The sequence below is a fragment of the Microtus oregoni genome, unplaced genomic scaffold, assembly GCF_018167655.1.
Source record: "Microtus oregoni isolate MIOR12 unplaced genomic scaffold, Mior012 000046F_ref0000063, whole genome shotgun sequence".
In the NCBI taxonomy this organism is placed as follows: Eukaryota; Metazoa; Chordata; class Mammalia; order Rodentia; family Cricetidae; genus Microtus; species Microtus oregoni.
Genome location: NW_024543220.1, coordinates 9,462,803 through 9,524,055, shown reverse-complemented (window position 1 = coordinate 9,524,055; position 61,253 = coordinate 9,462,803). Strand labels below are relative to the sequence as shown.

Genomic DNA, 61,253 nt, shown 5'->3' with positions numbered 1-61,253 from the left:
CAAGTTTGCTAGTATTTTATATTGACTGTGTTCAAATAATATTTTGGAAACATTAGAGCAACTTAAATATACTATTGACATTTATTTTTATCTACTTTTCTTTTTTCTCACATTTTTCTCGACCTTGATTATGAGAAGAATCCAAACTTATTGGTACTGTGAAGGAATATTAGCACAACTACCTGTTGTTCTTTTCAACTCTGTCCTCTGCGGGTAACGATTAGGTCACCTGCTTTCTCTTCCACAAATACAACATATATCTCTTCAGAATAAGAAATTCCTCCACCCAATCACAGTGTCATTAAGAATTTTAACAGGAATCAGTGTTAAGTTTACCGATGAATAAATTTAATGGGTAAAGGCACCTGCTGCTGAGAACCTGAGCTCTTTTCCCAAAACCCACATGATTGAAGGAGAGAACTGACCTCACAAAGCTGCCCTTCACACTCCACATTTCTGCTGGGAAACCAGCACCCCCCCCACATACACACACAAACACACCCCACTACACACAAACACACCCCACCACACACAAACACCCCTCCACACACACATAACACACAAACACACCACTCCACATACATACACACCCTACCACACATAAACACACACTCACACACCCCACACACATACACACAAACACACCACTACACACATACGCACCCCACCACACATGCACAAACACATACACACGAACACCCACACATTAATAATAACCCGATAATTTAAAAGAAAAAAATAGCAAGCTGTCCCAGTCATGTCGCTTTATAATTCTGTTCCGCCGTGACTCAGCTCATATTGGCAGCTAGAAAATTTTACATCGCATATATACAATGTGGCTTCCACTGAATTCTGTTTTCCTTTCTTCCAAGACACATTTCATGTGGCTCAGGCTGATACTATGTAAGTAGAGACTGGTCCTGAACTCCTGATTCTACCATCTCTCCAAACCGTGAGCTGAGATCACAGGCATGCACCACCATGCCCAGTGTGCTTTGTGTTTCTGGTAGACTGCATTGCTTGGAAGACTCATAGCTTTGACTTGTAGATAGTCACTTGTGTGTTTGTTCACCTTGGATGATGTGAGGTGGAACTTGCAAAGTGGAGGTACAAACAGCAGGATGTGATAGGCCAGATGGGAAATAAATAAACTGTTTAAAGTGCTTCTATCACCGGTCACTGGAAGATGTGTAGTCATGGTAAAAAAAAAAAAAAAGTGCTGGCTGTGACTCCATCCCCCCCCCCCCATGCATTTTTCCCAGCCCTCTTTAAAAGTCTGTCATGGGCCTATGGAGGCATCACCACGGTTGCCTCTGTGTTGTACACACCCCAGCTCAAGAGCCTTATCTGAGTCCCCACATGCCCTGTCCACTGACTCCCAGGCGTTGTGCTGGCTGATACCGCCAATCTCCCTGGAGACAGGTGTTGCAGAGCAGGGGAGGCAGCGGTCCTCTGTGAGCCAGGCTCCTCCCTTTCCCAAAGTTAGATCTCTTTTAACAGCGGACTGCTGAGAGACTAAACACTCTCATCTTCCTGTGGGCAGCTCCAGGCGGACAGAAGGGGATGGCGATCCCCTAAGCCATGGGTACTGGTCCAGAGATACTCCAGCGTCTCTAGATGATGCTGTGAGCTCCTGGGTCACCCCCTTCGGCTATTTCGTCATTTCTGCTGTTGGCAGAAGTGTGTCCGCTCCTGGGAGAACAGGACAAGGGACCCCTGGTGCCAGAGATGCAATTGGGCCCCTTGTCCAAGTGTGTGTTCAGGCATGGTGTGCGTGTGGAGTGTATTCTTCACACGAAGCAGAGATGGTGACTTCCGGGAAGCAGAAGGTCCAGGAAGATTGACATGGCCTCAGTTCCTTCTGTGACTAGCCTGGCAGATGAGGTCAACTGCCCCATCTGCCAAGGCACCCTAAGGGAGCCAGTTACCATCGACTGTGGCCACAACTTCTGTCGTGGCTGCCTCACTCGCTACTGTGAAATCCCAGGCCCGGAATCGGAGGAGTCCCTCAGCTGCCCGCTCTGCAAAGAGCCTTTCCGACTAGGGAGCTTCCGGCCCAACTGGCAGCTGGCCAATGTGGTGGAGAACATCGAACGCCTTCAGCTGGCATCCACGCAAGGTCTGGAGGTGGAGGATGCCTGTCCTGAACACGGAGAGAAAGTCTACTTCTTCTGCGAGGAGGATGAGGCACAGTTGTGTGTGGTGTGCCGCGAGGCCGGACAGCATAGGGCTCACACCGTGCGCTTCCTGGAGGATGCAGCAGGTCCCTACAGGGTAGGAGAGGATCCCTGCAGGGTAGGAAAGGGCTCTGGGGGACCCTTGTGGGAGCTGGATTGGACCAAGGGAAGTAGAAAGGCCTTGTGGATTCTGGGGTGGAAGGGGTGTCCTAACTCCAAATTCTTTCTCCGTACTTATCTGATCTTCCAGGCAACAGACTCAAGCACAGAAAAACACAGGTTTGTGATTAAGAGCAAGTTCTATGTTGTTTCCTTGTGGACCACATATAGCAGGAGCTCAGTAAATCCTTTCTGAACGAATGAACCATCAAAGTGTGTGTCCTGTATCAGTTAGGTGTGCTGGAGGTTTGTGTTTTAGGGAATGGCGATGCTTGTATAGTTTCAAGAGTGAACGCCTTGTGTGTGGAGGGGTGGTCTGAGTGTGGTATATTTGAAGCACGAAGAATGTTGTGTCGTGAATTCCTGTTGTGAATAAGCTAGTTGGGTGAATATATGGATATATGTGGCACATGTTTTTATTGTTCACTGAGTATATTGCTGGTTTTAGGTATTTTTATACTGTATTTTGTTACAAACGTGTGTTTAAATGTATGTTATAGCATTTGTTAATGATCTTTTGATAATGAAGTTTCTCTACGTATTCTCTCTCTCTCTCTCTCTCTCTCTCTCCAGGTCTTAATGTAGGCTTGCCTCAGACTAATTATATTGCCTAGGATGACTTTGACTTTCTGATTCTCCTGTCTTTATTTTCTGAACACTGGAATTATAGGCATTTTATGCAGGCATTTATGATTATATCATTTTCTGCAGTGTTGGGAATTGAACCCAGGGCTTCTTGCATGCAAAGCAAGCACTCAGATGACTGAGCTAGATTCTCAGCTTTTCTGTCGGTATTTTTTAATGTTTTTTTTTTTAAATATTGATTTTATTGAACTATACATTTTTCTCTGCTCCCCTCACTTCCTCTCTCCCATGGCCTCCATGCTCCCAATTTACTCAGGAGATCTTGTCTTTTTCTACTTCCCATGTAGATTAGATCCATGAATGTCTCTCTTAGGGTCCTCATTGTTGTCTAGGTTCTCTGGGATCATAATGACATCTTGAAATTTGCAGGCAAATGGATGGATCTAGAAAACACCATATTGAGTGAGGTAACATAGACCCAGAAAGACAATTATCATATGTACTCACTCATAAGTGGTTTTTATTTTTTTAAAGGTTTCTTTACTATATATACAGTGTTCTGCCTGCATGTATGCCTGCAGGCCAGAAGAGGGCACCAGATCTCATTACAGATGGTTGTGAGCCACCATGTGGTTGCTGGGAATTGAATTCATGACCTTTGGAAAAGCAGGCAGAGCTCTTAACCTCTGAGCCATCTCTCCAGTCCCCATAAGTGGTTTTTAAACATAAAGCAAAGAAAACCAGCCTACAAATCACAATTCCAGAAAATCTGTCGGTATTCTTAAACACACATGTGGATATTTATGTGTTTGCCTATTCCTAACTCTACACTAGAACAATTTATAAAATACTGCATCAATTATTTTTGTATCCAGATTTCTTCTCACATCAGATCTTTTCTAGGTTATTTTTTTAAAATATTTATTTATTATGTATACAATATTCTGTTTGTGTGTGTCTGCAGGCCAGAAGAGGGCACCAAACCTCATTACAGATGGTTGTGAGCCACCATGTGGTTACTGGGAATTGAACTCAGGACCTTTGGAAGAGCAGGCAATGCTCTTAACCACTGAGCCATCTTTCCAGCCCGGTTATTTTTTTTTAAAAGGAAGATGTTGTATGTTATTTGCATGTATTTCCTTTGGGTGATATAGTTTCAGTTTCAGCTAAAGAACGTACAGAGCTCAGGTTGTAGGTAATACTTGCTAGGCAATAATACTTGCTGCATGCAAAGAAGGTAGTTGTTTCACCTGAAGAAAGGCTCAAAGGGTCAGCAAAGTCATTGACCTTTGAAGGTTTGTAAGAAGGGGTAAACCATGGTCAGAATAGCTGAAGCACAAAGTAAGAGAAACAAGACTTAAGGCCAGGCCTGGTGGTGCTGACCTATGATCCTAATGTTTGGAAAACTGAGGAAGGAGGATCTGAGTTTGAGGTAAGTCTGGGCGACATGAAACCAGTCTCAAAATCAGAATAAGAAAGAAGACCCTGAGTCTCTCAAGGCGCTGAGGTTCACACTCATCTCTGGGGCATTTCACTTCCACAGAGTGAAGGTCGTGACGTCCCTTCATGGTTACTTTCTCCATCATAACTATTGTATGCTCCTTCTCCCCAGGAACAAATACAGAAGTGTCTTATGGGTCTAAGGAAGGAGAGAGAGGAGATTCAAGAAATCCAATCAAGGGAAAACAAAAGGATACAGGTTCTCCTGGTAGGTCTCCACCCTCCCCAGGCCCTGTCCCTTCCTCCGGAGTCTGAGGCCACTGAGCAGACAAACCTGGAGATGTTTTGAGTTTGAATTCTGACTCAGACGTTAACTCTTCCGTCCTGAGCAGCTCTAATTTTAGCTTGCTCACCTGTGAAATGGAGATTAGGATTCTTTTTCTGACTGACCTGCAGGGATTAGTGTCATCCTGCCTCCAGCAGTTTAGTGGTGTGTACTCAGTGTGTGCTTCCTGCACAGCGAGAGGCCAGGCATCCCTGGCGTCTCTGAGACCCTTTTAGAAACCACAGTAATGACAATGAGGCAATGCTGGGCCTAATGAGAAGTGGGGTGTCAGGCAGGAAGAACACCAGCTGCAGCTCCGTGTTCATATGGGGTGGAGGAACAGGCAGGAGTGGGGGTCTGGGGGAGTGGGTATGATGTGTAAGGAGAGGAAGGGAGGGAGATGAGGGGCTGCTGTGGGAAGGGACTGGGGGTTGGCGGGGGGGGGGGATGGGGAAGAGGAGGAGATTCTGATGTGGGGAGACGTAAGTGTCCTATCTTTCCTTCTCAGACTCAGGTGGCCACCAAGAGACAGCAGGTGATTTCTCAGTTTGCACATCTGAGTCGGGTCCTAGAGGAACAACAGAGTGTCCTTTTAGCCCAGCTGGAGAGGTTGGATGGGGATATCCTGAAGCAACAGGAAGAGTTTGATTCCCTGGCCACAGGGGAGATCTGCCGGTTCAGCACCCTGATTGAGGAGCTGGAGGAGAAGAACAAGCGGCCAGCGAGGGGCCTCCTGACCGTGAGATGGGGCCTGCCCTCCCCCTCCCCCCCCCGGGGTCTCTGGAATCATAGCCTGATTGGTACCTCCTCTACATACATGTCTCTGCGTCCCAGACGGGATGTGTGACATGGCCAGGGGCTGAATTATAGTCAACGCTTCCCTAAGAAATCCCCGGTCACGGTGCTCTCTGGCCTTGGTCTCCTTTCTTGTTATCAATAAAACGGGAAGGAATGAGGAACCAACGGTAAAATGAGGTAGAAGTTGCTCTTGAAAACTACAAAGCACTGTTCAAACAACTGGTTTCCAAAGCAAGTTTTTCATAACTTGAATGTCCCCTCCACTGGCCAGGAAGTTTTTCCTGAGCTGCGTTCCTTGAAATGGAGGAGAGTTATGGGGATTGCAGCGACATGATTCAAGGGGATGCACTGGATGCTGGGAACTGAGGGACCTTGGTGTGGGACTTGCTTGCTTTTGCCTATAGCTAGAAGTGGGTCGTATCACCAATTTCTGACCATGGAGTGAAGGAGTCAGGTGTTGGTTTCTGGTCCCCATGGATTTGTCCAAGGCTAGGAATATGGCATTTTGGTTTTTTTGTGGATATAACAAAAATAGAAGAGAAAAGCCAGAAACTGAATCTCTCTCTCTCTCCCTTTCTCTCTTTCTCTCTCTCTTCCTCTTTCTCCCTCTTTCCCCCTCTCTCTCCCTTTCCCCTTTCCCTCTCTCTCCTTCTCTTTCTCTCCCTCTCCTCTCTCTTCCTCTCTTTCTCCCTCTTTCTCTCCCTCTCCCCTCTTTCTTCCTCTATTTCTCCCCCTCCCTCTTCTCCCTTTCTCCATTTCTCTCTCTCTCCCTTCCCTCCCTCTCCCCCTCTCTCCTTCTCTTTCTCTCTCCTCTCTCTCTTCCTCTTTATCCCTCTCCCTCTCCCCCTCTCCGCCCACTCTCCATTTCTCCCTCTCTCTCTCTCCTTCTCCCCCCTCTCCCTCTCTCTCCCTTCCCTCTTTCTCTCCCCCCTCCCTCTCCCCTCTCTCTCCCTCTTTCTCTCCCCCTCTCTCCTTCTCTTTCTCTCTCTCTCTTCCTCTTTATCCCTCTTCCTCTCCCCCTCCCTCTTTCTCTCCCCCTCTCTCCCTCTTTCTCTCCCCCTCTCTCCTTCTCTTTCTCTCTCTCTCTTCCTCTTTATCCCTCTCCCTCTCCCCCTCTCTGTCTCCCTCTCCACCCACTCTCCATTTCTTCCTCTCTCTCTCCTCCCCCCTCTCCCTCTGTCTCTCCTCCCTCTTTCTCTCCCCCTCTCTCCCTCTCCCCTCTCTCTCCTTCTCCCCCTCTCCCTCTCTCTCCCCTCCCTCTTTCTCTCCCCCTCCCTCTTTCTCTCCTCCCTCTCTCCCTCTCCCCACTCTCGCCCTCTCTTCTCCCTCTCCCTCTCTTTCTCCCTTCCGCTCTTTCCCCACCCCATCTTCCTCCTTTCCTCCCAGGATATCAGAAGCACTCTAATAAGGTTGGTGATTCAATGCCTATTTCTTTTCTCACATAGATAGTCACCCATGCTCCACCCACCTAGTTATTGCCACGTGCATTAATTATGCTCTCACATGAAGGGTGCACAGCCATGTAAATCTACACATGCCCTTTTGTGTTCTCACATACTGCTGTAGACCCACCCACTCGTGTAGCAGTGGGGTTCATCTGAGAACTGGGAAGCTGCTGCTCCAGGCCTTGTTAGAGAAAGACGTCATTAAAAAAACAACAATTCTAGGGACTAGAGAGATGGCTCGGTGGCTAAGAGCACGTGCTCCTCTTGCAAAGATCCTGGACTCAGAGCCCATAGAACAGTTCACGCCCATCTCTAGTTCCAGTGGCTCCCATGCCCTCTTCTGGTCTCCATAGACACTGCATGCATGTGTCGCACGTACATACACGCAGGCAAAATACCCATACACGTAAAATTAAGTATTTTTTCAAAAGAATAATTTCCAGACCCTGCCGCTTCTGTGCCCCTAGATGTGAAACTAGAAAGTGCCGGAAACCCGAGGCTATCTCCCCAGAGCTGGGCCAGAGGATCCGGGACTTCTCCCAACAGGCCATCCCTCTGCAGCAGGAGATGAAGACATTCCTGGGTAAGGAGACCCTAGGCCTCTGTAGAGTGCTGCTGTGTACACAGCCTGGGTTGGGGAATGGCTTTCTGAGTCCACTGCCAAACGGCTGTGTATTTTAGCATGGCTTATCTCCTTTAGTACTTTACCTTTCTTATTTGCCAAGGCCCATAAAAAAAAAAATCTAACTTTCAGGGTTATGTGCCAATGAAGAGAAATAATGGGTAAAGATTTGGGGGTTGGGATCAACCTGTTAAACAAATCTGACCAGTGGACACGCAGCAGTAGGAGCGATAACGATTAACAGCTCTCCCCTCACTCGTCCTCGTCAGAAGTCCTCAGTGGTGCATGCGATGCATTGTGCTTTGACGTCCAACTGTGCAAATCAGTGACAGCATTTGCCTAACGGCAGGAGCTGACTCTCCCCTCCTCTTTTGCTTTCCTTCCGCTGGTTTTGTTTTTCCGCTACTGAAAGTTGAACCCAGGGCCAGTGGATGTAGACAAGTGGTCTAGCCACTGACCCACATCCCCAGACCTTCCCCCACTGCTGACTAAACTGAACCACCCTTATAGGAACCGAGCCCCATTCCTTTCCCGGAAGGAGTCGTAATGGCAGCCAGCCAGGAAAGTTAGAAATGTGAGTTGTGGCTTTCTGTTCCTCATGAACTATGACATCATGAACCACCTATTTCTAAATGTCACACCCACAAAAACACGTCCCTAGGAGGACATTCCTGAAAGTCTGCTTCCTGCAAGGACTAGAGGAAATCCTACTCTAATCAAAGGCCGACTTTTGGCCAGCCCAAACATTATTTCCAAGTAGAAGAAAACGAAGTGAACCCATTGATCTTTTCCTTCCGTAGATGTCTGTGAAGACAGGTAGGCAAGGCAGACACAGCCCTGTCTGCTCAGGGGTAGAGTAGCAGGCTTCTCACTGGGCCTGCAGGCCAGGAGTATCAGTAATCCCTGAGAACTTGTGAGAATGCATATCTGCAGGCCTGTCCCAGAGTGTCTGGATTTGAAATGAGAGTAAGTACTCTAAGAGGTTTAGAGAATTCCCACTTCCATTCTTCTCTCCGCTCCTTCCCTTTCCCGACCCTCCATTTCCTCATCTCTGAGTGTTCTGTAGCTGTGAGATTAATGAAATCTCATCTTGTCCTTATTTCCTCCTTACAGAAAAACTCTGCTTTGAGTTGGACTATGAGCCAGGTAAGCAGCTTCTGGGTCCTGCACTGTGCATCGAAATTCTTATATAGACATTCACACACACATACTCTCTCTCTCTCTCTCTCTCTCTCTCTCTCTCTCACACACACACACACACACACACTCACACACACACACACACACTCACACACACTATACACACATCACACACACATACAATGACTTGTATATGTAAGCATACATACACAAAGCATACATACACACCCATGTCCACAGATTCCACATTCAGCCCCAGATAGAAAAACACTGCTTTGTAATAAATGTGGTGAAATTTCCCCCTTTCCATTACTCCTTAAATAATTTAGTATAACAACTATTGCCATAGCATTTATATTTTATTATGTAACATGAACAACCTAGAGATGATTTGAAGTATTTGGGAGGGTATGTGTAGTTTACATGTAAATACTACACCATTCTACAGAAAGCACTGGAGCTTTTGTGAAGTTTAGTATGCAAATGAATGAGGTATGGCTGTATGAGGTCCCTAGGAGGGCCATGAAGTGAGGACAGTCACATACACATTCCTGGTAAATCTGGTCTCCAGATTGGTACAGGTACAGTGGGCAGAATGATTAGATAAAAATTAGAAATGAGTATGGTCTGTCAGGGATGCGCTTTCTGGATGAGGCAACTTTTGACTGGGTAGAGTCACAATCTCAGAATTGTCGGAAACCTCTACTCCCTCTCAGTTTCTAAATTAGAGAAACAGAGCAGCTTACAAGAGAGACAGGAATGAACAGAAAGAACCCCTTTAATGCCATCAGTTCCCCATCAGCCGGCCAAAGACCCAGGAGAGTTGTGGAACTGTTGGGAGGGGCTCCCTAATCCTTAGATAAATCTGCATGGATAGCTTTTCTCCATTTAGGATTTTTTGTTTGTTTTTGTTTTTGAGACAGGCTCTTAGTATGTAGCTTTGACTGTGCTGGCACTCACTGTATAGACCAGGCTGGCCTTGAACTCACAGAGATCCATCTGAATCTGCCTCCCGAGTGCTGGGATTAAAAGTATGCACCACCATTCCTAAAATTCTTCAGTTTAGAAATATTCAACATAGCTCTATATAGGGAAGAACTGGGGGCTCCAAAAAAATGGCAGCCAGAGTCCAACAGTTGAGAATGATTAAAAGAGAGTGCATAACCTCAGGGTGGAGAGGAAGAAAGGCTGGACAAATGAGTCATGGCATCCTCAGCCAAAGCAGAGAAGAAACTCCAGGGTGGAATCGACAGGAGGAAAATGTCTGCTTCTGAGAAGCAGGCTAAAGGAGAGGCTGTGCATGGAGACTGTGTGAGGAAGGCTGTGTGAGAGGGGAGGCTGAGTACGAAGGTAGCCATGTGGGAGGAGACTTGAGGAAGATGTATGCCAGGGTGGTCTGTAGAAGAGGCTGTTTATAAAGGCAGGCTGCGTGTAAAAATGATTGTGTGGGGGCCCGTTTATTAGTGAGGAGGCTGTGCGTGAGAGAGTCTGTGTTTGGGGTGGTTGTGTGTGAAGGTAGCCATATCCGAAGGGGGCTGTGTGAAAGGTTGTGGTGGAGAGGCTGTGGGTAAGGAGGCTGCTCGGGAAGGAAGGCTATGAGGAGGCTGTGCCTAGGAGTTGCTGTGTGTGATGGTGGGCCCGTGTGGGGGGCTGTGTAAGGGAGTCTGTGTATGAGAGTCTGTGCACGGTGGGTGCTGGATGCGAGGGATGCTGTGTGTGAGGGGAGAGGCTGTGTGTGAGGGGAGAGGCTGTCTGTGAGGCTTGTGTAAGGGGTACTGTGTGTGTGAGGTGTGTGTGTGTGTGCAAGAGTGTCAGTGTGTGTAGAAGCTGCGGGAGGCTGGCCTCGGGCGTGCGAGGGAAGCAGTGTGTGAGAGAGGATGCATGTGAGGCTGCCTGTGTGAGGGAAGAATGTGTTGGAGGGGAGGCTGACTACGAGGCGGTGAGAGCAGCTGTATGGGACGGTGGCTCTGTGGAAGGGAGGATGTGCATGCAGATGTATGATTGGCTGTGTGAGCAAGGCTGTACGAGGCTGGTTGTACGTGAGGGGGAATGTGAGCTGAGAGAAAGGGCGGGAGTGTTTGTGAAGAGGATATGTGTAAAAACGCCTGTGTGTCAGTATCAGTGTGCTCCTGTACAAAGAAGTTGTATGTACCTAAGGGAAACGATGGAGCTGGGAGGCCGTGTGTAAGGTGAGTGTGAGGGGGGTGCCTACGTGTGAGGCAGGGTGCGTTTAAGGGAGTCCCCTGTTTTCACCAACATGAGCCGTACTAGAGGACGGCAGACAAGCGAGGGCAGCGTGCTGTTTGCGACTGATTTTCCCCCTTTAACGTGTACATGCATTTCCTTGGCATTTTTTAGGATGCAGACTTTTAGTCTGTAGATCTAACCCGTTTCTTGGTGATGCCCGTGCTCCGGTACACATGGGTGGTTTAACACAAGCAGCCAGCGATAGAAGTAAGTGTGGAAGGACGCATAAAAGAAATCCCACACTAGCTCAGGATTGAGAAATAGATGGTTATTTAGGGGTAAACTCACAAATCAGAATCCTCTGCTTGAGTGGAGAACAGAAACCGAATCCAGCAACCAACCAGAAAGAGCTGCTGGAAAAGAGGTCCAACGTAAGCTCTACATCAGCATATATATAGTACAAGAGGCCACGCCCCAGTGGGCGGGAAGCCGTTGGCTGTAAGACTTCCTACAGCAAATCAGCTTTCAGGCCATCCTAGCAAGACACTGCACATCCGCTGACTTACCCATTCCTTGTTTCATTCCACAGCCCACATTGCTCTAGACCCCCAGACTTCCCACCCCAAGCTCCTCCTGTCTGAAGATCACCAGAGGGCTCGGTTCTCCTACAAATGGCAGAATTCACCAGATACTCCGCAGCGTTTTGACCGAGCCACCTGTGTCCTGGCCCAACGTGGCTTTACGGGAGGGAGACACACTTGGGTGGTGAACGTTGACTTGGTCCACGGAGGCAGCTGCACGGTAGGCGTGGTGAGAGAGGACATCCGACGGAAAGGAGAGCTGCGGCTGAGACCCGAGGAAGGCGTCTGGGCCGTGAGACTGGCTTGGGGATTTGTCTCAGCGCTGGGTTCCTTCCCCACAAGGCTGGCCCTGGACGAGCAGCCCCGAAAGGTGCAGGTGTGTCTTGACTACGAGGTAGGCTGGGTGACCTTTGTCAACGCTGTCACCCAAGAACACATCTATACCTTCACTGCCTCCTTCACGCGGGAGATCTTTCCCTTGTTCGGACTCTGGGGCAGAGGCTCGAGTTTTTTCCTGAGCTGCCGAGAAGGTGCAGTTTCCCTCCTCTGAGTAAAAGACTGAAGTCAAGCATCCTGGGGAGTTGACCCTTGCCTGGACAACCAGGCACAAAAATGACCTTTTTAAAACAATTGCTAGGGCATATGTCCGCAAGGGACAAGGTGATAGGACCTTTAGTCCGATCATTGTTCAAGCCTTCCCCAGCGCCATCAGATGGTCGGGGCATCTGCGACCTTGGCTGCCGCTGGCTGTACCCACCATTGTCGTCAATGGGCACATACATAGATGTACAAACAGTGCTGGGTTGTAAACTTAAGACCTGGGTTCCAGAAGAAGTCCTGTAATCAACCAACCTCATGATTTCAAGCAAAATACTCTACTCCTCATTTGCTTTCTTCTAAAAATGTTAGTTAATTTATTCATGTCTTCAAGAAACATTTTGGAGGAGTGGATATGATCAAAATACACTGTATACATAAATGAAATCCTGAAAGAATAAATAAAAATATTATTTGAAAAAGAAGCGTTTTCTTCTACCATCGCGTACCACAACCTGACGTGACTTCTCACCACGTCCTCTCCCACAACTCTCAGGACCAGTGTGTGCCTTCGCTTCCGCCACCTCCATGGCAACTGGCATTAGCCAGTGGGCTGAGATACTGAGCCTGCAGAAGGCAGATGGTTACTCCAGCACCCAGTGGAGGTGGATGAACTGGGCAAAGGGCTGATACCCACCCACCTAGGCCCAGCACATCTCGTGGGATGTCCTTGACCTGGGAAACCCTATCTACACCTTGGTCCTTACAGACCCAGGCAGTCCCAGCAGGAAGGACCCCTAATACAGGGAGTGGCACCATTTCCCAGTGGTCAACATGAAAGGCAATGGCATCGGCAGTAGCATGGTCATTTTGGACTATGCGGGCTCTGGGCCTGCCAGTGACACTGACCTCTGCTGCTACATCTGGTTGGTGTACCAAGAGTGACAAACCCATCTTCAGCAACAGGTCTGAAGGTGACAGTCTTCCACAAGAAAGAATGGAATGACTAGGTTTGCAAGATGTACTAGGAGGTGTCTGGGAAGTAGGGGTGCTATGGGGGCCAGTGGTCCTGGAGACCCCTCACAATATTGTCACATATTGTGCAAAGCAAAATGCTACTTTTCATCCTCCTTTCCTACCCCCTCATGGGGAGGGCGGAGGACGAGTGAGTCCAGAACCAGGCACAGTGCATTTTTGGAGATGCGTTTTTAGGGTCTCGTCTCTCCCCAGTGAGACCAGTGTGAGCAACACTCACTGGGGTTGCTGGGTGTGTTAACCCTGTCTGTTCAATGTCAAATAAAAATAAAAAAACCCATTAGATCCGACTTAGAAAAAAGGACTTTCAGAATCAAGTGATTCCTGACAAGAAAAAAAGAGAGCAAAACTGTCTGTCTTAGTAGTTACCTTTCTACTGCAGTGATAAGACTCAATGAGCAAGGCAGCCTACTGAGAAAGAGCATATTTGGGGCCAACAGTTTCAGAGGCTAAGGCCATTATGGTAGAGGGCATGGAACAGACAGACAGACAGGCACGGTGCCGGAGCAGTAGCTGAGAGGTTATATTCTGATCCACAACTATGAGATGAAGAGAGATAACTGGGAATGGTATGGGCTTTAAAACCTCAAAGCCCACCCTCAGTGACACACCTCCTCCAACAAGGCCACGCCTCCTAATCCTTCCCAAACAGTTCTACTAGCTAGTGGACAGTTCTTATTTTAACATCTGGAGTTTGGTCATGTTTAAATTGTTTAAATTGGGGCCTTGTTTGCTTTTATTTGTCCAACAATGGCTAGCTAGTTGGTTCTGTAATAAAATGTGGAACCTTTCAAAAAGAGAAAAAAAAACATTCTTTTTTCTATACTAGCCATGAACAAATCATGGTAACCGTTAGTAATTGGAAAGGAAGATGAAGGAGCCCTGGGAAGAGAGTGAAGTAAAGATAACATCTCTTTGTGGTGGCTGTTGTGATAGGAATCTCCCTAGGCATTATGGATGCTCAGAGGATGGAATGCTGCCGTGTCTTCAGGGAGAATATGATACCAGGATGGTTTTTTAGAAGATACACTTATTGAGAGAAAAGGAGGGAGAAGAGGGAATGGAGCTGACCTGGCCTTTGACCTCTCTCAGGCACTGGGTTCATCTCCATGTCCTTGTGGATAGACACGCACCATCTTCACCCAATTCCACCCACTGCCTTCACTGGTGTCAGTTTAAGGTGAGGTGAAGGTCAGTCATGGGGACAGGGGCTTGTTGGAAGACGTTGCTGGTTGGTCAGAGGTCACAGCCTCTTCCTAGTCTAGCAGTTTACCTCAATAACTCGGTCTCCTGCCCTCCAGCAGGACTTCCTGCTTCTACCTGCTATCTGGAGAATGGTTGCTGGGCCTGGAGGACTGATCTTATCTAAAAGCTGTCTCTAAAACCGGATGCCTGATTCCTCTTTAGCTTGACCCTTGGCACAGATCCTTGGTCTAGGAGCTCTGCTATAGGACCCTACTGCCACATGCTAGGCCTTGTGATAGGAGTGTGCCACTTAATACAAATTAGGGTTTGTCTCCCCAATCCCATATTCCTTATACTTGGAATAAAATTGAGCCAGTTCACTAAAATCTCTCTCCTGGACAGCTGTCTCCATTCATGCTCATGGACCAAGTACAAAGCTTTGTGTTACCCATTCTACCTCTTTCCCCTTTCCATCTCGTGACCAACAGGCTGAGAGGGAACGAGGACCCCATCGTGGTTATGGTCATAAACCATAATCCAAGGACTATGCTCACCCTCTGGGGAAGCTGTCTTCCTAATCAGCTAGTTAGTTCCTAACTGGCTAGAATTAAGAAGGAGATGATAAAGAATTAGTCACAAACAGCTCAGTTGGTGGAACAGAAACAGCAACATCTGCACTCTAGTGCTGGGGTAGGAGGATCCGAGGAGGATGCTGGGGAGGATTCGGGTGCCCTGTCACCTTTAGACTAACAAGCTGAAATATACTAGAACTGGACAAAAGGTGACCTCTGTGGAATGAGGCAGGACAGGGCAAGACTGGGGATTAAAGAAGAACCCGTCTGAAGGGGAGAATTCTGTGGGATACAGGAAGCTGCGTAGAGGTGGGATGTTGTGGTCATGTGGGGTCTGGAGAACTCCAGAACTGTCCCTCCTTGGAAACGATTTGGGTGCCATGGTGGCAACCAGTAATGGGTGCCTACAACCTGGAAAATTATATCTACCATCTCAAAGTGATATTTTAAAATTTACCCATCATAAAAACCTTTTCGTAGTTTTACAGGGTGGCTATGATGAATTTTCTAGTCCTTATTGGCTCTACACTTCATTCCACCCAACCCTGCCCTTTGGCGACAGCTGATTTAACATTCTTGCTGTTTACCCGACTTAGTCATGAACTGCATCTGTGAGGGGAAAACCAGCCATGGTGCTGCTCTAAGGGAGAGGCCATCAGGCACCGTGCGCCCAGGCTTGGAATCGCCTTCAGATGCCAGCATCCATCCTCCACCCAGCAGACAGAAAAGACCTCTCAGTTAGGGGCTAGAGATCAGAGAGTACTGAGTGAGTTTCTCCAGGGTGTTCAATATGCCCTATAAAATATATGTTTGAAAAATAATGGCATGTGCAGGCATGTATATAATGCTAAGCATACCCACAGGCCCTAAGCCTCACATTCCACTACAAAATGAACTATATGTTTCTGCTTCTTTCTACTAGTTTTACTTGAGTATTTAAAGTGACCATGAAACTCTAAGGTATATGAAGTCCCTCCCTGCTCTAAGGCATCATGACCCTTATGGTACTTATTCTAGTACCTCTGTGAGATATATTCTATTATTATTCTTCCTTTTCTTTTTTTTTTGTATGTGTGCTTTGTATATGTGTCTGCATGGTTATATGTGTGGGTACGCATGTGTATGGTTTCAAGTACACATGTGTGTGGGCCCTGAGGCCGACGTCAGATGTCTTTCTCAGTCACTCTCTACTTGTTTGCTAGGGTCTGTTGCTGAACTCTGAACTCACCGGTTCTGGTTAGTCTAGCTATCTAGTTGTTTTGGGGGTCCTGACTTTTCCCTGTGAGAGCTCAGATCATAGGCAGCTACTCAGCTTTTACATGTGTTCTGGGCCTCCGAACTCCAGTCTCCGTGCTTACACAGCGAGTGTTTTATTTACTGAGCCATCTCGCTGGTCCGCACGAAGAAGGCAGCTGTGCATGGTAGTGTCTGTAAGTCTCAGTAGGTAGAAGCAGGAAGATCAGGAATTCGAGGTCAGCCTCTGCCTCACAGTAAAACAGCAAATTTGATGCTAGCCTGACCTGCACTAATCCCTGTTGAAGGGAGAGGAAAGAAAAAGCATGGGGTGGGGGTGGGATGAAAGAATGAGAAGAAAGAGGAGGGGAGAGCTGAGGCCTGGTGAAATTTGATTATTTGCTCATCCAATATCATACAGCCAGGACTTTAGAATCCATGTCCAGCTTCTGATCTGTTAAACACCTTTCCAGACTGTTTTGTTTGGAAACTGGTGGTTGTGTGGCCCTGGGGAGGATTTTGATGCTGACTATGCTTGCTACAACTGACCGCCATTCTGAAAGATAATTCGTATTTCTTAAACTGAGAAGTAAACCTTCGAGCGAGTGGATATACTCCTTTTTAACCCATCAGCGTACGCTCCTCCCCAGGGCACCTTGAAGCTTCCTCCCTGTTAAAGGAGGTAGACTGGATGACCTGCCAGTGAGGTGATCAGTGAACCTCCAGGCTGTTCTTGCTAGAGAACTTGCTTCCCCCAGAAGAGCTGCAATCAGTGTAAAAGCTCCAGGCTCCCGATTCCTCTCTACCAGACCCTAGTGTAGCTTCACACACTTTACCTGACAGGCACAGGTTTAACTCCTGACTTTCCCTACTTATGCTGAAAAAGCTTTCTATTGCAAAGAAGAGAGACCCATCCCGGTTCGTTTAAATAGGAAAGTTTATTATAAAAACAGATACAGAAATAAGGGGGAAAAAAGAATTTTTCTACCATTTTTCAGGCCTTCTGGAAACTTTGGCAGGGTAAGAAGTTGGGGCACTACCAGTTCCCACAAGAAGACTTTACTTCCAGCTTTGCTTACAGTGTTAGCAGAATTCATTCTCTTGTGACTGTAAGACCCAGGCCCCCTGATTCCTGTCAGCTGGACCATTAGGCTGTTCTGGGAACCTAGGAGCTGCCCACATGTCTTTCCCCTCAGCGCCATTAACTTTAGCAAGAAGTCTCTAGAATGCATCAATTGGCAAGAGTCCAGGGGAAGGAGATATGGTCACTCCAGTACCTTTGTCACCTCTGCTGTATCCCTTTGATGAGAAGCAAGTCACAGAATCCACTCACACGCGGGACAAGGTTACACATGTACAGGACCATGAGGGTGAGGACTGTAGACATCACCCTTGCGACTGTTTGCAGCAGTTGTAATGAGCAAACTATGCAGACAGTACAGACAGGAGACTCTATCCAGTCAGAAGAAATATCACTCCAATAAACCTGTCAACCTCTGTACGCTGAGGGGGCCTCACTCTGATGACCCGTGCCGTCTGGACACTTGGATGCTCACACGAGACCAAGGACAGCAGGTGCTCCAGCAGTTCACAGGTATCATGGAGATTGCTCAAATGGCCCTGGACGTGATGGAGATCTGAAATGCCTGGCCACAAGGAGCCACAGCTCAAGCCTGGCTTAGGAAGGAGACTGTGTCCGAGCGTCAGAGGTTAAGGCATCAGGAGAGAACACGCCAGGAGCACTAGCTGAGGTTTGGAGCAGCTGGAGGAAGATGAGAGAGGAGTCCTTCTAATTTCTGGGGCGCACTCCTGAAATCAAAGAAATCATTCACACATTCATATATATCCTGCTGGAGCTTCCACTGCCCGAGCCATACGAAGGTACCAAGTACGTCTCCTTGACTTTCATTTAGCCCATATGCACATCTATGCCATGTGGATCTGCATGTGTCTTCAAGTGTGGGACGGAGGGAGGGGGGGGTCATACCTGTCCAGTAAGTCACTGGCATCCTGGGAGAGAAAAGGTGACAATCACAGTCAGTTACTGTGTTCTTGCCACTGAATGCCCATCCTAGCTCACGCTTGAAGGTCAGTCTGCATGCCACCACGAAAGCTGGCGGGCATAACCCCTTTCTTCTGCTCCTCATTCTGTGGTATCATGGTGTGGCCCTTAGAAGCCTCTCTCAACACACACAAACACATACACACCCCAATCATCACATATCCTGGGAACACGTCCCCTTACACCTCCCAGAAAGGACCTGCTGGCAGGCTGTTTACTAATCCGAGAATCCCTCCCTGAATTTGGGGGTGCCGTAAGAAGTACACCTTCAGAGTTCTGGCATCCAATTCCTTGGCCATCCTTTCCAGTCCAGAAACCAGGAAGCTGAGCTGTGTTACTGCTTCAGAGAAGTGAAAGATCCTGACCGCCTCCGTTGGCTGGTCCTCTTGGTGGTCCAGACGATGCTGTGGTGGGGCCTTCAGCTGTTCCGTGGTTTGATCTTGGCTCTGCAACTCAGCTCCTGGCCTGTAGCTCCCCCAATCCACCTGAAACCACAGAAGAGGAGCTACCCTGAGACTTGGTGATAGAGACCCTGGATCTCTATGCACTGAACAGCTAGGTGCAAATATTGACCTCTATCCCTCTTCCTTCGTGTTCTTACCTCACCAGCCATTGTACTGCAGAAGCAATAGGACTCTCACAAAGCACCTCCCTTCCCACCTCACAGTGCCCAGCACATCTACAGATAATAGGCCCTGCCATAGCGCAACACACACACACACACACACACACACACACACACACACACACTCACACACGCACGCACATGGGTGCGCACACAACTCAGCTATGTTCTTTTGGTGTCTGCCTTTAACCCTGTAAGTGAGGAGAGAGCTCACCCAAGTGAGCGAGATAGAAAAGTGTGATTGTCAAGGACAAGATGTGTTGTGATTTTCAACTCTCTTAATTCTCATTACATACCTGGGAGAACAGGTGTTTTTCCTTAAGAAGAAAGATGTATGGAGTTCAGAAGGTTCACACATCCCAAGTCATTCTGTTCACCAATCTCAGAGTCAAGCCCCAAACCCCGGTTTTCAGCCTACATGACCATAATTCCACAGCAGGCTGCTCCAGGAACAGTTGTCCACAACAAAAGGAGAGGTCCTTCCGGACTCTAGACCATCTCTGGGACTGAGCCACCCACCTGCGGAGCATGCAGCATCTCCCCTTTCTGAGCTTTCAGCCGTTGAAGTTCCCCCAGGTCCTTTCTGAGCTTTCTGCTTCTCCGGGTGAGTCTTTCCTAGAGACAGACACAGGTGTTGTCAACTGGAGGATGAGGCAGTATCTCAGGGAAGCCACGGGCACAACACTGTTCACTTTTAACCCCAGAAGCTGGACCTCTGAGTTTGAGGCCAGCGTGGTCTACACAGTGAGTTCCAGGTCAGCCAGGACTATGTACTGAGACCCTATTTCAGAAAACAAAACAAAGCAATTTCTGGGGCTTGGCTCAGCAGTTGCTGGCCTTCAGGAGACCTGAGCTTGGTTCCCAGCACCCACACTGGGCAGCTCACAACTGCTGTACCTCCAGTTTTAGGGAACCCAGCACCCTCCTCTTTTCTGACTTGCAAAGACACACACACACACACACACACACACACACACTGCCAATAACTCTAAGTGCATGAGACAAGATTGGGACAGTGCAGTTGTATTATTCAGCATGTTTAAAATGATTAAGATAGAATCCTCTGTTTTTACGAACTTATTTAAATAGTTATTTTTATTTTTAATTACATGTATGAGTGTGTTTGTGTGTGGATATATGTGGTACCCAAGGAGCCCAGAAAAGGCACCAGATCCCATGGAGGGAGAGTTGTGAGCCCCCTGCTGTGGGTCCTGAGAACCAAACTCAGGTCTTCTGAAAGAGCAATACTCCTCTTAACCACCAAGCCTCCAAGCCCTGTGCGCTCTGTGTGTGTGTGGGGTGTGTGTGCGCGCGCCCACGCGTGTGTGTTATTGTTGTTGTTTCAGGGTTTCACTATATGCCCCTGTGAGTCTAGGATTCAGAGATCTGCCTCCAGGTGCTGGGGCTAAAGACGTGCAGCACATACAAACCATTACTTGGTATGCTAACATAAGAGAGTAACTAAAGCAGTTTTAAACAGGCTGATAATAAATCTTCCAAACATAACCGCGCTTCTCTGGGCTTAGCTTCTCCATCTGCTCCCCACACCCAGTCTTGGTCCTGGGGCAGCTCCCTTCCCATTAGGCCCCGGTTGATCACACTAAGAAGGCCACCTGCTGGTATTCTAAGATCATAAACACTGTAGTTCTTTCAGTTGCTTCTCTGCCTTCCTAACACGTGTAGCTGGTTTTGTTTGTCATCAGCTCTCTTATGTATGTGCAGCAGACACTCACTGTTTTCCTTACATGAGCAAATATTCTTATTTATTTTTCTACACTTCCTCTTATTACTTAAATACGGACTTGGAGTCAGTAGTCATGAATCACCTTTGTATTTCCTCCCAATGCCTGGTATGACACCTTACAGAGAGTACAGGCTGAGTCAGTCTCTCTCCTGACTCATGGCGGTGGGAAGCCCTCCCCCTGTAAGACTCTGCACTTAGTAGGTACAGAACTCAGTAGACCATCGCCCTTTCAGCTTCCTGAATCATTCTCTCCATTTAGTTCCGACTTAGTCTCCCTCATTTCTCTTTCCAGATAATGACAATGTCTTTTAAAGGCCAACCGTCTGAAAGATTTTGGAAATTTACCCTTCAGGACTGAGGATAGAACATTTGTGTGGAGTGTATGAGGTCCTGGGTTCAAACCTCAACACCACAAAGAAAAAAACAGAGAGAGAAAATCCAACCTCCATTATTAATAGGAAGACCTGACAGGGAAACAGGTACAGGACAGGTGGGGGTGCAGGGTGTGTGTGTGGGGTCAGCTTTGGCTTCTATCACAGCATCCCTGAAGCTTCAAGTGCTTAAACTTTGTATCTGTCCAGTCACAGTGATTCTCATTCACAGACATTAATATGCAGATCTGGCTGAGAACAGAGATAGACAGAAGCCAAGTGACTGCTGACTGTAGGTGCTTGCTCATGACTTCTGAAGCAGAGGGGCTCGAGGTGTTAGGGAGTGGGATCCTAGGGCTGAGGATGCAGCCACAGGGTGAAGGCATCAGGCCAGGATGAGTGAGGCCACTCAACGGGAGACTTCGGCACGACAAGAGCTCGTTTCCTCATGACATCACGAGGAAATCTCAGAACTGTTCCATTTAACATCCCCAGATGACACAGGATTCTCTAGCAGATTAGCTGGGGCAGAAGGCATGCCTTTGACTCATTCATCTTCAGAACAACTGGCAAGAAAATGCCAGGGGTGGGGTGGAGGTACAGCTGAGGGGAAGAGCACATCCTCGCATACGCGAGGCCTTGAGTTCAAACCCTACCACTGTTTTTAAAAAATAGTTTTGAAAGAAAGGAAGAAAAAAGAAAGGACTAATGTTTGGAAAGAGGAAGATCCAGCCCAGCAAGAAGTTTTGGGTGGCGGGGAAACAATGGGAAAAGAAAAGTTAAGTGTGGGACTGTGTATCTGTAATTCCCGCACTCAGCAGGCTAAGGCAGGAGGACTGCATCAATTACAACTCGTGCTAACTGGGACTACAGATAATGATCCTCAAGAAACACAAACCACAGGACTGGAGAGATAGATCGGTGGTTAAGAGCACTGGCTGCTCCTGCCCAGGACCAGGGACCCACGTGGCAGTTTGTTATTGCCTGTAACTCTAGTTCCAGGGAATCCAACGACCTCTTCAGGCCTCCCTGGGTATTATGCATGTGAAACACATATATTCATGTGTACACATAAAATAAAATATTTTTTTAAAAAAAGAAAAAACAACTCTGCTTGCCCATATTAACAATACACAATTCTTTTTTTTTTTTTTGGTTTTTCGAGACAGGGTTTCTCTGTGGTTTGGAGCCTGTCCTGGAACTAGCTCTTGTAGACCAGGCTGGTCTCAAACTCACAGAGATCCGCCTGCCTCTGCCTCCCAAGTGCTGGGATTAAAGGCGTGCGCCACCACCGCCCGGCAACAATATACAATTCTTAAGGTGGTTTAACCAGGTGATTCTGGTGTCATCAGCCTGCAATTTTAGTTACTCTGGAGGCTTGCAGCATGGGAATCAAAAGTAAGATTTGGTCTTAAAATAAAAAGTAAAAAGGAACACTGTATATTAGCATAGCAGGCTTGCCTTGCATATGCAAGACCTTAGGTTCAATCTTTTTCCTTAGAACTATGAGAGGAAGAAGGGGGAGGGAAAGAGGAAGAAGCAAAGGGAGGAGGAAGATGAGAAGGGAGAGGAGGAACGTTGGCACACCGGCAGAAACATACAGAGTAATAGGACAGGGCAGGATCTGCATGGCACCTTCAGTAAAAGGTAGTGGGGCAATTTATTATAGCTTAGAGAAGGCAAAGTTAGTTTTTGATCTTACATTTTCACCAAAATATCTTGGGTATTTCAACTTTTCCAGAATACATACTAAAAGATATCATCATTATATCCCATGTAACCTACAAACAATACCTGAGTATAGCCCAGTCTCCTAACCTGTGATTATTCACAGAATTGGACAGAATGCAGTTGTTGAAAGATGTTCAGGAGATCTGGATGGACTAATGGAAAAAGTGGGAAAATGTCCAAAACATATTTTTAGATAATTAAAAACAAGATATAGTTTTGAAAAAAGGAGGGAGCCAGAAAGATGACTCAGTGGATAAAGGCACTTGCCACCAAGATTGGCAACCCACGGGTATAGGGAAAGAACTGACTTCACAAAGTTCTGGCCGCCATGTGCATTCCAGGGCACACCCCCACCACATCGTGTGTGCACACAAAAATAGATAAAAAATAGAGTGCTTTACACACTTACTGTTGTACTTTTCTAACTACTGGGAATTGAACCCATGGCTTCATCTATGCCAGGCAGAGACTCCTCCACTGAGCTAAATGTCTAGCATCTGTCTGTCTGTCTGTCTGTCTCTCTCTCTCTATGGTGTGTGTGTAGGTGTGTTTTAAAGAGAACATTCAAACACACAGTTTTTCTGGAAGGATAGAATAAAAGAAATCTAATGCAGGCTATCACTGATGACAGAATGAGGAAAGACAGGAAGAAAGATTCATTATCATTTTGTTACATTTATTTATTTGGAAGGGGGCACACCATGGATCTTGTGTGGAGGTTAGGGGACAGTCGGTGGGAGCCATTCCCATCCTACCATGAAGGTCCCAGAGTCGAATTCAGAGTAAAGCTTCATGGCAGTCTCCTTTCCCCTCAACTAACTCTTATCCCAGAGGAAAGATTTTTAGTTTTGCTACTTAATCTTCAGGTGTCACTTGAATTTATTGTCAAAAGTGTGGATCAATTTTAGAAAAAAAAAAGAAAGCAAGAAACAACAATAATAACCAGTAAAGGAAGGAGAGGGGACAAGGACATCATGTTTTCAGATTTCAAATCTTTGAAAGGTAGCTGTTGGCACGGATAAATCTTGATTGCACATCCAGACTGGGTTCTAGAACCATCCACCCAGGGAACCGTATCATCTTGGTCCAGAAGGGGTTCTTATTATCTAGTAGAGAATCTATCTACACAGCTGCAGCAAACACAGTGCCCATGCTTCCTGGGACTTTGCCATCACAATGGCAGGATCACCTAGATAGACACACAGAGCCCTGGAAAGCCTGGTATTAACAGTGAGGTATACAGAAACAAAGACCAGGGCTTCAAGTTGGTTGATGAAGAAGACTCAAAGGAAGGTGTCAGTCACAGCCTCTGTGAGGAGCCAGGCTTAGAAGAAGTAACTTGTGGAGTCAGTGGCAGGGGCAGGTGGGGGTGGCACAGCCTTACCTTGTAGTGGCTGATGGCATTTTCAATGGAGAGCTCAGCATGAGACTGGTGTTCGGGGGACTTGAGGCATTCCACACACAGGAGATGTCTGCTTGCCTCACAGAACATGCACACCCTCTTCTGGTGGCTGAAGCAGATATAACCATCCCCGAGGACCCCCTCAGAGTAGGGCTTCCTGCAGACTGGGCAGCTGAGGACCCCAGAGACTGAAGCCTTATCCATGTACTGGGTCAGGCACATTCGGCAGAAGAGGTGGCCGCAGTCTGGCCTCACAGCCTCCTTCACGGGATCCAGGCAGATGGGACAGATGTCCTCCTCATTGTCCTTGTACAGAGGAACCATGGCCCCCACGTCACCAGCCCCTCTACTGGGTCATTTGCAGGCCAGAGAGTCCCAGATGAGAGGGCTCCTTGGAGCTGATCTGAGCAGGAGGAAGTGGACTCAGACCTGGACTTCAGGTCCACCCTGGATCAGAGAGGCCAGAGCCTGGGCTGTAAGAAACACAACCTAGCAGGAATTTCAGAAACAGTTCAGTGTTTTCTAAACTTAAAGTTAGTCATTATTTCTCATATACCTCGAGGAAGCAGGTGACCCAAACTCCAAATCTGTTTTGCAAGTTTTCTGTGGGATCTTTTTACAGTTCAAAGCTAAATTTTAGGCCATGGTGTCATGGCCAGAAGTAAACTATCAAGGACAAGCTGACATTCTTCTCTGCTGTGTGGCTGATGAGAAGAACTCAATAAGAGATTTATGTGTCCCTCCTATATGTTACTCTGTAGGGCTCACTGCTGTTGCTGGTATCACCAACCACTTAAGGTGGAACCTTGTGATCAAGTCTTTATTAACCACCAAGTTTTCCAAGACTTCAGTGCTGTCAAGATGAAAGAGAAAGAGAACAGGAGAGACACACACACAAATACAGAGAGATACAGACACATACACACACACACAGAGAGAGAGAGACAGACAGAGCATTTAATAGTATTTGAGGCTACATTGTCCCTTTCTTTCAAACACTTTCCAAGGTTGACCCAAAGAAGGAATTGCCTCCTCTTCCCTCTTCCTGTCTGAGCCCTCCCCAAAATAGCTCTCTTACTATCCTACCTCAAACTTCTTCTTTTCAACTTCAGGCCATTTTCTTGGTCTCCAGACCGAGGGAGAAGGCCAGCAGAAGAGTGGATCTTCTTTAGTTATGCCAGCTATATATAGACACACGTCAGTAGAACTGGGGAGAAGGTGAAAAGACTCATCCCGATTTAGCCCAGAATTATCAGGAAAAGGAAAATACACCCATGAGCAGGGCTCACCCAGCAGCGACATGGACTTTGCTGCAGGGTGTGGCGTATTTGCTTACAGGAAGAGGAAAGTCTTGATGCCTTTAACGCAAAACTCACAGGACTTGAGAAATGCCTTACAGAACGAGCCCCAAGAACCCCACATGAGGAACCAGGAGTTCTGGTGGTGTCACAGGACCGTGACACCTGGGTGAGGCTGGGGACAGTGATATCATTGTCCTTAATGGTCTCAGCTTCAACAGTGGCGGTGCCCAGGGTACCACTAGGTATTTGTTTCTCTTATTGTTGTGACCTGAGGGAGGAGGGGCTTATTTCGGTTTACAGTTTGATGTTACTGTCCATGGCGGAGAAAACAAGGAGGCAGCAGTGGCTGGAAGCTGTGGCGGCAGCAGCCTGAGGCTGCAGCCCACACCTGGATGGGTCATGAAACTGAGATACCAGTGGTGCCCAGCCTGCTTTCTCCAGAGCCCTTTCCCTTTTAGTCTGGGTTCCCAGCTCAGGGAACAATGACACCCACTTGAGTGTAGATCTTCTCCCCTCATTCGAGTCTCTCTGGAAACACTGTATCCACACAACTAAAGGTGTTCTTCAATGATGCCCTAGGCAGTTCTACACCCCCACCCCTGCTTCTGAAGGTTGTTGCCCACTCTGCATTATGGGGGCAGTGTTATAGCTTTCCATCATTTCATACCCTTTAAAACCAGCCTTGTGTTGAGTACCTTAAGCCTTCCATTGGAAACTTGCAGTCCTGTTAGAGAAACGTGAAAGTCGTCAGGATACAAATGAAATGGGTTTATGTCACCCTAACAACAAGCAGCATCTCTTTCTCTTTTGGAGAATGGGGGGAGTCACAGTTGAGGCAGAGGTGTGGGAAAATGGACTGTATTCTGTCAATTATATTTTAAATAAACGTTGATTGGCCAGTAGCCACGCAGGAATTATAGGCAGGACAAACCAGACAGGAAATAGAGGTCATAAATGAGAACAGGAGAATTCTGGGAAGGAGGAAGCCTTGGAAGAAGGAAATTGAAGACACCAGAAAGTGGAAAGATCTCCCATGCTCTTGGGTAGGTAGAATCAACATAAAATGGCAATCTTAACAAAAGCAATCTACAGATTTAATGCAATTTCCATCAAAATCCCAGCAAAATTCTTTGCAGACTCGAAAGAACAGTACTCAACTATATGTGGAAAAGAAAAAGCCAAGGATAGCCAAAACAATCCTGTACAATAAAAGAACTTCTGAAGGCATCACAATCCCTGGCTTCAAACTCTACTACAGTTTCAGTACTGAAAACAGCTTGATATTGGCATAAGAACAGACAGAAGGACCAATGGAACTGCATCAAAAAGTAGGATATTGATACACACACCTTGGAACACCTGATTTTTGGCAAAGAAGCAAAAAATATCAAACGAAAAAAAGAAAACATATTTAACAAATGGTGAAGGAATAACTGGATATCAACATGTAGAAAAATGAAAATAGATATCTATCATCATGTACAAAACTCAAGTCCAAATGGATCAAAGATCTCAACATAAAGCCAGCCACACTGAACCTCATAGACAAGAAAGTGGAAGTACACTTGAACGCATTGGCACAGGAGATCACTTCCTACATATAAACCCAGTAGCACAGACACTGACCTCCTGAAACTGAAAATTTTCTGTAAAGCAAAGAACACAGTCAATAAGACAAAATGACAGCCTACAGAATGGGAAAAATCTTCACTAACCCCACATCAGACAGAGGTCTGTTCTCCAAAATATAGAAAGAACTCAAGAAATTGGTCATCAAAAGCACAAATAATCCAATAAAAAATAGAGTACAGACCTAAACAGAGAACTCTCAACAGAGGAATCTAAAATGGCTGAAAGACACTTAAGGAAATGTTCAACATCCTTAGTCATTAGAGAAATGCAAATAAAAACAACTCTGAGATTCCCTCTTACACCTGTAAGAATGGCCAAGATCAAAAACACTGATGACAACTTACGCTGGACATGCTGTGGGGTAAAAGGAACACTTCTGCATTGCTGGTGGGAGTGCAAGCTGGTACAGCCCCTTTGGATGTCAGTGTGCCAATTTCTCAGAAAATTAGGAAACAATCCTCCTCAAGAAACAGTAATACCACTTTTAAGTATATATCTAAAAAAATGCTCAATTGTGCCACAATGACATATGTTCAACTATGTTTATAGGAGCATTGTTTGTTAAACCCAGAACATGGAAAAAAACCTAAATACCCTTGACTGAAGAATGGATAAGGAAAATGTGGTACATTTACACAACAGAGTACTACACAGCAGAAAAAATAACGGCATCTTAATTTTGCAGGCAAATGGATGGAGCTAGAAAACATTTTTGAGTGAGGTAATCCAGACACCGAAGGACAATTATCACATTTACTCACTCATAAACAGTTTTTATACATAAAGCAAAGAAAACCAGCCCACAAATCACAATCCTAGAGAACCTAGACAACCATGAGGACCCTAAGAGAGACAGACATAGATCTAATCTACATGGGAAGTAGAAAGTAGAAAAAGAAAAGATCTCTTGAATAAATTTGGAGCACGGGAACCTTGGGAGAGGGTTGAAGGGGAGGGGAGAGGCAGGGAGAGGAGAAGAGAAACATGTAGAGCTCAATAAAAATCAATTAAAATTTCTTTTTCCTCAGGATGGTCGAGATGGGGGAAAGGACAGAGAGGGAGAACAAGGAAAGAAATATCTTGATTGATGGAGCCTTTATGAAGATAGCCAGAAACCTAGCACTAGAGAAATTCCCAGGAATCCCCAAGGATGATCTCCACTAAGCAATAGTGGAGAGGATGCCTGACCTGGCTTAGCCCTGTAGTCAGATTGATGACTGTCTTAAATGTCACCATAGAACCTTCATCCAGCAATAGATGGAAGCAGATACAGTGAACCACAGTGGAGTACTGGGCTGAGCTCTCAAGTCTAGTCAAAGAGAGAAAAGAGTTAGAATATGAACAAAGAGGTCAAGACCATGATGGGGATACCCACTGAAACAGCTTACCTGAGCTAATGGAAGCCTTCTAACTCTGGTCTGACAGTGAGGGAACCAGCATAGGACCAAACTAGGCTCTCTGAATGTGGGTGACAGATGTATGACGGGCAGACTGTGGGGTCACTGGCAGTGGCATAAGAATTTATCCCTACTGCTTGTTCTGACTTTTTGGAACTCATTCTCTCTGGAGGGATACCTTGCTCAGCCTAGATATTATGGGTAGGGCCATGGATCTGCCTCAAAGCAATGTGCTAGACTTTGTTGACTCCAGGTGGGAAGCCTTAACCTTTCTGGGGAGTGGAAGTGGGATGTGTAGGGGGAAGGTGGAGTAAGCAGGAGGGGAGGGAGTGGGAAATGGATTTCACATGCAAAATGAGGAAAGATAGTTTTAAAAAATAAATTAAAATAAAAGTAACAAAAAAGGATTTCTGTTTCCTAATCCTTTTCCGATACAGGGAAACTGTGTGTCTAGGGGATTTGCTTCTCCTAAGGACCACATCACACTCCTCCTGCTGCAGTGAAGTAAAATTCCAAGGCAGACCCAGGTTCAGAATTCACTCTCATTTTTGTAATTGACCCTACACAGGGCTGCTGAGTCCTAGCCCCATTTGATTCCTGTTCTGATCTCCTTACCAACTTCATATATGTACATTCTTTTTTTTTAAAAATTTAACTTTATTTCGTGTGCATTGGTGTGATGGTGTCAGATTCCCTGGGACTGGAGTTACAGACAATTGTGAGCTGCCATGTGGGTGCTGGGAATTGAACCTGGATCCTCTGAAAGAGGAGCCAGTGTTCTTAACCTCTGAGCCATCTCTCCAGCCCCCATATATGTACATTCTTAATGTCATCTCGTCAATTCAAGTTCAGTGTACCTTCTAAATTATTCTAGCCTGAATTACTGGAACTGCCTAAAACGAAGCAATGGAGTGGCTCCTTCAGTTAAATGTTTTAGCAGACTGTAGGTTTCTATGTGGACAGTAGGTGGTGCTGCCTCCCAGGATAGAACATGATTAAGGATTGGAAGCTGCTGCCAGTGCCCTGTTCTCATTCATATTCATTTTCTCTCTTCTTCTTCTTCTTCTTCTTCTTCTTCTTCTTCTTCTTCTTCTTCTTCTTCCTCTTCCTCTTCCTCTTCCTCTTCCTCTCTGTCTTTATTCATTTATTGTTGTAAATATATATATGTCCACTTTGTGCTTACTGCCCACAGAGGTCAGAGAGGGTATCAGATTCTCAGTAACTTGGGTTCCAGGAAATTTGGGGTTATGTGGATGCTAGGAACAAAACCTGGGTGATGCCTTAAAACAATCCCACAGCAGTTCAGAATTAGGGTAATAAAAGGGTTGTTTATTTAAAGGGAAAACTTACAGATCACCATCCTAAACAACAGTCCTCTGAGCGCAAACAGGAACACAGTCTAGCATCCAGAACGGGAGCCATAAGCAAGAGAGCAGGTGCACGTTTCTGGCTGCTTTTTAAAGTATAAGAGACCATACCCCAGTGGGTTGGTATCTTAAAGGCTATTGGCTGAAGGAGCAGAATGTGATCCCACAGCACCTCCCCTTTTTGTTTAAATATGAGAGTTTCAAACCCAATACAAAACTATATACACTTGGAACAGATATCAAGTGTAATTAGAATTACAACCAGAATAAACAATATTAAGCAAGTAACACATGCTAAATGTTTTAATAAACATTTTATCCTATGGAGTCTAAGTATTGTATAGCAAATGGCTTGGCTAGATAATAAGAGTACAGTAACTACAACTATCTAATCTTCAACCCCACTGAAGGCCTGAGAAGCTAGATAATATTGCTTGAGCAGGCAGGAAGTACAATGAACACAATGAAGTAACTTCCCAAGCAAGCAACATATTATGGAGATAATTAGCTACCTGAGCAAAGTCTCATTTTGCAATGTTGAAGCTATGTATCTAAAGAATCTAATTAATCTGACTGTGTGTATAACAATCATGAACAACTATTGATCTATTCTAATTAATACCTTTATAATTTAAAGAGTAAAACTTTATGTAAGCATATTAAATAATCTGTAAACAAAATGTGCAACAAATGAAGACAATGACCTCAAAATGTAAACAATCTATATCTTGATCAGAGGTAGGAGTAATATATAATACAATATGAAAATTTACCATAGCCGGGCGGTGGTGGCACACACCTTTAATCCCAGCACTTGGGAGGCAGAGGCAGGCAGATCTCTGTGAGTTCGAGACCAGCCTGGTCTACAAGAGCTAGTTCCTGGACAGGCTCCAAAACCACAGAGAAACCCTGTCTCGAAAAACCAAAAAAAAAAAAAAAAAAAAAAAGAAAGAAAGAAAATTTACCCTAAAAGTTGTATCAATATACAAAATGTCCTAAACCAAGGTAGAAACAGGCATGTATGCAATCTGACAAAATAACTTTGTATTTATGTACAAATAATGTAAACAAAAGTAACAAATATAATTTGAACTTGTATCAATATACAAAAACCATACCAATGTAAATTATCCATAAATAATAGATCACAAGTATTCACTCTATTACCCAATATTACTATCCCCCCTTTTTTTGAACCAACATAGTTTTCTCCCCAATCCTCTCTCTAGTTCAAGTAATAATCAACAATCCCTAAACAGTGTTCCCAAGCCTATGAACAAACTTTTTTGGGATGGGGGCGTCATCTTCTAGAATTGATTCCTGCTATCATGGAGGTGATATTCTCTTAATGGGATCCTGCAAAAACTAAATGGTGGTTAAGTTCCAAAATGACTGTCTAGTATAGTTGGAAACAATTTCTGAGCTGTCAATAGGTTTCTTTTTAAAAGTTCTAGTTTGGGATTCTGGAAAGACTATGAGAAGCTGCACCATTTCAGCAGCTGGCACACAAACGGTATTATATTAGTGCTGTCTGCATCATCATGTCTTCTCAGCTAGGTGGAGTGGTTGCTGTGGGCCCCATCTTCTTCCTGGAAACTTCAAAGATTACTGCAGAAAAGGATCTGTAGGAAAATCTATTCTTCATCATGGAAAACGTAAACATTATTCATATAAACATACATATAATGAAGAATATGATACAGACAAAATAGGCATGGAGAAAGTAAAAATTTTCCTAAAGTCTTTCTTCTGTCCCATACCAGATGGCTTCCGATATGAGACAGAAACTCTGAATGTTCCTTTTAACAACAAGCTTGGATTTAGAGAAGTGCAGAGAAATTGTCCAATTTGAAAACCAGCTAAATATATTAATATAAATGAATATATATATGTGTGTGTGCATGGGTGTGTATATAAATGTAAGTGTAAACAGTACCTGGATTCATAAACCATATTCTGTTTTCTAGATGCTCCTTAGTGGATAGTTATTTTTTCTTCTGTCAGCATTCAAACAGCCAGGGTCTCTTGAATTTTTGATGACGTGTAATTTTTCTGCAAAGATAAGAGCAGAACCCTGTCCTAACCCTATATGGCTTTCCTTACCTCCTGTATGGTTGTCACCATTGTGGATGAGCTATTATTTCTCTGTTTTAATAGGTTTCTCATTTTCAAAATGAATCTTTATTAATTTTGATGGTATCCATAATTTTTCTTCTCCTGTGAAAACAAAAGCAAAACCCTTTTCCCAACGTAGCACATCTCTTGATTTTCATTGTGGCGTCAACACATCCTTGAAATATACTTGTTGATTCAACTCAGAAGTTCTTTCCATTATCCAATGCCTCTAAGCTGCTGTTGTTCCTTTCTCATTAGCGTTAAGAAAATTCAAGGTTAATAAAGCATTATGCAATCTATTTCTGGGGACATTTTCCATCCCTTTCTGTTTGTTCATCATATCCTTTAGAGTTTAATTTGACCTTTATATAACTGCCTGACCTGTAGAATTATTTCTTAAACCTGTAATGTGCTTTATATATTATATATATTATGTGTATTATAATAAGCAAAAACCATTTCATTTTCTTAGATACATATACTGGACAATTATCTGTCTTTATTTGTGCACGAATGCCCATGATGGCCATAACTTCTAATAAATATGTTATTACTGAATCAGCCTTTTCTGAGCTCAAGGCAGTTGCCCATTGAAAACCCGAGTATATGTCTATGGTGTGGTGTATATATTTTAATTTACCTAGTTCCAAAAAGTGGAACACATCCATCTGCCAGATTTTATTCCTTTGAGTACCCTTGATTACTCCCTGCAGGCAATGGTGTTTGATTATGGAAAGAACAAGTAGGACGTCTCTTTATAATCTCCTTAGCTTGTTGCCACGTGGTAGAAAACTCTTTCTGTAAATTTTGCTATTGACATGATGCTTTTTATGAAATTCAGAGGCCTGCAACACACTTCCAATCAATAATTGATCAATTTTTGTATTACCTTGTGGTAGAGGACCTGGCAGACCCGTGTGGGATCAGATGTGTGTTATGTATATAGGACAAAGCCCATTCCTGATTATGTCTTGCATCTGGATGAACAATGAAGTCAACCCTGTATCATCTGGTATAAATTCAGCAGTTTCAATATGTAAGACAACTCTTGCTGCATGTTGTGAGTCAGTAACTATATTGAGAGTTTCTTTAAAATTCCTTAGCACCATAACAATAACATATAATTCTGCCTTTTGGACAGAATTATAAGGGCTTTGTTCCACCTTACTTATTTCTTCCAATTTTTATCTTGCCTTCCCTGTTTCATTTGCATCAGTATAGAATATACAGGCTTCAATTACTTGGTGCATCACATAAAATTCAGGGAAGAATCCAAGAAGTTCTTTTTATGATGTTAAGTCTATCACTTTTGGGATAATTGCTATTAATTTCTCCAAAAAATTAGCACAAACCCTTTCCCAGAGTTCATTGTTTTTCCATAACTTTTTTATTTCATTGGCAGTAAAACATACTCTAATCTCTGCTAGGTCTATACCTGCTACTTAACAAAGTCCCAATTTACCTTTTATAATTAATTCAGAGAGATTTTCCACATAAGTTTTTATTTTTTTACTAGGTTTATGTGGTAAAAAGACCCATTCTAAGATAATATCATCCCTCTGCATTAAAATTCCTATAGGAGAAATTCTGGAGGGCAATATGACTAGAATACAATTAAGATTTGTATTCACCGTATCCACATGTGCCTCCTGTAATTTACCCTCGACAATCATCAATTTCTTTTCTGCTTCAGCAGTTAATTCTAATGCTATAATCAAGGTGACCGAGACAGAGGCAGATGGATCTTTGTGAGTTCAAGGCTACCCTGGGCTACACAAGATAATGCGGAAACAAATCCAGGTGTTGGTGCTTCACACCTTTAATCCTAGTACTAGAGGGAATATAAAATGAGAGGAGAGAGAGGCTTAGTCTGTTTAGTTTGCAGTTGCCCCACCTTGGTAGAGGTTATACTTCTCTAGGGGCTTGGCTGCTTTGCTTTTCTGGTTTTCGGGTTAAACCCCAATTTCTGTCTCTGGGCATTTGTTATTTGTGCTATAGGTGGTAGTGGCTCATGCCTTTAATCCCAGCACTCAGGAGGCAGAGGCAGGTGAATTTGAGTTCAAGGCCAGCCTGGTTTACAGAACAAGTTCCAGGACAGCTAGGGTTCCTGCACCCACATAGTCTCTTCACTACTGCTCTAACTCCAGTTTCCATGGGAGAGACAATATTCTCCTTTACTTCTGTAGGTACTAGGCATGCACACTGTGTATACATACATGCAGGCAAAACACTATGCACATGAAATTAAGATAAGTAAACCTAAGACATTTTAGTTAATTGAAAAATGAACAGTTTGGTTTTTAATGACAGAAGATAGGAGAGGTGTGGGGGATGGGGGTTGGGGGAAAGGGAGCCAGGGAGAGTGTTAGAAATTTTTCTAATGTGAGCTCTCTGCCGATGTAAAAATCCCAACCAAGCCAAATCATGACAAGCCAAATTAAAAAAATATCTAGGTTTAATGGGATTTCTGTGTTCTTGAGTGTCCCTGAGGGGAACCAGGAAGCTGCAAAGGTGACCATGAGTGTGGGGAAGAGGAAAGAGACCACAAGGGGACTTTCCCTGAAAGCAGTTTAAAATGACTGGGGGAGTGGTCAAGTTTTTGGTGGACTGTCTTGACCCTCCTCTGAGGAGGGGTCAAGGCTTGGTGGGCACAGGGAAGGGGCTCCAAAGAGGAAGATCAGAGACTGGGACTTACAATTCAGACTGTTTGTATAAGGGGTAACAGGAAGCTGAGGTAATATTTACCAACATTTAGGCTCTCTGAGGAAAAGGGGGCATTGACTCAAGTCTGATGCTTCCTGCAGTCATGGGATGTCATGGGGAAGGGGAGAGCTGGGTGTTGGTGGGTCCATGCTCAGTGAGAGGTGTGGCTGGAAAGGCATCCCGTGTACTGTCATCCTGGAGATGCCAGGCATCTGTTCCTTGGGAAAAGTGAGAAGTCAGATGTCTAGGAAAAAAATAGTGTTATCACCAAAGATGAGTGTGCCAAGAAGATGAGGTAGACCCTTCATTGTGGCATCCTGGAAAACCAGAGGGTGGAAGGTCCTGTCTGTTGGACAGACCAAGTGTCCTGAGTAGGTGCCCGCTTTAGCCTGGAGAGATGGTAGCAGCATGAGTGTCCCAAGAGCTTGGTAGCTGAGGGGATGGTGAGGATTACCATGTGAGGTCCTGTCCATTGACATTCAAGAGACCTAGGAGTTATTTGTTTGAGGAGTACTCTGTCCCCTGGGGAGAGCAGGGCAGGTTTAGGGGCATTAGGTCCCCTGGTGTATCGGCAGGCAGACAACTGTCAGAGTGTGAATGGAGAAGGGACCTTAAAAGGGAGAGGTAAGGTAGGTACCCCGCCAGTGGAGGAGTGATGCTGTATAACAATCCCACAACAGTTCAGAATTGTTGATAATAAAGGAGCTATTTATTTAAGGGGAAAGCCTACAGATCACCTTCATAAACAATAGTCTCTGAGCGACCAGAAACAGTGTCTAGCAGCCAGAACAGGAACCAGAAGCAGGAGAGTAGGCACACGGTTCCTGCTACTTTTTAAACTATAAGAGGCCACGCCCAAATGGGCTGGTATCTTAAAGGCTATTGGTTGAAGGAGCAGAATGTGCTCCCACAGCAGAGGAGTTTGGACTGGGAGGTGATGGTTAAGGAGAAAGGATCTTCCATAAAGCAGCTCAAAAGGGCTAAGGCCCATAGGGGAACGTGGGGTGGCCCTGAGGCGAGTAAGGGCAATGGGGAGAAGGGAGGATCAAGATAGCCTGAGTTCAGTGGAGAGCTTGGTTAGCTGTTGTTTGATGAGTCCATTGGCCCTTTCCACATTTCCCGAGGATTGTCGATGGTATGGTATATGGAATTTCCAGGAGATGTTGAGAGCTTCTGACGTGAGCTCCATGACACTGGAAGTGAAGGCTGGCTCACTGTCCATCTGGATGGTTCATGGGACACGAAAATGAGGAATGATGTGGTCCAGGAGTACCTGAGCCACCACACCTGCCATTTCCCTGGAGGCTGAAAATGCTTCTATCCATCCTATTTAAGTGTCTACAAGTGTTAAGAGATAACGGAGTTTTTAATGAGTAGGCATATGAGTGAAATCAACCTGCCAATCTTCGCCTGGTTGGTGTCATGAAGCCGATGTAGAGACTGACATATGTGGAGAGCCCCTTGTGGGTTGGCCTGGGCACACACCTGGCAGGAGTAGTGAATCTGTAAAATAGAACCTCAGAAATGGGTGGGGTCAAAAAGGGGCTCCAAGAAGCAGAACAAAGCTTTGGGACTCATGTGTAATGTCTGGTGGATGTCTGAAATGATTGACAATGCCTGGTCTTGAGGAAGGATGAGATGGTTATTTAAATAGAACCATCCATCTTTTGTTTTTGTGGCCCCAAAGCAGCTAAGGATATCTTGACCCAGTAAAGGTGCTGGGCAAGCAGGTATCACTAAGAAAAAGTGAGAGAAAAATTGTCCTGCAAGAATGCAGGGGAGTGGCAAGGTTTAAGTGGGGAGGAACGGGTTCCATCTACCACCATAACTGAAATTGGTGAGGGGAACATAGGTTCGAGTGAGATGTTAGAACAGAATAGGTGGCTCCCATTCCCAAAATAAAAGTAATGGACTTACCTGCTACCTGCAGCTTTACCCTAAGCTCGGATCAGGTTACAGGATATACCAAGTCTGAGCAGCTTCAATCCTCTGCAAGGCTGAGAAGTTTGAAGACTGGCACAGTTTCACTTGCCGATGTTGGTGAGGCCAGACCTCCGTGGTGTGGCATAGAGGACAAGCCGGCATGGGGGAATTGTGATTTCCAGTGTCCAGGTTGCTAGCAGATAGGGCATGGCCTCGTAGGAGGTTCAGTGCAATACCATGCCATATGGCCATTTAGGCCACACTTGAAACAGCTTGCCTGTGAGGTTGACTTAGGCTGGGCTCCACCAGGGTAGAGCCTTGAGGTTGGCTTCCCTTGTCCCCCTTCCTATGACCTTAAGGCAGCTGCTAAGGCAGGTTAGCTGCCTGCTGTAACCTTGTCTGTGGGGAAGACTCAGCTGTTTCTTCTCGGGCATTAAAATCTTTAAAGGCCATTTTCACCAATTCCCGTATAGGGGCTTGGGAACCCTCCTCAAACTTTCCTAACTTTTTCCTAATATCTGGTGTTGACTGAGAAATAAAACGGGTAGCCAAGACCTTGGCTCCCACTGGGGAGGCTGGATCTAGCCTGGTATATTGGACCATGGTCTCTTGTAATCAATTTACAAAAATGGCTGGGTTTTCATAAGCAGAAGGATTAGTAGAAAAGGACCTAGCCTCTTTTCTATCTGAGAGAGATCAGGAAGGAAAAAGGGAACATGAACTTTCATAATGCCATGGATTCCCACCACTTCCCAGAGAGGACAGAGAAGGGCAGAGCCATGGTAGGATCTAGTATGGGAGGAGACTGGGGAGGATTTGGAGGGGCTAGCCCAGTGCCCAGAGGGGGCCAAGGGTGGGGAGATGAGGTAAAAGGGGGAGGGGGAGAAGAAGGTGGGTAAGGTGAAAGTTGACCTTGAACCTCTGGATTGGCAAGGGAGGCAGTTGACAGGAAAGGAGAGAAATGTGAAGAATTTTGCTCCACAGGAGGAGGTTGGGTAGTGCAGGCTTGAGGGGGTGGGGCAGGGGACAGTGCCTCTGGCTGCATGTTCCAGCTGGAATTGTCAGGGTCCCAATTCCCAGATGACTGGGAATTTGTAGGCATTTTGTCCTTAGCTACCAAGACTGGTGCTGTGAGACACTGGCTACTAAGGGAAGGGTGGGAGCACAGAGCCCAAAAACCATGGACAGATGTAAGCTCTGCCCATTTGTCCTTATGGTGACAAAAATGTTTTAGGTCCAGAAGGACAGTAAGCTCAAGGTTTCCTTCTGGTGGCCAATGCATCCCATTGCCAAGATAGTATTGAGGCCAAATCTTAGTACATAGGGAAATTAGCAGCTCAGGACAGACTGTGTTGGATAGTCCCAATTTATAAAGATTTTGTAAGAGGCATCCCAGGGGTGACAGTGGATCTGGCTTTGAACTGCAAGTGTCTATTTTAAAGTCTATGCCCAATCGTGTGGCCTAAGCCTATTACCATGTGTCCTTGAAAATAGCTCTTAGGCATAATGGGGTCATGGAAATTGAATGCTAGGTGTTCCTAGAGCAAACAAAGTCCATCTCAGTTAGACCCAGTCTTGCTGGTCTAGCTACTAAGGTTGGAACTCTTGGCATGGGCCTGCGGCTTCCATAAGAGTCTGATAATCGACAAAAGTAAGTACAAATAAGTTCCCTCAAAACCCTATAGCATAGACAAGAAAAAGGGACTCACCAAGATGCAGCCGCTGTAGCCCAGTAGCTGGTTTTAGTGTGGTGTGGAGATCTCAGAGAGGGAGCTTTTGACACATGGCCTATGGCCATGCGGTAAGGCTGCCCTACCAGGTGGGACCTCCAAGATGTAAGAAACTTTCCTAATGTGAGCTCTCTACCAACACAAAAAATCCCAATCAAGCCAAATCACAAAAAGCCAAATTAAAAAATATCCAGGTATAATAGGATTCCTGCATTCTTGGGTGGCCCTGAGGGGGAACCAGGAATCCTTGAAGGAGATCCACGGGTCAGAGGGACAATAGAGACCACAAGGGGACTTTCTTTTTTTTTTTTTTTAAATTTATTTATTATGTATACAATATTCTGTCTGCATGTATGCCTGCAGGCCAGAAGAGGGCACCAGACCTCTTTAAAGATACTTGTGAGCCACCATGTGGTTGCTGGGAATTGAACTCAGGACCTTTGGAAGAGCAGGCAATGCTCTTAACTGCTGAGCCATCTCTCCAGCCCCACAAGGGGACTTTCTGCGGAAGCAGTTTAGATAGACTGGGTGAGTGGTCAAGATTTTGGCAGGCTCTCTTGACTCTCCTCTGGGTAGGGGTCAAGGCTTGGCAGGCACAGGGATGGGCCCTCCAAAGATGGAGGCCAGAGACTGGGGCTTACAAAGAGGAAGGAAGAAGCAGTTTGCCCCTGGGGACAAGAAAGAAGAAGAAAAGGTTAAGAAGTGAAGTACTAAGCTACTGAAGGGTACATGGATGACACTAGCTGATACTTTCCTAGTCGAGATAAAGGAAACAGGTCAGGGAAGCTGGAGATCTAAGAAGTACAGGGACAGAGGAAGAAACTGGTAGATCAAACAGAACAGAGGATGGTTCAGAGACAGGGAGAAAAAAAAACACCAGAAGAGATGGGGTAAGTAAGAGATCTAGGGGGTTAGCACACCTCCCTGAAATGCCACTTAGCCCTCCGCTCCCTAGCTGTAGTAGAGTAAACTTTGACACTTGGGTCTTCTGTTATCAGACAACTGCCTGTAAAGATAATTAGTTCAAGGTCCAGAGATCCTTGCTCCATGTTATAGGAAGCAGGAACTCATAGTATCTGTTTGTTCTTGAGAGACGGTGAGGTAGGACTGACTGTTTTCTTCTCTTTACAATATTCCCCATTTAAGTTTTCCTCTTCTCTGTTGTTCATTTACATAACCCCCTCTTCATTTGTCCTTCTCTAGTCTTCCAATTGAGAGGCTCTTTAGCCTCTGCTTCCTGTTTCATTTTCTCTTCCCAGTACTGGCACCTGCCTCGGACTTCTGGGCTTTCACATATCAAGTTAGCCTTGCTGCTCCATCATGGCAAGCCTACAGCGGGTCAGCAAACTACTGGAGGATGTGACCTGCCCCATATGCATGAAAATTCTACGGGATCCTGTCACCATTGACTGTGGGCACAACTTCTGCCTGCAATGCATCAATCAGGTTGGGAAAACTGCAGAAATCCTCCATTGTCCGCTCTGCAAACTTCCTGTGAATATGGATGCATTCAGGCCCAATAAGCTGTTGGCTAGTATTGCAGAGAAAATCCAGGCTATGGATCCTGCTGAGTTCCAACCAGAAGAAGAGCCAAGATGTCAGAAGCACAATGAACAGATACATTACTTCTGTGAGGATGATTCAGAGTTTCTATGTGTGAAGTGTCGTGTCCCCAAGGACGAAATATCCTACAAAGTTACCTCGATACATGAGGCTGCCCAGAACTACAAGGTAGGCACCTGCTTCCTTCTCTGTCCCCAGCTCAGCAGAGTAGAACTCCCCGGGGACCTGGGAACTGCTGCCTTTTCCATCTGGTTGGCACTGACTGCTGCACTCTTAACACTTGAATTGGCAGTGTGCAGCTGGGCCCAGTGAGCTCATAGGGCCAGGTTCTGGGAAATACCAATCTGTAAACAAGGCAGGAAGAATAATCAGAATAGTACTTTGGGGGCAGGGGAGATAATTCAGAGACTAAAGGCACTTGCCACCAAGTCTGAGGACTTGACTTTGACCCTCAGGATCACATAATACAAGGAGAAAATTGGTTTGATCCCTGAGAAAGAAAGGGGGGCTGCTAATAATGACATCAGTACCCTGGGATATCTTCCCTGCCTCCCAGAGGCAGAACCTGACTGAAGCATCCTCTCCCCACAGGTGCAGATTGAGACACAGCTCCAGGATTTGGGGCAAAAGGACAAGGAAATCATTAAAGAGAAAAGGGAAGGTGAAGGAGCAATCCAGGTGTTCAGGGTAAGAAATATTCACTCCAAACACTTTTGAGAAAGTTAAGCATCTCTGTTGAGGAAATGTCTGAACACTCCTTATACACCAGGCTGGAACAAAGTCCTGCTGACAAGATGGCGAGGGCAGAGCAGAAGGTGTGGTGCCTGAGCCTTGCTCCTGAGCTGTCCGGACCTACCTGCCTGGGTGCTGCACCAGTGAACCAGGAGGGCTTCTGCTCCTCCACCCACAGAAGGCTTTGTAAGGACCATGAGCACACACACAGACACACACACACAGACACACACACAGACACACTACACACAGAAACACACACACACTGGTTCACACAAGCCCCTTTTTACTAGAGACTGATTATACAGTAAGAAAGACAAGAGACTATGACAACACCAAATGTCTCCACCTGATTTTGATATTGTTTACTTTTTAAAAAGGTTTTGTATTACTTTTATCTATGTGTATATGTCTGTGTGAGTGAAAGCCATGTGTGTGCAAATCCTAGCAGAAACCAGAAGAACTGGAAATACAGATATTTGTGAGCTGCTCTTCATCGGTGCTGGGAACTGAATTCAGGTCTTCTGAAGAGCAGTAAGCATTCTTACCCCCTGCATCATCTCTCCAGCTCCATCCATGGGAAATTCAGTATGAAGGCAGCTAAACTGAAAAGAGCTCTCTCTCTCTCTCTCTCTCTCTCTCTCTCTCTCTCTCTCTCTCTCTTTTTCTCTCTCCTTTTTCTCTTTCCTTCTCTCTCTCTCTTTCACTCATTCACTATCTCTCTCTCTTTTCTCTCTTTCTTCATTTGTGTATGTTCTTCCCCATTGACTTTTAAGAATCTTTTATTTACTTGTTTTTAGGTTTAATTTTATGTGAATGAATGCTTTGCCTCCACGTATGTATGTATATCAGGTGCATGTCTGGTACCCATGGAGATCAGAAGAGGGCACTGGATCCCTGGAACTGGAGTTAGGATGGTTGTGAGCAACCATGTGAGTTCTCAGAATTGAATCTGAGTCCTTTGCAAGAGCAACAAAGTCCCTTACTGAGCCATATCTCCAGCTCCTAGACACAGTATCATATGTAGCACAAACTAGAAATTGTTATACAGAAAAAGGATAGCCTTCATCATCTGACCCTTTTGTCTTTCCCCCAGTACTGGAATTACAGGGCTATAACAGCATTCCCAGACTATGCAGTGCTGAGAATGAAATCTAGGACCACACACATGCTAAGCAAGCACCCTGTCAACTGAACTACAACTTTATCCCGGGTTTTCTATGGCGGTGTTGTTTGTTTGTTGAGAGAGTGGCTCAAGTATTCCAGGCTGGCCTTGAATGGAGGCTGCCTTGGCTTCCTAAATCTCCTTTCTACACTTCCCAAGTGCTAAGATTTCTTAGTTGTGTGTCTGGCTGATGGCCTTGAAGGTAAAAAAATAAAGTAATTGAGCCTAAATCCTTGAACACAGGAAGTGCTTTGATCTCCTTGCCCCTTCCCCCTTCCCACAGGTAAGCTCCAGAAAGCTATTTTAAACCAGTCTCCGAATAGTCTTTACATACTCCTAACGAGTGAATGGTGTCAGATGGTGCATGCCCTTGATTCTAGCACTTAGGAGGGAGAAACAGATGGATCTCTATGAATACAAGGCCAACCTATTGCTCTTAGTGAGTTCCTGGCTATCCAGGACCATATAGTGAGACTTTGCCTTTTAGTTAATTGATTAATTGGTTGATGGTTGATTGATTTAAAAAGTGAATGATGGGCTTAAAGGAAGCTTAGAGGATCCTCTCTCATTCCTCCCTCATCTCTGCATCCCTTCCCTTACCCCCAGGCCCAGGTACATCTAGAGAGACTAAAGATCCTTGAGGAATTTAAACATGTGCGCCAGAGACTGGAAGAGGAAGAGAGATTCCTCCTGTCCAGGCTGAGCTGGCTGGAGCAGGAGGGAGTCAAGCAGATAGAAGAGTATGTCACTGTCACAGAGGAACAGCTGACCACCCTCAGAAACCACATGGAATCCCTGAAAAATAGGCTACAAGCGCCATCCATGAAACTACTGGAGGTCAGTCCATTGGGAAAAGACTCGATGTCTCTCTGTCTCTCTCTGTCTCTGTCTTTCTGTCTCTCTCTGTCTCTGTCTGTCTCTGTCTCTGTCTCTGCTTCTGTCTCTCTCTCTCTCTCTGAAAGATACTTAAATATCTGTATTGTGCTGTGGCCTAACAGCTCCTAATATCTGACTCCTCCATGTTATTTGACCCCTGAAATGAAATTTTGAGAAACTCCTACCATTCCCTGAAAGGACATCAATGTCAGATACTTTCCTTTCTTTGGGGATTTGCCTGAGGCTCCCTTCGACCCCATCATAGAATCCATGAGCCTTACCTTTCTTACTTTAAGCTATCGCTTTTGATAAAGACCTTCCTGTCTAGGTTTCAAAGGGAAGCCTGTAGCTCCTCCAAGGCTCCATTTGTATTTTCTCAGACATAATGTTCTGTTCCTCTCTAATGCTCTTCTACCCCAAGCCCCAGTGCTCACCAGGTCCTTCCTCCTAATAAGCCTCCTGTATGAGGTATGGTTTATTAATTTTAATTGCCTTCCTGAACTAATCCACCAACTGCAGCCCTGCCTCACCTAACCAGCTGTTCTCAACCTGTGGGTCTCCATCCCTCTGGGAGATCTGCCAACCCTTTCACAAGGGCCACCGAAGACCATCAGAAAATATCAGACACTTACATTCCAATTCATGATAGTAGCAAATTTACAGTTATGATGTAGCAACGGAAACAATTTTATGGTTGGAGGTCACCACAACATGAGGAACTGTATTGTACGTGAGCAGTATTAAGAATGTTGAGAACCACTGACCTAACCAAATCTCCTCTCAGGACACTGAGGCAAGAGGATTGTTGCTAGTCCAAGGCTAACAGGATCAAAGATCAAGACACTATCTCAAACAGCTGGGCGTGGTGTTTCACCTCTGTAATCTAGCACTCCAGAGTAAGAGGCTTCCCTAGACCACTAGAGTTCAAGGACAGCCTGGACACACACACACACACACACACGCACGCACGCACGCACGCACGCACACACACACACACACACACACGAAAGGAAAGAAGGGAGGAAAAGAAAAAGAAAGAGAGCCATAAAACATCTAGAGCCTTTTGATCTTGTTCTTTGAGGCAAGATCTCATGCAGCCCATGCAGCCTGGCAGTGTTAGGACAAAGGTCATGTGACCAAGGGAACCACTGAATTACTCATCTCCCCATCCCCTTTTATGGACCACTACACCCAGCTCACAGTTTAGAATTGTAATGTGGACACATGTGTTTCTTTAAAGCATCTCTCAGACTCATTGTGCAAAGGCGCTTGCTTGCCACCAATCCCAAGACCCACACGGTGGAAGAATGGGGCCAATTCCCACAAGCTTTCCTCTGACCTCCTTCTGTAATTTCCGACCTAGATCTGATCACTCTGGCCTTGTAGGGTTCCTGCATTCTCATTTACATGCCCACATACAGACACACATATATACACAAATTAAAAACAATAAAAATAAGGCTGGAGAGATGGCTCATAGGTTAAGAGCGCTGTCTTAGATTTTAAATAGTAAAAATTAATTGGTGGGGAGGACTGAGGTGTTAGTGCATTCCTGTCCTCTCAGCACTCAGGAGTCAGACACAGAAGATTCGGTAGTTCAGGACTGTTCTTGGCTACACAGAGAATTCGAGCCAGCCTGAGATACATTAAACTGTCTCTGATAAAAACAAACAAACAAACAAACAAACCAAGAGGGAGGAATAATAGGACACCCAAGTGCCAGGACTAACACACCTGGTTTCTGTTTTGTTTTTGTTTTTTCTTTAAAGAACCCTGGACAGCCACTCCACCTTTGTCCTAACACTGCCAAGTTGAGCTCCCTGGTTCTGTATCAGAGGCAACACCTGTGTCCCAAATGTCACTCTTTCTTCTCTCCTCACTCTGCGTCTCCTGAGGTTTAAACACTATCCCAACCCTATCAGGACTTTTGGGGGTAGCAGTTCAGAATGGATTGGAGGGAAAGAGAAAAGAAGCAGAGACAGACAGACAGAGACAGCAGAGACAGAAAGACAGAGAGGAAAAGAAGTTGGAAAACTGGAGTGTTCTCACTCTGCCTCCAGCTGAGTCTGAACCCCTTCTTGGTGCCTCAGGCAAACTCTGACATTGTTCTCTCTTTCTCTTTCAGGACATCAAAAACACCTTGGGCAGGTATGATGGGCATCCCAAGTGCACTGTGCTTTCTGTTTCACTCATACATACAACATTCAACGTATATCTGAATATGTTCATGTCCTCGAATAACTTGGCTATAAGCTCTTAAGGCTGCATGTGGGGAAGACCAAGCTGGCCACAGTAGCATGTGATCTGCTGGGCACAGCTCTTTTCACCAACACCCAGCTTTAGAGCAGCTGCATTCCCCTTCCACATTCCTCTTGGTCAATGGGTGATCCCTGGTTTTCCCACTCAACCTCCCTAATCCCTATACATTCTCCCTTTTCTGATCCATCTCCCATCTTCATTTCCATATTTTCATGGGTTTGATCTGTAGTAGGAAGCCATTTGTTTGTTTTCCTGCCTGCCTAAACTTCACAAATAATCACACAGAAACTAAATTACTTAAATTACTGCTTGACAAATCACTTAAGTGTATTGCTAGCTGGCTCCTACATCTAGTATTAACCCATTTCCAGTATTTTATATTTTACTATGAAACTTGTGGCCTATCAGCAATGTTCTGGCATGTCTGCCTCAGGCAGTGGATCCATGGTTTCTCCTTGACTCTATCCCTGAACTTACCACTCAGATCAACATATCTTTACAGGGGTGAAGAATTTGAGTTTCACAACCCAACCCCAGTTCCTTTGAACCTGATGAAAAAAATCAGTGAAGTAAAAGCAAGACACGAGTCCATCATAGAAAGCCTGAAGGAATTAACAGGTAAGATGTGACTGCCACTCCCTGTGCTTACCTGCCTAAGGATATTTCCATCACCCCAGATACTGCCTGATGTCTCTGGTATAGCCCCAGAGCCTTTCAGAACCCAGGCTGAATGCTGAGTACGTTCAAAGAACCATTATACAGAAATTCCTCATGCTGTGTTGTATCAGGTTTAGAGCTGAGGACTTTGTGCTTGCTTGACAAGCACTCTTCATTGAAAACAAAAGCAAACAGGAACATTGTCCACGGTAGTCTCTTATGGAAGACCGCAGTGACCTTCTGAGTAGCTGGGTCTCCAGCACCCAGCACTGTGCCCAGGTAGCTCTCAACCTTTATTGGACATGCTGAAATGGCAGTTTTAACACTTTGAGCTAAAGAAACATATTATTTAATTTATTTTACCCATTTCGTTTTAAAATGTTTCATTTATTTTATTTGTGTGGGTGTTTTGAGTGCATGTATTGTGTATATGCCTGGTGTCCAAAAGGTCAGAAGACGGTGACAGATGCCCTGGGACTGGAGCTTCAGTGGATGCTGACAACTGAACTGGGGTCCCTGGTGTTGTTAACCACTGAGGCCTCTTTCCAGCTCCCTTTTCCTTTCCTTTTGAGACACTGGAGCTCACTGTGTACTGTGGACTACAAGTTGTCATCCTCCTGTGTCAGCTTCCTGAGTGTCAGCATGCCCTGGTCTTTTAGGCTTCCAAAATAGCATCTAGAAAAGCCCAAATTCAGTGGCTTATGCTTGTGGCTCCAATACTTCTGTTCTGGACTGGGCTGTACTGAGGAGCCACATCAGGGAGATCCAAGAGCAGCTCTCCCTGTTTGCTGCCTTCTTGGTCCACTGAGACTATGCGAGAAATCCCAGTACCACATTTTCCTACATGAGCAATCAGTGCCTCACTGTGTGGTCCCTGTTGTCTGCTTAATTTCTGTGGACCCTCCATCTCCTTCACTCTCTCCTCACAGACAACCTGAACACTGAAGGGAAGGAAGATAAAAGCACATTCCTGAACAGCCTGGATGAAAAGGACAAGGAGAACTGTAAGTGTGTGCATACACTGCTGTTTGGGGAATGTGAAGAATACAGAATCTCTCTTCAATGGGAGATTAAGGGTGGAAGTTCCAGTGTGTGTGTGAACACCAATCTAGAACAAGCTTATAGAATTGTTTTTTTTTAATATTTATTTATTTAGGGGCTGGAGAGATGGCTCAGAGGTTAAGAGCACTGATTGTTCTTCTAGAGGTCCTGAGTTCAATTCCCAGCAACCACATGGTGGCTCACAACCATCTGTAATGAAATCTGACGCCCTCTTCTGGCCTGCAGGCACACATGCAGACAGAACACTGTAAACAAAATAAATAAATAAATATTTTAAAAAAATATTTAAAATATTTTATTTTTTTAAAATATTTATTATTTTAATACAATATTCTGTCTGTGTGTATGCTGCAGGCCAGAAGAGGGCACCAGACCCCATTACAGATGGTTGTGAGCCACCATGTGGTTGCTGGGAATTGAACTCAGGACCCCTGGAAGAGGAGGCAATCCTCTTAACCTCTGAGCCATCTCTCCAGCCCCCTAGAATTGTTTTAATATTTTACATTTAGGTAATCATAGTGATACACCACTAATTAAGAAATGTTCAAAATGAAGGGAAATTTATAGATTTATTCCTTCATTGCACAAGGCTCAGTTGGAGGCAGTTCAGTCTGCAGCTGGAGTTTACCAACAGCCCTAGTTAGCCCAGCAAAGCTGAGGAGTTGAGACCTGCAGGGACAAGACCTGTAATGATATCATTTGATTGGTTCAGCTTTGAGGGTAGTTAGGATAAAAGCCAGGATCAGCTCTTCATCCCCAAAATGACTTTTAATTTATAACTACTTGTTATTAACCTAAAATTTGTTTTCTCTCTCAAATCTTAGGGCACCTGTTACAGAAGAATAACTCAGAGTTGCCCACCTCAGGTAGGATTCCTGCTAGGCACACGGGTCTTCCTCTAGAGAAGCAAGGGACCTCTAGGTGTGCAGGTCAAAGTGTTCTGTTCATTCACAGCTTTGATACAGCAGAAGCCTAGCCCCCAACAGGGGACCCCTAATATGCAGGTGCACCTTGCTGCTTGGTCTATGCCCCTCCTACTGCCTCTGCAGCTCAGCAGGACCTAATGCTCAGCCCTATTCCATCCCCTTCCACTTTGTGGGACAGCCCCCCCCCTTCAGCACTGCTCTAGAGCAAAACTGGGCCCCTTTCCCCATGTTCCTGGAGGAGGAGCTGGCTGTGAGCTGGGCTCTGTACACACTGACAGCCTCAGAGTTGTGGGCTGCGCACCCCTGGATGTTGCCCTTTCCTTCTCGCTCTCCCAAACCCTTTGGTTTTTCTCTTAAAAACTTTTCTTTTCTTGGTTATTATTGTGTGTGCATACTTATGCACAATGGGGTTGAGAGGATTATTTTGTGAAGACCGTTCACAAAATGTGAATTTTGGGCTTAGCAGCAAGCATCTGTATCTGTACCTGCCAAGCCATCTTACCTATCTTTTCCTAGTTCTTTTTTTCCTCTCCCTCTAGCTGGTGTGTATGAATGTGCATGGGTGTCTGTGTATGTGTGTGTTGTATGTGCATGTGTGTGTTGTTGTGTGTGTGTGGTGTATGTGTAGTCTGTGTAGTTTGTTTGTCTATGTGTGTGTATATGTGTGTATAGTGTATATGCGTGTGTGGTGTGGTTTGCATGTGTGGTGTATGTGTATGTGTGTGGTGTGTGTGGCGTGTGGTGTGTATGTGTGTGTGGTGTGTGTGGCGTGTGGTGTGTATGTGTGTGTGGTGTGTGGATGTGTGTGCGTGTGCATCCATGTGTGTGTGTGTGTGGTGTGTGTGCGTCCCTGTGTGTGTGGTGTGTGGTGTGGTGTGTGTGTGTGCGTGTGTACTGATGGAGGCTAGACTTAGGCATCTTCTTTCACACTCTTCCTTAGTTTCATGGACAAAATCTCTCACTGAACCTCAAGCTCTCTAGATAGCGTGGGCTGTCTTGCTACTGAGGCCCATGCCCATCCAGTCATCCCTGCTACTCAGCGCCAGGGTAACAAGTGTTCCAGGGCCACACCCAGATTTTATCTTTAGATGCTGGGAATCACGACTCATGTCCTCATGCCTGCACAGCCAAAGATCCTCCCAGGTTCTTTGTTTGTTTGTTTGCTTGCTTACTTTGAGACAGAATCTCATGTAGCCCATATTGCCTTTGAACTCATGGTAGTTCTGTCTCAGCTTTCAAAGTGCTGGAATTAGAGATTTATGCATCACTGTTTCTGGCAATGAGCACCTCCAACAAAATAGAACCCATGGTGGTTGTTCTCACCCAGTACTGCTCTTCCCCTAATTGCTTTGATTCTGATGCCCCCGGTAGACAGAAGTTCCTACCAATGTCTTCCTCTATGGTCATTGTGCCCACCCCCTATCTCCCAGTAATACAACTTAGCCAGGTCTGGGGGTTAGAAATGGGTAAGATCTGCTTGGATCATGCCTCTTACCTACCCCAGTGACCCTGGCCAGTTGTTCTAATGCTCACTTCCACATCGGCCATCTCCCCAACCCCACACACAGCAGAGGAGAACTAACATTGCAGCAAAGGCTGAGATGCAACACTAAATGAGAGGCGAAAATGTTCCCACTTTCTAAACTTTAGCAGAGCTGGGACCACTGGTGCTCTAGCCTTTGAATAGGACAGATAAAGAGTCTGTAGCTTTGATAAACTGCCATTCAAGGTCTGAGCCTTAATACGAGAGTGGGGGCATATCAGGGGTCTCTGAATATCCACTTCTTCCAGTCCTCCTGTGTTTGAGGGATTACCTGCTATCATGTGCACTCATGAGTGCACACACGTGCCTATGTGTGGGAGTCAAAGGATGAGTGGGGAAGTCAGCTGAGTCATCTCCTGGCTCCAGGAAGTCAGTTTTAAAAAGTCAGGCTAATGGTGACCCCAGTTTAGAAAATTGGGTGAACCTTGACCTCACATAGTAGCCCCAGTTGTTTGCCATATTAGAACCAGGAAATCTGGAAATGGAGAAGAGGTATCTTCATTGTTAGAAGATCCAAATTGTCCAGGGTGTTTTGACCTTGGTTCAAGGCCTCTTTCTGAAATGATTCTACTACAACATGGATTCGGGGAGCTTCCCTCTGCACCCACAGAACAGAAGCTCATAAAAGCAGGAGCTAAGTTTGAGGCCTGAGGATGGAGGGTGAGGAGAGGTACTGGAGAGGGGGTGTAGGGAGCATGGGTATGTATCCCACACCTACAATTCCAGCACTAGAGAGGTGCAGTTTGAAAGATGAGAAGTTCAAGATCTTCCTTAGCTACACAGAAAATTTCAGTCCAGCTTGGGTTATATGAGACCCCCTTCTCAGAAAACCATAAGAAACAGAGTCTTCTCTGAGGATATAGACTGGAATTTGAAGGAGAAATTATCCCTCTAACTACATCATGAGAAGCTCAAAAAGCAGGGTGCTGGAGGACTTGGCCTGAAACTATCCTTCTTCACTTTTATCTTCCCACAGAACCTATGACCCTGGACTCGACCTCAGCTGACCCAAACCTCACCTTTTCTAAGGATCTAAAGAAAGCAAGCTTGTACCTCGTCGACAACACAAAGAATACTGAGGCAAAACATAGACAACTCTCTTCTTTCCACTGTGTGAGGGGCTCTCAAGTCCTCTCTTCAGGCTGTGGGGTGTGGGAGGTGGAAATCCAGGGACCCCATGATAGGGTTGGCATAGTGGGTGTGGTTGCTGAGTTGCCTCAGGGGTCCCAGATTCAGAACTCTGAGCCATGCTGCTTGTGGGCACTGAGAGTCTCGTCCTCTGACTGTCAGCCAATCACCAACTGCAGTAACCAGGAGAATCTCTCAATCTGTCTTAAGAAAGTGGGCGTCTATGTGGATTATGACCGTGGAGATGTCGTCTTCTATGATGCCACCACTAACAAACATGTGTACACCTTCCAAACTTCCTTTGACAGACCGGTATTCCCTTATTTTGGGCTTGAAACTGCCCGCAGCTCTATCATCCTGGGCCTCTAGGGATGTTGCCCTGTGGGTCCCTCAGTCTCTTCCCCACCCATCCATCATGACTGACTAAGATACAAGTGGCAGGAATGAAGCTTGGCCCTGCTTGGGCACACTACACATCCCACATACCTAATACAACCTATACACTCCAAATACACTACACACCTTTCATACACTACACACCCCACACACCCTACAAACCTACACACTATACACCTACACTCAACCACATTGCAATCCTACAAACCCTACATATCCCACACATCCTACAGACACTACACCCACCACACACTCTATACACTTTACACACCCTACAAACACTACATATCCCAAACACCCTACCCACTACACATCCTACAGACACTACACACACTACACACCCTACACACACTACACAACCTACACACCACAATACCCTACATACCTCACACCTCCTACACACCCTACACATACTTCTTTCCTGAGCAAAGTAGACAGTAGAATTTCCAAATACTAACCACTAGGTTTTTCGTTGCTGAACTTCATAAAAGGACACAATTGGAAGTGGCCAAACTTCAGCAACAGTCCATTGGGAAATATCTGGCCACTCCCTGCTTGAGATGCAAGTCCAAGACGCTGCCCAGCACCCTGCCTGCCCCTCTCTGTACTTCACTCCTTGCAGTTCCTATGACTCTGAACTTGAGCACCTGACTCTGGCCCTTTCCTGATGTCTGAAAACCAGAGGCTACATGCAGAATCAGCCAGGCCTGTGCCAGTTTGTAGACAGGACAGTCCTCAATCAGGGCTGTAACCTTTTGACAATTTAAAGCAACATTGTCACCCTCAACAACTCTGCCTTCAACTTAAAAGTAAAATTGTAAACCACTCTTCATGTTGATTTAATTTCTAATTTGTGTTATGCCACATCCATAGCTATCCTTGGCCTCCATTGACCCTCCAACCTCAGGCAGGTTACTACTGGAATAGATTGATTGTCAAGGGGGTGTAGTGGAAACACTCATGGAACATACTACATTTCACAATTAAAATTTTAATTTATTTTACATTTCTGGTGTGTGTGTGTGTGTGTGTGTGTGTGTGTATCCATGTGTCATGTCTTCCCAGAAGGTTAAAAGATGATTTTTGAGTGTCAATTCCTCTTTTTTCCTTATGGAATCCAGGTTAGATCTTAGCTCATAGACTTGGTGCAAGTGTCTTCTGGATGAGTCGTCTGACAGTCTCCATTTCCCATTCCAGAAAGTAGACTGTACATAGACATGTTTGTTTGCTTATTCTCCCTAAGGTTCATGTAGCCTACCCTGACCTTGAACACTTTGTTGCAGCAACTGAGCAGGACAGAATATTCAGTCAACAAATGGCACCCATGTGGACAACTACATCCACATAAAGCATTAGAGAGCTTAGAAAGTATTTCTAGACAAAAAAGAGTAGAGTTAAGAACAGCTTATTGATAGCAGTATTTTCTCAGGTGGGCTCTGTTTGCTAGAGGCAAATGCATCTCATTTAAGAGAGGCTTCCCGACTCAGCTTTAGATGTAAAACCTTGCAACTCTTTTAAGAGGCCCTGCCACAAAACACTTAAATGGTGTTGATGAAAAGCTGATCACATGCCTTTTGGTTTCAACATTAGCAGGAAAATAGCCATACCATTTTAAAATACCAGCATTCTGGCCCGTCCTGCCAGCATAAACTCTGACTCTTTCAGGCAGGAGGTCCAGCTACAAATCATTTGAGTGTGGTTTGTGAACAGACTGCTGCAGCATGCTTGCCGGCAGGGACCTTGAAATGCCATAGAATTGTGGCCATAAACATGGTTACATCCGGTACCTCTGCCATGAGGCTGGAATCTCAGAAAGCTAAGAAATGGGCTAGATTCAGCTGCCAAAGCAATGGCTTTAACCTTAACCATATCACTTAGCAAATTAAAGACTCATGTGGTCAGAAAAAGAGAGATATACAGTAAAGAGAGAGTCAGAGATGAAGGAAACCTCTAAATGGTTTACAGTCTGTTAAAAATATATGTAGGCTAAAGGTTAAAGTCCTTTAAAATAAAAAAGAAAGAAAGAGATTAGTTAGGTGTGGTGGCACACACCTTTAATCCCAACACTTGGGAGATAGAGGTGGGCAGACCTCTGAATTCAAGGTGTCATGGTACACACCTTCAATCCCAACACCTGAAAGACAGAGACTGACAGATTTCTGTGGGTTCAAGGACAGCCTGGTCTACAGAGTGAATTTCAGGATAATCAAACATACACAGAGAAACCCTGTCTCAAAAGTCCAAAAATTAAAAATTAAAGAAATAGAGGTTAAAATAAAGCCATGTAAAGATAAAAAATACACAGAGAGTCTGGATATTGTATGTTATTATGTTCTCTTTGAATTGTTTGAATGCTGACGAAGGAGCAACAGCTGCTAAAAGATATTTGTTTATAAATTCTGCTGATGGGATAAAACTGGACTTGCTGAACATAGCGGACAATGAGGACTACTGAGAACTCAAGAACAATGGCAATGGGTTTTCGATCCTACTGCACGTACTGGCTTTGGAGGAGCCTAGGCAGTTTGGATGCTCACCTTATTAGACCTGGATTGTGGTGGGTGGTCCTTGGACTTCCCACAGGTCAGGGAACCCTGATTGCTCTTCGAGCTGATGAGGGAGGGGGACATGATCGGGGGAGGGGGAGGGAAATGGGAGGCAGTGGCGGGGAAGAGACAGAAATCTTTAATAAATAAATAAATTAATTAAAAAAATAAATTTTGTTGAATTAATCCAAGATAGTGATTTTGAAAATACCTTGACTTTAAAATTGAAGTAAAAAAATATGTTACTTTGGAGAAGAGGTTTTGCTTTTGTTTCCACAGAAAATTAGAGGCTGTGGATTTATTCTGAGTTAAGAAAAATCAGGTTTGATCAAGAAAGACCACATGAGAAATCTCCAGTAAGAACAGATGGCCAGGATGCCTGAGTTCTACACGCAGAACAGATTCAATATGCTGACTGAGATGATCAAGCCTCACAGGATATTCCAGTTAGGACTAGATCATAATTCTACATTTACTTTAGATACCCATAAGTTTCTCAGTTCCCTCAACCAACACGAAGTAGCCTGGAAAACTACGTCCACATTCCCCCAAAAAATGGACTATGGATATTTTCCTTTGTTTATAATGTTTGTTACAAGTTGTTATGCCTAATGGTCAGAAGATAAGCTCTACAAAGGATATTAGATTAAGAGTTCGTGTGTTTTTTTTTAAAGAGGGGGAAGTGGTGTGGGACAATGGTTTATATTCTTTCAATTATATTTTAAATAAATGCTGATTTGCCAGTAGCCAGGCAGGAAGTATAGGTGGGACAACCAGACAGGAATTAGAAGCGAATCAATGAGAACAGGAGAGTTCTGGGAAGAAGCAAGTCCTAGTCTGAATTTGTGACCCAGCCACAGAAGAAGTAAGATGTGACTGCCTCGCCAAATAAGGTACTGAGCCACATGGCTAACATAGACAAGAATAATGGGTTAATATAAGTTCTAGAAGTTAATAAGAAGCCTGAGCTAATGAGCCAATTAGTTTATAACTAATATAGACCTCTTCGTAATGTTTTTGGAAATTAACAATTGTGAGAAACGGGCAGGACAGAAACCCTGACAACAGTCTGTCATAAGTGTTTTACAAATGTTTTATCTGTCTGTGGCTTACAATTTCATTTTAATAGTATCTTCAGCAAAGCAAAATTAAAAACATCCAACAAATTCCAAGGTACAACTTTTAAATGCATATTGGCCAATTCTTATGGAAGAATTTTTAAACATATTGGCCTATGAGTTTTCCCTGCAGCATCTATTTTGTGGTTTGTGTGAAGGCAATGTTGACTGCACAGGACACACCGAGAATGCTTTGATTTTATGAAAAGGTCCCGGGAGTTCTTAATGTGTTTAGTGACAGTCATAAATGAAATCTATTGTTTTATGCAGCTAACATACCCACATAGAAAGAACAAGAATCAATTTAAAACAAAATCATAAATAAAACCATCAGGACATTGTGAATTCTTTAATTTTAAGAAGGTTCAACCTCTTTAATAGGCATCCTAATTTGGATTCTCTGTTCTCCTTGTAGAATATTTTTTTCTTTTCTATATTGTATTCTAGGGCCACTATTTATTTATTGATTGGTTGATTGATTTATATTGCTTTTATTGAGATATTTATTTTTCTCCACTTCCCTCCCTTCCTCCTCCCCTTCAACCCTCTCCCATGGTTGCTATGCTCCCAATTTACTCAGGAGATCTTGTCTTTTTCTACTTCTCATGTAGATTAGATCTATGTATGTCTCTCTTAGGGTCCTCATTGTTGTCTAGGTTCTCCAGGAGTATGATTTGTAGACTGGTTTTCTTTGCTTTATGTCTAAAAGCCACTTATGAGTGAGAACATATGATATTTATCTTCCCGAGTCTGGGTTACCTCACTCAATATGATGTTTTTTAGATCCATTTATTGGTCTCCCAATTTCAATATGCCATTATTTTTTTCCACTGTGTAGTACTCCATTGTGTAAATGTACCACAGTTTCCTTATCCAATTTTTGGTTGAGGAGTATTTAGGTTGTTTTCAGTTCCTGGCTATGACAAATAATGCTGCTATGAACATAGTTGAGGACATGTCCTGTGGTATGATTTAGCATTCTTTGCGTATATATCCAAAAGTGGTATTACTGGCACTTGATGTAGGTTGTTTCTTAATTCTTTGAGAAATCGCCATACTAATTTCCAAAGCAGCTGTATAAGTTTGCACTCTGACCAGTAATGGAGGAGTATTCCCCTTATCCCACATCCTTTCCAGCATAAGCTATCATCAGTGTTTTTGATCTTGGCCATTCTGACAGGTATAAGATGGAATCTCAGAATTGTTTTGATTTTCATTTCTCTGATGGCTAAGGATGTTGAGTGATTCCTTAGTTGTCTTTTAGAATACTAGTTCTTAAAATTAATGGAGAAGTGGGACCACCATAGAAAACGCAAATAAGGGCAATTAATTGTAACTAAGCCAACACCAAAAATAATATTAAAGGAAATAAAGGAGAAAAAAAGACAGCCTTGTGATGTGGGATTCACCTCTGCATGCTGTGAATACCATTGGATAATTAAAAAAGCTGCTTTTGGTCAATGGCTTAACAGGATATAGCCAGGCTGGAAAAGATATCGAAGGTAGGCAGAGTCAGAGAAACATCATGCAGCCACCATTGAAGAAAGATGCCCATGTGCCAGTACCAGTAAACCATGAGCCTCATGGTAAAATATAAAATAATAGAAATGGGGTAATTTAAGATGTAAGAGTTAGCCAGAAATACACTCAAGCTATTGGCCAAACAGTTTTGCAATTAATATAGTTTCTGTGTGATTATTTTGGGCCCAGGTAGCTGGGAAATGGACAAGCAGCATCCATCTACAGTCTTGTCCATGATAACTCAAGAAAAAACACATTATATGAGAAGAACACATGGTTCATTAAAGCAGAAGAGAAGTTACAGGAGTGGAGTATAAAGGAAAGATAGAATGATGAGGGAGATGAGGGAGAACCAACAGAAAATGAATTACATCCAGAAATCCTTAAGAAGCACTAATACATTGGGTACTGCTTTTATTAAAAAATATATACTTAAAAAACAATGTTACACATGTTTATAAAATATCCTAATGAAATCCATTGCTCTGTGTAATTAATATATGCTAGAAAATAAAGCTGTGCCAACATAGGTGGTTTTTAAACATAAAGCAAAGAAAAACCAGCCTATAAACCACAATCCCAGAGAACTTAGACAACAATGAGGACACTAAGAGAGACTTACATAGATCTAATCTACATGGGAAGTAGAAAAAGACAAGATCTCCTGAGTAAATTGGGAGCATGGAGACTTTGGGGGAGGGTTGAAGTGGGAAGGAAGAGGCAGGAAGGGGAACAGAGAAACATGTAGAGCTCAATAAAAATCAATAAAAAATGCACAGTTCTTAAGGTGGTTTAACATGGTGATTCTGGTGGCATATGCCTGCAATCTTAGTTACTCTGGAGGCTTGCATCATGGGAATCAAAAGTAAGATTTGGTCTTAAAATAAAAAGTAAAAAAGAACACTGTATATTGTTGTGCCAAGATTATCACCTCCAAAGAGACCACCTGAAACCAGAGAAGACCAGACTGCAAAAAGGAAGGTTTAATTGCTAGCTTAATGCGGACTAGCTCAGAACTCATTTCCACACTCGAAGCAGCTAGGCAGAAAGGAGCTCAGAGTTCCTCTGTGGGATTAGCTTATTTAAAGCAGAAAACCACAAGAAGCCCTTCTGGCCAGTCAAGGGGGAGGTTGGCATGGGTGCAAAGTCTTTGCTTTCTCTCCCATCCTGCTTTGTCAGCTTGTTTTTGTCTTTAGAGCAAGGCCATGCCATCCCTGAGTCTGGACATCCTTATCACCAGATGGTCGGGCAGGCATCCTGACTCTGTGTTTTGTATTCTTATGAATGGTGTGTGTGTGTGTTTGTGTGTGTGTGTGTGGCCATTATCATTCCTGGGAGCATGAAACTAGTCTGGGGTTTTTAAAACATTCTGCTTGGGAATTCCTTCTTGTCCCTTTGAGAATAAGGGATGAGGATCTTACATTCCCCACTCCTCTTGGTCCTAAGGGAGCTCAATCATGTGCCTGCTTGCCCATGTAACAACCCACAGGGAGAACAAGATTCCTACACTTTTCTGCCTGGAACATTCAACTGTAATTTTTAAGTCTTGCCTGTTAAAGAGTTAGTCCGTGTGTGTGTGTGTGTGTGTGTGTGTGTGTGTGTGTGTATGAAGTGATCCTAACTCTTGACTCTCATGTGGCATGAGCAAAAGAGACCAAGTCTCCCCCTCTAGTTTTCCACCAGGAGGCACCGGCCCCACATCCCCAGGCAGCACAACAAAATGCCTTAGGCCCCTGACATTGGTGAGTTTGCTTACCCTCTGGACAAATATACCAGTCAAAATGTCAGCAAGCAGGGTAAGAATTTTGGATTTTTTTTGTGTGTGTGTGTTTTAAGAGTCTTTTGCTAAAGCACATAGGTCAAAAGTTAGCTGGGGGTACCATGTGTCTAGGGGATGAACTTCAGTGGCCAACCTTAAGGCTTGCCCAGTCTCAGGGTTAGTCAGGGTCTAGGTCAAGTTCCAAGGTTCATGGGATTTTCAGTACTCCCTGGGTATAGACAAAGTAGCAGATACCATGTTAGCAAGGTGCATTTTCTTTTTAGGTTTTTGATGTAGTTTTAGTTTCAGGGGATTGATGGGGTGCTTGGAGATCTCTCAGGTCCCTTCTGAAGGCTTTTCAGCCATAGGCGCCATAGGACTGGCTTGGGAGTGGTGTATCCAGGTGAAGATACCATCCACTTTGAGAGCAGTTGGAGTGGTTAGGATGACAACATAGGGTCCTTTTTACTGTGGTTTCAGGGACTTACATTGGTGTCTGTGGATCAGGACCCAGTCACCAGGCTCAAAACTGTGGGGCTCAGGGAAAGAGGAGGATGAATATACCTGGTCACAACTGAGGCCAGATACCTGCCTGTATTTGGGACAGTGCTTTAGGGATCTCTAAGAGGTCCACCTCTTTCAAAGGCAGGATTAATTCATCCTGCAAGCTAGGCACAAGGGGTGAGGGCAGACCATACATTATCTCAAAAGGGGTTAGTCCCATCTGGCCTGGGGAATTCCTCACCATGAACAAAGCATAGGGGAGAAGAGTCACCCAATTATGCCAATCTCCAAGGCTAATTTGGTAAGGGTCTCTTTTAGGGTCTGATTTATTCTTTCAACCTGTTCTGAACTCTGAGGGTGGTAAGCACAATGTAATTTCCATTCAGTGCCCAGTGCAGTGGTTATTTCCTGACATACCTGTGAGATGAAGGCAGGGATCTGACCCTATCATGTATGGGAAGCCAAACCTGGGAAGGATCATTTTAAGTATCATTTTTTAGCCACCACATGGGTAGTCTCATGTTTGGTAGGATAAGCTTTAGTCCATCCTAAAAAGGTGCCTATAAAGACCAACAAATATTTATATCTATATTTACCTGGTTTGCATTTTGTAAGGTCCATTTTCCAGTACATACCTGGACAAGTATTTGGGCACCTCTTTTTCCTTGTGTTTTATAGGAGTTTATCAGTTGGTATGCTTTGTAGTTATTTACAATTTTATTAATAAGACAGTTTGCTTGCCAAATCTTTAGTGAAGATCCAGAGATTAGTTCTCTAAGTTTTTGGGTTCTCAAGTGGGAGGTTTGGTGTAGGTACTTCCCTAATAGTCTTGGAAGGAGCACCTCTCTTTTTGGGAGTCTCCATCATCAATCTCTGATGGAGGAAGGTCATTGGCTAATAAAGGCACTGCCCTGGCCCATTTTATTGGTTAGAGGATAGGTGGGAGGAGTAAACAGAACAAAATGCTGGGAGGAAGAGGAAGTGAGGTCAGAGACTCCACAGCTCTCTCTGGAGCAGATGCCTCAGAGAGAGACGCCATGCCCTGCTCCCAGGATGAAGCTCCGACCCAGGATGGACTAGGCTGGAATCTCCCCGGTAAGCGCACCTTGGGGTGCTACATACAGATGATTAGAGGTGGGCTAAATTAATATGTGAGAATTAGCCTAGAAGAGAATGGGCCAGGCAGTGTTTGGAGGAATACAGTGTCCGTGTAATTATTTTGGGCATAAGCTAGCCATGTGGGCGGCCGGGTGTGGGGGACGCAGCCCTGCCGCCCCTATTACCACATATGGCGCCCACGTGGACAACTGCTTCCACATAAAGCCTGAGACAGCTTGGGAAGTAATTCTTGAACAAAATGAAAGCATTGTGCCTGGTTTCTTGGTAGCAGCAATTTCTCGGTTCTACTCTGCTTGCTAGAGGCAAGCAAGCGCCTCATCTAAGAGAGGCTTCCTGACTCAGCTTTAGCTGCAAAGCCTGCAGCTCATTAAGAGGTCCTGCCACGAAACACTTAAACGGTGTTGACGAAAAGCTGATCACATGCTTTTCGGTTTTCAGCCATAGCAGGAAAAAAGCTGCGCCATTTAAAAATGCCGGCTTTCTGGGCTGTCCTGCCAGGACAAACTCTGACTCTTTTACGCAGGCAGTTTGTGCGGTTTGCAAGCACAGGCTGTTGAAGCTCGCTTGCTGGCTACAGCCAGTACCTCAGCCATGAGGCTGGAAAGCTAAGGAATGGGCTGGATCCAGCTGGCAAAGCCACGCCTTTAATCCTACTGATATTGCTTGGTAAATTAAAGATTCATGTGGTCAGAAAAAGAGAGATATACAGTAAAGAGAGATTCAAAGACAGAAAAAATTTCTGAATGGTTTAAAGTGTGTTAAAAATATATACAGACTAAAAGTTAAAGTTCTTAAAGTAAAAAAAAAAACAAAAAAAAAAAGGAAGAGAGTTGTTGTGTGTGGTAGCACACGCCTTTAATCCCAGTGCCTAGAAGGCAGAGACAAACAGATCTCTGTGAGTTCAAGGTGTAGCAGTGTACACCTTTAATCCCGAATGCCTGGGAGGCAGAGACAGGCGGATCTCTGAGAGTTCAAAGACAGCCTGGTCTACAGAGTTACTTCAGGTCAAAGATACAGAGAACCTGTCTCAAAAAGCAAAAAGTTAAAAGTAAAAATAAACAAAATAGAGGTTAAAATAAAGCGTACAAAGATGGAAAATAAACAGAGAATCTTGATACTGTATGCTATTATGCTCTCTTTAAATTATTTAAATGCTGAGGAAGAAGCAACAGATGCTAAAAGATATTTATTTATAAATGCTGCTGAACTAATCCGACATAGATATTTTGATGCCTTGACTTTGATATTTGAATCTAAGGACATGATGCTTTGGAAAAGAGTTTCTTATTTTGTTTTCACAGAGGATGAGACGCTGTTCATTTCTTCTATTCCGATTTGGTATGATGGACCACGCCCTCCTGAAGGGTTGGTGTGAACGCCTTCAAAAAATTGCTTCGCTCAACTGCCAACTGAGATGAAACTAGCACACAGGTTATACCATGAAAGACCTAATTAACGACGCCCCCATTCAGCAGGAAGCAGTTTGGAGAGAAATAACTGCGCCCATGTTCCCAAATATGGTTTATAAACGTTCTTTTACATTTTAAGGGGGATATGATATAGATATGAATAATTTGCATTAGTATAGATTTTGCTTTATTGATAGAAATTTAAGGTCAATTTTGTTATATGTATAAGTGTTTCTGATTTTGATTAAGGTATTGTGATTGTGTAGTTCATTTAAATATGTACTGTATAATTAAGAAATATAGGTTGTTAATGGATAATCATCGATAATAGTAAAGCTTGTAGTCATGTTAGTTAGATTTTCTAGACATATAGAGATATATTTCAGATAGGCATTCTTCATATCTCTCAAAGATTACAGAATAGGACATTTAATGTTTTAATAACTGAGGACTTTTCATGACAATGAGACACTCTGCTCCTGGCAGCACCAATGTACTTCAAGAGGAAGATGGGCATCGAAGAGGCACCTTATGGAGTTTTGATAGCCATTTGGGCAAGAAACTGCTCTTGCCTGGACTATTGCATAAACTGGACACAGAGAACCCGCAGAGAGAGGACTACTGAACTTGCCTAAGGTGAGATGATCTTTTGGGGTTCCTGATTCATGAAAGAGTCTGCGAGACATTCTGCAGGACACAACAGATAGTGACTGAACTGACTTTGAATTTTCCTGCTTTATGGAAATGTCTGCTGGATACCATGGGCCTGAAGGCTGAAGATGGATGCCCCAACGGTACAAAAGAACTTTGGGTGACTGTCCAGGCAGCGAGATGTCTTTGTCATTT

At 44.7% G+C, this 61,253-nt stretch overlaps 3 protein-coding genes across 5 annotated transcripts; 2 read left to right on the top strand and 1 right to left on the bottom strand.

The window, feature by feature from the left end:
* The first annotated feature begins 1,546 nt into the window (after positions 1-1,546).
* On the top strand, positions 1,547-12,451 carry Trim10 (tripartite motif containing 10). Of its 2 annotated transcripts, none has more exons than XM_041634923.1 (7): positions 1,547-2,274; positions 4,534-4,629; positions 5,195-5,425; positions 6,871-6,893; positions 7,397-7,512; positions 8,665-8,697; positions 11,468-12,451. In XM_041634923.1, the coding sequence occupies exons 1-7, from the start codon at positions 1,846-1,848 to the stop codon at positions 12,007-12,009; spliced, it is 1,470 nt and encodes a 489-aa protein (XP_041490857.1). In that variant the 5' UTR covers positions 1,547-1,845; the 3' UTR covers positions 12,010-12,451. The 2 variants fall into 2 exon arrangements, with proteins under 2 accessions (XP_041490857.1, XP_041490856.1); XM_041634922.1 differs by having other exon boundaries at positions 1,547-2,295.
* Positions 12,452-16,949: 4,498 nt separating this feature from the next.
* Trim40 (tripartite motif containing 40) lies at positions 16,950-25,252 on the bottom strand. Of its 2 annotated transcripts, none has more exons than XM_041634901.1 (6): positions 25,043-25,252; positions 23,939-24,445; positions 19,228-19,323; positions 18,350-18,568; positions 18,009-18,031; positions 16,950-17,830 (listed from the first exon to the last, which is right to left on the bottom strand). In XM_041634901.1, the coding sequence occupies exons 2-6, from the start codon at positions 24,278-24,280 to the stop codon at positions 17,764-17,766; spliced, it is 747 nt and encodes a 248-aa protein (XP_041490835.1). In that variant the 5' UTR covers positions 24,281-24,445; positions 25,043-25,252; the 3' UTR covers positions 16,950-17,763. The 2 variants fall into 2 exon arrangements, with proteins under 2 accessions (XP_041490835.1, XP_041490836.1); XM_041634902.1 differs by having other exon boundaries at positions 23,939-24,403.
* Positions 25,253-39,331: 14,079 nt separating this feature from the next.
* LOC121435539 (E3 ubiquitin-protein ligase TRIM31-like) lies at positions 39,332-51,381 on the top strand. Its single transcript, XM_041634953.1, has 8 exons — positions 39,332-39,855; positions 40,279-40,374; positions 42,191-42,421; positions 44,586-44,608; positions 45,222-45,337; positions 46,306-46,380; positions 47,263-47,304; positions 49,884-51,381. Exons 1-8 carry the CDS (start codon positions 39,445-39,447, stop codon positions 50,402-50,404), a joined length of 1,515 nt encoding a protein of 504 aa, XP_041490887.1. The 5' UTR covers positions 39,332-39,444; the 3' UTR covers positions 50,405-51,381.
* Positions 51,382-61,253: the final 9,872 nt, after the last annotated feature.

Coding starts and splice junctions, on each gene's coding strand:
- Trim10 (XM_041634922.1), top strand. CDS start 1,846: ATGGCCTCAGTTCCTTCTGTGACTAGCCTGGCAGATGAGGTCAACTGC. Junction 4,630..5,194: donor AAAGGATACAGGTTCTCCTG/GTAGGTCTCCAC, acceptor TTTCCTTCTCAG/ACTCAGGTGGCCACCAAGAG. Junction 5,426..6,870: donor CAGCGAGGGGCCTCCTGACC/GTGAGATGGGGC, acceptor CTTTCCTCCCAG/GATATCAGAAGCACTCTAAT.
- LOC121435539 (XM_041634953.1), top strand. CDS start 39,445: ATGGCAAGCCTACAGCGGGTCAGCAAACTACTGGAGGATGTGACCTGC. Junction 46,381..47,262: donor TGAAAAGGACAAGGAGAACT/GTAAGTGTGTGC, acceptor CTCAAATCTTAG/GGCACCTGTTACAGAAGAAT. Junction 47,305..49,883: donor CTCAGAGTTGCCCACCTCAG/GTAGGATTCCTG, acceptor ATCTTCCCACAG/AACCTATGACCCTGGACTCG.
- Trim40 (XM_041634901.1), bottom strand. CDS start 24,280: ATGGTTCCTCTGTACAAGGACAATGAGGAGGACATCTGTCCCATCTGC. Junction 18,032..18,349: donor TGGATGCCAGAACTCTGAAG/GTGTACTTCTTA, acceptor TTTCTCTCCCAG/GATGCCAGTGACTTACTGGA. Junction 17,831..18,008: donor GCCAGTGACTTACTGGACAG/GTATGACCCCCC, acceptor CTTTGATTTCAG/GAGTGCGCCCCAGAAATTAG.